The sequence below is a fragment of the Manacus candei genome, unplaced genomic scaffold (assembly GCF_025592945.1).
Source record: "Manacus candei isolate 608988 ecotype Guabito, Panama unplaced genomic scaffold, ASM2559294v1 h1tg000020l, whole genome shotgun sequence".
NCBI lineage: Eukaryota > Metazoa > Chordata > Aves > Passeriformes > Pipridae > Manacus > Manacus candei.
The window spans coordinates 2,281,741-2,348,211 of record NW_026138068.1 but is presented as its reverse complement, the minus strand read 5'-3'; the positions used below and the strand labels follow the sequence as shown (position 1 = coordinate 2,348,211).

Below are 66,471 nucleotides of genomic sequence, written 5' to 3'. Positions count from 1 at the left end.
GGGGCAGAGGGAGAGGGAAACAATTCCCCGGCAGCTCCAGCTCTGCTGAGCTGGACCCTCGGAGACATGGGGAATAATGGACTGTGCTGACTGAGCAGGTGTGTCCTGAGAGAGAAACCTGAGGGGACTTCAGGCCTCTTGAATCATGGAATCACAGAGTGGTTTGGGTTGGAAGAGACCTTACAGCTCATCCAGTCCCACCCCCTGCCATGGGCAGGGACAACTTCCACTAGACCAGGTTGCCCCAAGCCCCATCCAACCTGGCCTTGAACACTTCCAGGATTGGGGAATCTCTTGGCAATTGTGCCAGGGCCTCATCACCCTCACAGGGAAGAATTCCTTCCCAATGTCCCATCTAAACCTTCTCTCTTTATCCTGGTGGTAAATATATTTTACCCCAGTGGTGTGAATTACCCTGGTGGGCACCTTGTGTGACATCCAGGTGTAGTTCACTGGGCTGGATTGCCAAATCCACTCACCCTGTAAGCCCCTTTGCTGGAAAAAGGAGGTAATTTCAGGCTCTGGTGCCACCAGCCCTGGTGATGTCTCAGTGAGAGCCCCAGTTATCCCCCACAGGCTCCAAGGGTGCTGCCAGCAGCATTTCCCAAACCATCCCTGTGCCACCACAGCAACACCAGTATCCCTTTGCCCCACAGCCCTGCTCTTACAGCTCTGCTGTTAGTTATTTGTGCTTTAAACACACAAAAAATCAGAGGGAGTTTGTGCTCTGAGCCTTCGTGCCCCTGTCTGCCTTCCCTGTGGCTGAGGGTTGTGTTCTCCCGGCGATTTCCTGGGGGTTTTGGAGCTCAGCACAGGCACAGAGCCCGTGTTCCGTCAGGCCGGGGCTGAGCCGCGCTGGAGCTGTTTTATCTCTATTAATAGTTATTTCCTCACTGAGGATTTTTCTGCTTCCGTGCACTTAGGGAAGGTTGCTTTCAAATTCTCTCCCTATCGCTCCCGATAAACCGCGTGTCAGCTCCAGGAGGAACAGGCAGGATGGGGAATGTGTTGCCATGGCAACGGAGGGATTTCAGTCATTGGTATCCATGGAGATTGTTGCTAAATTCCGAGAGATTTTAAAAATGCTTTTTTTTTTTTTTTTTTTTAAGACCTAACGAGGGTTCTGCTGCCCGTGGTGGGAGCACACGTGTGAGTGTGTGCACACACGTGCAGGCTCAGGCACAGGAGCTTTCCAGTGGGAGTTAATCATGCATGAGGAAGGAGGGGAAGTTTATTTTAAGGCTGTTTGGATGCTGTGTCATGTGGCATCATGTCCTGTCCCGACCTGCCTGTGCAGGGTCCATGGAGGCTCCTCTGCTGCAGCCAGAGAATGCTGAGGCTCCCTTGGGAGCAGGAGCACCTGGAAGGGGATGCATGCATGTTTATGAGAGTGGGAACAACACCTAGGTCCATCTCTGGGGGGTTGTGATGATTGAAGCACCTCTGGAGGTGTATGGATGGCCAAAAGGTTGGGAATGGTGGTAAAACCTGCTGAGAAACTGGTTTATGCTGTGGGGTGCCTGTCCTGGTGTGGAACAGGGCTCTGTGAGCACAGCACTTGGCCCTGTGCTGTCCATGTCTTTGGCTTCTCCTGGAGGAATGGCCCAGGTGGAATTGGCCCTGTGAGGCAGGAGGGATGCTCCTGGCCCTGTTGGATGGAGCAGAGGTGGGAATGGCAGCTTGTCACCATCTAGGCTCTGCTTCTGCTCCAGCAGCTCTGCCATCCTCCACAGGCTCAGCAAGGGAAGCGCTGCAGTGTTTTGGCACAGGCTGGGAACAAACAGGGTAAAAATCCCTTTGCCATAAGACCTGTGGCTGTGGGGGAGCTGGTGGGTGTCTGAGAGGAGCCTGTGGCTTGGTGCTGCCTCCCACCACCCTGTTGTTATTGGAAGCAGAGCAGGAGCAGCTGCTTCCTGCTCCATTAACCATCCCATCTTGGCAGGGGGCTGGAAAACTACCACAGTGAGTGCCAATGAAACACCTCTCCAAAATGATCCTGGACCAGCCAGGTATTATATTTTATGAGCAGGGATGGAACGAATCAGAAAGCTCTCCCTTGGGGACCCAGCTGATGGTGGCTAGGTTTGTCTTTTGGTTCTCCAGGATGCAAATATTTAAGCTGCTCACTTGGAAAAGGTCCACGTAGTAGGAACAAAGGCCAGGTGAGGGAAGGTCCACGAGGCTCTTTGTATCTCCCAACCAGGCAAAGCCCCAAACCCTTGGAGGGTCACTGGCTCCCTGTCCCAGTGCAGAGCATTGTCCTGAGCACACCTTGGAAAAAATCCCACTGTATTTTGGGAAGAGCAGCTGGTGAGTGTCCAGATCCTGATGATGAGTTTGGCTTAATAAGTGGAAGGGATTTTAAGGCTCATCCAGTCCCACCCATGTCATGGGCAGGGACACCTTCTACTATCCCAGGTTGCTCCAAGCCTCATCCAACCTGGCCTTGGACACTTCCAGGGATGGGGCATCCACAGCTTCTCTGGGCACCCTGTGCCAGGGCCTCACCACCCTCACAGGGAGGAATTTCTTCCCAGTTTCTAATCTAAACCCACTCTCTTTCAGTGTGAACCCATTCCCCTTGCCCTGTCACTCCAGTGCCTGATGAACAGCCTCTTTCTGGCTTCCCTGTATCCCCTTCAGATCCTGGAAGGTGCTGTGAGGTCTCCACACAACCTTCTCTTCTCCAGCAGCTTTTTTACCTCCTGAGCTTTCCCTTTGCTTTTCCGCGTGGTTGTGGCAGGGATTAAAAATACCACTGACGTTGGGCTTTGCTGCCCCGACTCCCCACACGCTCCTTTGCACCGAGAGCTGCATTTTCCCCCTCAGCTCTCTGTGTCTGGGGGTGTTCTGAGGGCGCTGAGCCTGACCCGGAGGCTGTGTGGGCTTCCCGAGCTGCTCTCGGAGCTGTGGCTTCCCATCAAACTGACGGCTGCTGCCACCTCCCTCCGCTCCAGCGGCTGCTGAGGCACCAGGGATAAGTGTTGTGGATAAGCAAAATCCATTGGGCCTTGACAGACTCTGTTAGTGCCGCTCCGGTGCCGCCCGGTGTCACTTGGGGGGCAGCCACCCCCCAGGGCCATATTTCCTACCTGGTGGGGATATTGAGTTACTCTGTGTTTCTGATGGAAACACGACCTTGGCTTTCCGTCTCAGTGCCCAGAGCACGTCAGCTGTTCAAAAGGAAGAGATCCAGAGTGTTTTCAGGCTGGATGGAGCTGTTCAAAGGGAAAAGATCCGCGGTGTTTTCAGGATGGATGGCTGAGCCCTGCTCGTGCTGGTGGGAGAGATCTCAAGCCTGGAGCGTTTCCCTGGCAGAGCTGCTTTTTCTTGGGAATCCATCAGCTCTGGCACACGCCGAGTGTCATCTGGGGCTGGAAGATGGAGTGTGTGCTGGTGATCGTCTCAGAGTCCTCTGGCTTTGGGGAAGGAGCTTTAGATGAGCTGATTTGCACGATTCCCTTCCCGAGCTGCGAGCCATGAGGAAACACCACCGTCCGGCCTGTCACCGGATAATTGGTTGGCAATATGAATCATAAAAGTAGCTTCCCCCCTGGAATTTTATCCTGACACTTGATTTAATTTTTCTTGACATCCCATCCGTTATGTTCCATCGCCTTGCCCTCGATAGCCCACTTTGCATGCCGGGAGTACGGCCCAACAGGTTATCAAGGAGCAAAGTGGCTGTCAGAGGGAGCCTTTGATCTCAGCAAAGGGAGAAATCCCTTTTTAAAGGAGATAAAAGTTGTAAAAGTGCTGGTGAGGAAGCAGGATTCCCCCTCCTGCTCAAACCTGCCAGCACGAGGAGAGGAGGCTTTGCTATCCCATGGGGATGGAAGGGATGGGATGGATGGGGCTGAGCTCACAGGGCATGAAGGAAAAGGTGTTGTGTGGCTGTTTTATCCAGCTGTGCTCGGTGTCTCTGCACTTTTGACATTCCCAAAACAAGGAGATGGTGCAATTTTTCCGCTGGCCACCAGAGACGTGGAGCAGACACAGTGTCCTCTGCACACCTGGGGCCCTCCTGGCACACAGTGACACCCTGGGCATGGTCCCCAAACCAGGGAGGGTGAGGCTGGGGCTGGGATCAGCTTCTCTCCCAGTAAATCCTGTGTGCCCGCTGTGCTGCCAACCAGCACATCCACACGGAATTGGGGACATTCTGCGGTGCCACTGCAGGTTTGTTTTTTTGCTGGAGGTTTAATGAGATTTGTTGAAGGCCCTGAATACCTAGTGGAGCCTGGAAGGCAGGAGACCCCCTTGAGCCCTCCAGTCACCCTGACAATTCCATTTTGGCATGGTGGGATCCCCTGTAACATCCCCAGCTGGAGTCTGGATCTGCTGCTTCGGCAGGTCCACAGGCTCCCACCTCCCTCCTGCACATCCTCCTCCCACAGACTGGTAATTAGTGCAAGTGTAGGATCCTGTTGTCATGTTTAGATTTATGGGTTAACTGGTAATACCTGGTGTAACCATTTCCCCCCTGGCTATTTTTGATACCAGTAATTATCCTCCCCTGTTGGGGGGAGCAGATGCTCGTCCCTGCCCTCTCCAGCAGAGATCCTGGTGGGATCCCTCTCCATGAGTGCCATGGTGGGCTCTGTGCTGCCAGGTGGAGCCTCCCTGCAGTGTGACCCCTCCATACATTCATCTGGCACGTCCTCGGGAAGCTCAGGGAAGCAGAGACTGTCCTGGCAGCAATAAAGCTGCTGCCAGTGATCCGTGTTTTCAGGGAGAGGCCGGATCGTTACGGGCGGCTTCGCTTTCTTATTATTTCTGCCATGACAAAGGGAAGTGGAGATGGGACCGGGAATGCCAAGCGTGGCTGTCTCATCCCAGCTCCATTCCAACTTCCTCTCCTCAGTCCTGGTGGTAAATGATGATGAATGTCCCGCTCCAGCTGCGGCCGGGACTCGAGAGCGGGAGATGGGGGGAAAATCAGGTTTGTAAAGGTCAGCAGCGTGTTCCAGAACAATGTTCCAGCATGTCTCACTGTCTGCCCCGAGATGGGATCTGCAAAGGCAGGTTTGCTCTTCCCACTGTGCTGGCTGAGCCTTCCTGGGTGGGTGATGGATCTCCAGTGATGCTGGTTGGACTCTCGTGGGGCTGGGGATGGGTTTGGGGTTTCTCCCTGTTGGTCGTGGAGCTCTGGAGGAGCGGAGATGTGTTGAGTCACATCTCACCTGGCTGCTCTCCAGCTCACAGTGTGGAGACACTGTTGAGAGCAGCCTTGGGCTGTACCCATCATCCTTGCAGTGAAACACTTGGCTCTTCTGAAATCCATCCCAGGCAGGAGCTCGTGGGCAGGAAGACCCCAGGTCAGAACCAGCTGGGAGCACATCTGAAGGGCTTTCATGGAGAACCATCTCTGGCAGCAAAACATCCAAAGTGTTTGTGTAATGAATCAATAACCCCCCTTCCTGGAAGTGTCCAAGGCCAGGTTGGACAGGGTTTGGAGCAGCCTGGTCTAGTGGAAGGTGTCCCTGCCCGTGGCAGGGGGTGGGACTGGATGAGCTTTAAGGTCCTTCCAACCCAAATCACTCTAGGATTCTGTGATGGTTCTGTGATCAGTGGATGGAGATGTGGATCATCTGGTCTCTGCTTTAGGTCCCACCAAATCCAAATCTAGAGGAATGAGGGCTAATGGAAAGGATGTTTCTACTTTTAGGAATTGAGACCCTCCACTTTGTGGGGTGGCACTGGGTGTGTCATCCATCCATCCCCAGTTCCTGGCCAGTCTCACCTGGCTTTCTGCTCCAGTGCCACATCCTCTGCTGAGACTTGCTGTATTGCAGCTTTCAGGTCACCTTCTCCTGGGGAACATCCCTCTGGGAAAGCAGAGCACGGACACACAGCAGTGCCAGAGCAAATGGCACATCCATGGGTCACTGCAGCCGGAGCGCTCGGATGGACACCCACAGTGTGCATCTCTCAGTGTCCTCCCTGGGCCTGAGTCACCTCCAGAGGCTTCATCCAACCAGGTCCTTCCCACACCCTCACTCTGGAGCCTCCGTGTCTCTGAGCATGACGCAGTGCTTGATGTGATGTGTCCTTCGTGCTCCTCTCTCCTGCTTTTGCCTGGAGGAGGGGGGAGCAGGGGAGGACACCGATGGCCACGGCCTGGAGGTGAACCAGAACATCACGTCTGAGTGTCAGACTCTCCAGGGAGGTGTGATGAGAGCGTTTGAGCTTTGTGAGAGGCTGGTTGTGGTTTGGAGAAGTGCTCCTGAGCTGGAAGTTAACAGCCTCGAGTTGTCACTGACAGGCTTTTTGATGAGCAAAAATCAATCCCAGTTTGGGAGAGGTCTCTGGGACAGGAATCAGCATCTGGGCAGACCTGAGGGAGGATGATAGGATGGGGATGCTGGTGTGTCCCTGCTGCTCCCAGACCTTGCACAGTGTGTGTTTGTGGGGATGCTCCAGGGCCCCAAAATCCAAGGTACAGCTGAGCCTTCAGGATTAATTCTCCTCCTGTCACAGCTCTGTCGAGACTGGAGCCCTGAGGAGCCAACCCTGCCCTCCTCTGCACAGAGGTGACATTGCAGCAGCCGCCTGGCTCGGGGTGTCCTGTGATCCCTCCCAAAGGTACTGGAGCAGGGGCTGGGGGCAGAAGGGCTCGGAGACATTGGGAGGAGGGTTTGGTGCTCGCCTGAGCAGAGACGTGAAGGTTTTGCAGAGGAGGAAGGTGCCTCTGCACGTCCAGAACCACAGACCTGCTTGTTTTTGCTCCCTGTGATGCTGTTTGCAGGGACACCTTCCACTATCCCAGGCTGATCCAAGCCCCGTCCAACCTGTCCTGGAACACTTCCAGGGATGGGGCAGCCACAGCTTCTCTGGACAACCTGTGCCAGGGCCTCCCCAGCCTCACAAGGAAGAATTTCCTCCTAATATCCCATCTAAATCTCCCCTTTTTTAGTTTAAAACCTTTCCCCTTGTCCTATTATTATCTGCTGGTGTAAAAAGTCCCTGTCCTGGGTTTTTATAAGTCCCCTTTAAAAGATCCTGGCTCTGGGATCCTCCTGCATTGCTACCCTTGATCCCTGTTTCCCACATGGGTGGCACCGGCAGCATCTCTGCCCCTGTGTTGGTGCTGCCCTCACTTCCAGCCTGGATACATCCCAGCTCCCAGCTCTTCCCTTTTTGGATTGTCCTAGTAAGTGATATTTTTTTTTCCCATTTCTCTTTTTTGGCTGCCTGTTGCAGAGCTTGCTCCTGATTTCCCAGGAGAGGAATAAAAGCCAGAGCACAGATCCAGCCTGGAAAATCACCGCCAGCAGGCAGATCCATCACACTGGGATGGAGCTCTGACTGAAGCCGCAGTGCTCATGGAATATCCCAAATGGGATGTGTGTGTCCGTCCAGATGGGATGGGAGGAGAGAGAACCTCCAGCTCTGTTCTCCCCAGATGTTTCCCCATTTCCCAGCCCTTCATTTAATGGCTTCTAAGGAATATTTTTGCCTGAGCTTTGCCCTTACTCCGGCTGTAAACCTGCTTTCCCTGTGCCTGTTATCAGGAATAACCCTCAGAATAACCCTCATTATTCCAGGAGCTGTCAGCGGGCAGAGCATTCCCATCAACATCCATCAGAGCATTCCCATCACCATCCATCGCTCCCTTCCCTGACATTCCTGGGTGGAACCAGCTGTTTGGAGCTTTAGCAGGTTCTGCTGTTGATTTTTCTATTGTTCCAGCTCCTTCATCAAAACACCCCCCGCGGTCGAATCCAAGGACCCGGCACGTTGGGAAACTCATTTTGGAATCTCAGGGAAAGCTGGGCTTGGGTTAATGAGATCTGCTTTTCCAAAATATGTGCTGATTGGCACTAATTAAATCTCACTTCTCCATTAAGCGAGTCCTGTTTCAGACTTTCCCTTGTTTTCAATGTCAGCCCAACAATCTGGAAGGTGACGTGGATTGTTTTAATGCACAAGGAAATAAATAACACCACTGGAATTCAAAGTAGCCTTTTCAAAAGGCCTTATAAAGCAAAAAAAAAAAAATTAAAATAATACCTAGAATTAACTCCTTGGCCAGCACATTTAAACCTCTTTGCTTCACTTGCTCCAGATCTTGCTGATTTTTGAAAAGCTTGGTGTTAATAATCTCAATTTATTGGTTTATTTTAGTTTGTTTTGCAACACAAAATATCCCATCGTACCATGGCACAAATGCATCATCTCATTCTTCATCTTCTGTATTAAATAAACCCAATTCCTCTGTGTCATCAGCAGCATTTCCACCCACCTGTTGGTTCCAGGGCTGACCTCCCTGCTCAGGTGGACCTGGACCTGACCTGGTGGGGCTGGACGGGGACCAGGATTTCTTCCAAGCTCCTCTTACTCCCATTCCTTTTGCTCCTTTTATAATTTACCTGGTAGGAACATTCTAGTCCTATATATTGTATTTTTTAGAATAAATCTTGTTAAGCCTGATTACATCTCCCGAGCGAGGCTTTTATGAATCTTTTTCTGCAGCTTTTAAAATAATTAATTGTCCCTAAGCAGCATCCAAATCTCTCTGTTCTTCATTAAATTCTTTCCCCAAGCTGACTGGCCTTACCTGCACCTCCAGTTTTTCTGTTCTCAGCCCTTTTAAAGCAGAGAGAGGATGTGAGTGTCTGAGATTTTGCCAATTCAGCCTCTGTTGTGCCCAAGTACAACTCAAAAAGTAATTCCTGAGGCAGAATCCTTTGGGATCTTTGTGGAGAGGCTTTGAGTAGCTGTTTGCTGCTTTATTTGCCTTGAGAGAGGTAAGAGAGCCAAGTGATCCTGAGCTCACCTTGGTCTTAAAAAATTCTTGGGGCTTGGAACAACCCGGTCCAGTGGAAGGTTCCGTGGCCATGGCAGAGGTGGAACAAGATGGGTTTGAAGGTCCCTTCCAACTCAATCAGTTCTTGAATTCTAATATGTAAACAGTGCCTCTTTGCTGCTCCTTGATTCCCTCTTTGTTTCCTTGGTTTAATTCTGCCTTTTGGACCTGTTTTTATTTCCAGTGGCTGTGTTTGTGGGGAGCAGACCCAGGAGAGGCATGAGGGGATGGACCAAGGGCTGGACCTCATCACCCCTTTGGACTCTCTGGAAAGCTGATGGTTGTGCAGATTTTAGGATGGGGAACAGCACAACAATCTGACTTCGTGTCCAGAGGTTTTGGGGGGCAGCTGCTCTGCCTTGACCCCCCTGTGCTTCCCCATTACAGGGGGATGGGGGCACAGCAGGGGAGCTGCTGACAAACACATCCCACAGAATCTGCCTCTGGCAAGAGTTTTTATGCCTTTAGATTATCCTCCTGCCTTGCATTTGGAAAGCCATTAGTGGATCTTTTTATGGGGGGGGAAAAAAACCCATCTCCTTTGAGAGGACGTGTTATATTCCTTAAACTGCGCCGGGAGAGCTCCGAGTGGGCTCTGAAAAGGGATTTGCTCGGAAATGTGCACTCGGTTTGTTCCCTGCTTATTTTTCTTTCCTTTTGGGGTGGAAGAAGCAAGAAGAGGAGGAAGAAACGCTTCAGCCTCGCGGGGCGGCTTAGGGAAGGAGATGCACAATTCGTGACTGTCCTTGAGGGTTTTAATATCCTTTAAATTTCTCTTTCCATCCTCTCTCCCACCACGTTTAACCCCCCGTTCGTGGCTGTGCGGGGTGAGAGGTGCCCAGGTTGGTTGGGGGTGCAACTTCTGCTCCCCATGCAATGGGAATGGGCTGTGAAGTGCCAGTGCCTGACACTTGTCCCCAAAATAACCCCGGTGACAAAGGAGAAATGTCCCCTGTGACGCCCCATTTGAAGGGACCCGACTCTATCCAGCATTGATAGATGAGGAATATTTTTTCCTTGTCCTCAGGTTGATGAGGCAACAAATAACCATGTGAGCTGTGTTAACCTTCTTTGTGGGAGCTGCTCGTTGCTGGGTGCTGGGAGGCAACTGGAGTAAAGAAAGGGAAAAAGAGAAAGGGAAGGAAAAAGAAGAGGAAAAAAAGAAGAAAGGGAATTTGGACCTTATGATTGTACAGAGGTCTTTTCCAACCCTAATAATTCTATGGAAAAAGAAGAAAGGGAAGAGAAAGGAGGCAGGGGGTGGGGGGAGGAGGAAAAAAGAAGCGAAAATAGAAGAAGAAACAGAAGAAAAAAAGGAAAAAAGAAAGATCAAACAGCTGAAGAACACAGTTTGCTTTCGCCTCTTGCCTCTTGTCTCATCTTTCTTGATTCCAGAGCGTTTCGCAGCTTCTCCTGGAATGTGTTTTTGGACTCAATGGGAATTAGGGAAAAAGTGTGGAAAATCCCCAGGATCTCTCCTTCCCTCACGTGTTTTAACTGGCTGGCTCACAGCTCTGGTGGTGCCCCCTCTCCATTGATCAAGGATGGACTTGATGATCCTTGTGGGTTCCTTCCAACTGTGGGATTCTGTGATTCCAAACTCAGCCCTGCCCGAGGAATGCTCTGACAAGTGGCCACTTGTCCCCTCTGTCTCCCTGCCTTTAACCAGGACAGTGCCCACCCCACCATCCTGGAGCTGCCGCTGCCCCTTTTTCGGGGAAGTGGTGCAGGGAGTGTCTGCCACCTCAAAACTGGGGGATTTTGACTCTTCCAGCACCTGGAGGGGGTTTCTCCATGTGCTTGGCAGGAGAGGAGCACCGGTGGCTGCCCAAGGGATCGCTGTGTCACCCCCTCCTGATTTCCTACAGCCCTGCTCCCGCTGCACTGCAGAGCAGATGGATCTGTTCCCATCCCTCTGCCTCTGGGGCTTTGCAGAATTCCACCAACACCCTTTTTTTTTTTTTTCCCAGGCCTTAAATCCTCTTGAGCGGGGAAGCTTCGGTGAATTTTAAATAAGCTCTCGAAGCTGTGCATTAAAACCTAACGAGCCAGAATATCAATTATGTTGATGTAAATGAGGAGTAGCTCCAGGGAAGTAAATGGTGGCTTTGGGTTGATGTTGGTGGTGAAAGATCAGGACCTGCTGCGTGATGGGGGCAGAATTAAACTCATTTTCCTCTTCTTCCAGCCCTCAGAATCATGGTTGTGCAGAGGGAGCTGGAACAGCTAAACCCTGGAGGGGGAGAGGGAGCTGGAAGCTCAGGGAGGAGTTAAAAACTAGATTAGTTGGAGGTGCAGGAGGTCTCTGGTCCCCTGGGCTGGGGAAGTTGAGGATTGCATCCTGCTTGGACCATCGTGTTCCGGCTGTGCTGGCATCTCGTTGTTCCCTAAATTGTCTCACTGCTTCATCTTGCTGTGCCAGTCCCTCTGGCTCAGAGTGGACCTGGCTGGGTCTGCATCCTGCAGGTTAATGCACCAAAATCCTGATCTTTCCTGCAAAGTCCCCATCAACTGATTAGAAAACAAGAGGTGCCAATTTTCCTTGTGAGAATCCTGCCTCGTGCCAGGTCCATTGGGGTTATTGACAGCACATTTGTCCTGGTTGTTCAGGAGCTGAGGAGCATTTCACCTGCCTAAATTTCAGCTTCACTCTTTGCATTTGAGCTTGATTTTGTCTCTATGAGGTTTAATAGTGCTGCTCTTTTCTCTCGTGCAGCAACTAAACCCCTAAATGTCAACACAGGGGCAGGTTGGACACAAGCTCCACATGGCACTGTTGGCTCTGCCCCGAGCACTGGAGAATCCTCTGGCCTGGCAGTTACCAGTCACTGCTTTAGTGAATTTTTACAGTTCTGGAAAAGAAGCCTCTTTATCAGCCAGCTTTGATAGCACAGGACTAAGTCAGTGGAAGAGGTTGAGTGTGGGTGGTTGAGGAGCTGGTGTTGAACCCCCAGGCTCAGCACAGCTGGTGGCAGGGAGAGCTGTGCTCCAGGATCTGGAGACAGCCCAGATGGTGCCAAGATCACCTCTGGTCCAGCTGTGCTTCTTGGTCCTTCTTTGGTGCTGGATTCCTCTGGGATCTGTTTCCTGGGTGCAGGGCATGGAGCAGGAATCATCACCAGGGCCCAGAGCTCATCCAAACTGGGATGTCTGGGAAGGTGGGATGTCTCCAAAGCCATCCTTGCTTTCTGCTGTTTTGAGGAGCAGAGCAGAGTGTCTCTGTCATGGGAAAAGCCCTTGGGAAGAGCTTTGGCACCTCACAGCAGCACCTGCCTTGGGTGTCATCACACTTTTGCTTTTCCACTTGCTAAGTGGACTGGACGAGCATCCCTCAGTGCTGTCCTCCAGGGACATGGCACAGTGGGGCCTTCCACCCTCTCCAGGGGAATTCCAGGGATGGGGACTGCCAGGAATGGGGACCATGCACGCCAGCACCTTAATGCTTTTCCCAAGAGGGTGTTTAATTCATTTTGGGGGAAACCAAAGCGGATTGATACCGTGAGGAGGAATGAACTGAGGCAGGAGAAGGGGGGGGGGGAGGTGGGAAAAGGCTGGTGGTGCATTTTGGGTGTCAGAAGTTGCCATTTCCAAAACATCCCCAACTTTTGTGTTTGTTAATGTAGCGCCCGACGCTGCAGCGGATAAATCCAGGGCAGGTTTGTAAATGCTGCATTGCTGGCAGCCAAAACACAAATACAACCTGAACGGCTGCCAAATGGTAAAAAGCAGGAAAAAAAAGCTCTGTGTCAGGATTTACAGCCCTGGAAAAGAACAGGCTCAGCTTGGGCAACCGGGAAGGGTCTGGCACAGTCCCCAGCTGCCCTCCTGGGGCAGAGATTTGGGAAAAAGAGAAAGAGAAGCTGTTTTCAGGCTGCCTGCAGCTCCAGGGAGGGTCCTGGAAAGGGATTTCTCTGTCTGCTCCATGAGAAAAGCTCTCCATGCACATTCTACATGGTGTCCAGGAGTCAGAGAAAGCAAAGGAGATGAAGAAATCCAGAAAGGAAAGCACAGAACTGTGCAGGACCAGGGTTGATTTCCAGTTCTTGGTGTGCATTGTCACGGATTCAGCTTGGATTTGAGCCTTGATGTGTTGGGATGGATCAGGAGGTGTTTTGTCCCATAGCTCTGGCTGCTCAGTGTCCTACACATCTAATTTATTTCCCTGCAAAGGCACATAATGATGCAGATAAAAGTTATCGATCCGTCGGTGCCGGCAGCAGCTGCGTGCTCTGTCCCGCTGTCCCCAGTGCCACCCAGGGTGCCAGGACACGGGGACAGGGAGCCACCTGGGGGTGTGGACTGTGAGAGAGGATGAGGAAAAGCAATGCTGCCAAAGAAAGGGTTGAATTCACCAAAAACCTGGATCTGATCCTCTGAACTCCAAACCACAGTCAAGTTTTTGATGGAAATTCAGACTTGGGTTGTGGCGGGAGGTGTCCAGGGGGATAAGCTCATCCTGGGGTTTGGTCTTTTTTTTCCTGCTGTTTTAAGAGGAGGAGCTCTGGGACAGGCTGGTTCTGTTGGTGGATGGTCTCTTCCCAAGGGATGCTGGCTGGACACAGCCTCGTGCTGTGCTGGAGCTGTGATGTGGTTCCTGCTGTTCCCACCTGGTCCAGGGCCACAGACAGGCACAGGTGCAGGAATGGGCACTGGGCTCTGGGGGATGTGGTGTCCCCAACTGGGTCACCTCCCAGCCATGGCCAGGGGTGTGTTGGCACTGGAGGGGGACATGGAGAGAGATTTAGGCCACCCACAGGATGCACCAGCTGTGCCAGAGCTGTGCCTGAGGTATCCCTGGGATGTCACAGGGACACCAGGGCTGCAGCACGGCCATGGATTTGCAGCCACTGCTTTGGGCTGAAGGTAGGTGAGGAGGATGTGGAACTTCCTTTGCTTCCCAAGCAGGGATGAGGCTGCTCAGCTCTTGCTCCAGTGATCACTGGCAAGAGGTGACCACATCCAGCCATAACCAGGAATCCCAGTCTTCCTTTTGTGAGTGCTGTCAGACCATCCATGAGGACAAGCAGAGGAGAGGAGGGGCTGCAGGTCAGTGGGATGTGGGAGCAGTGGCTGTGCAGATCCCAGCGTGGGGACAGGCAGTTTAGGAAATAAGAGTCGAGTCTGCTCAATGGATGCAGGTGCATATGAGCAGTCCTGGAAATCGGGTCACTTCAGTCTGTTCCTGGAAGAAAAAGGAGTTTTAACAGATGTTTCTGAGATCAGCAGCTCGGAGGGCGACTGGAGCAGCCAGAGGCAGCAGGAGCTGTGATGGGGTGTGTTCCGGGTGGGCTGTGCAGGATGGGACAGAGGATGGAGCACCTTGCAATGGGGACATTTGCTCTGCTAATTGAGAGGTCAGTCCTGACTGTCACTTCTCCAGGGGGGGAGGCACCCTAGAAATCCCTCCTGGCCATGGTGATGCTGCTGGGGGTGGTCCAGGCAAAGGGGGCTGCATCCCGCTCCCTGTGCCCGTTCCTGCACTCTCGGCAGTGCCAACATTCCTTACCAGGGGAGATGCCTTCTCCATCCCGCTCCATGCACACCTGGATGGTGTCTTGCTGTGCTGGCTTTCTGTAAGGAGAAAATAATCAGGATGGAGGTAGTTTTCCTTGCAACAAGACCAATCCTTGCTGTTCCTTTATCAGTGCCAACCCCTGGGGCTGTTTGGATCTTGCTGGAAGCACTGCATGTTAAACCCCAGGCTCCTTCCTGCTGTATCTCACTTCCTGAGCAGGAATGCAGGGATGCAGGGATACAGGGATGGGTCAGTTTCTTACCAGGAAGCTCTGGCTCGTGGGTCTCTGCTCGCCTCCGTGGTTGTGCAGAGTCACAGCCACAGAGCTCTGGGCTGTCGCTCCCAATCCATCAGCCGGAGCAGCGCTGGCGCTGACCAGGTGCCTTCTCCTGGCTCTGCCTCCAGCCAAATCTCTGTGGCTGGATGAGGGCTCAGCTCTTGCCAAGTCATTTCCTCTTCCTTAGTTATCTCTAGGTCCAAATAGAACGTGCCCATTATATCCTATAATATCCCAGTGCAGTAGCTGGAGCAGAGCATCCGTCTGTGCAGCGTCTTGGCTGTGCCTGCTGGAGCAAAGACAGAATTCACCAACCCCCCAGATCTGATCCTCTGGGGAAGAACTGCCAATTGTGGTCAGGTTTTGCATGGAAATTCAGGTCAGGGTTTGTAGATGCATTTCTTGGAGTGCAGGGTGGGAAGGTGCTGCCCATGATCCTGCAGCACCAGCCCAGCTCCAATGTCATCACACTGGATCATCCTTTGTGGAGTGGGATCGATTGAGTCTGTCAATCACTGTCTGTCTGTCACTGAACTGTCTCCATCCTGCCATAACCCTCTCCCTACAATCCTCCCTGCTTCCAGGGAGCTGGGAATACCTGCATTTGCAGCAGGAGATTCTGCCCAGAGCCAGGACAAAGCCTGGAAATCCCCCCGCGGGAGATGGTTTCTGGGCAGCCACACAAAAATCAATCACTGGCTGTTGTGTCCAGAAGGGATCTCGGCCCAGTGTGTCCATCTGTCCATCCAGTGAGTGCCCAGCAATACATTTCAGTGTGTGGTTTCCATGCTGTGCCCCTTTCCTGGGTCACAGGTCCAGGAACAGCACTTCATCTTCAGTGGGAGCCCTTGGAGCCATAAATCTGCACTAAGCGGCCGCAGCTGCCCAGTGATGGGTGACCTGTATTTATTGGGCTGATCTGAGTGACTTTCTCTGACCTTCTGCACATTTCTCCTGGAAGAGTGATCTGTACAAACACCCTCCTGGGAGGATGCTCAGGAGGCTGTTCACTAAGACCTTTATCCAGGTTAACAGAATCCAGTGTGAATACACATTAACTACTCCAGAGCACTTCTGTTTTCTACCATTGTTTGTGTATTAAGGAATATTTTCTCCCAGTGTTTGTGTATTCAGGAATATCAAAGCCCTCCGAGGTTGTTTTTCCTTTAAACAGCAGCAAGAAGCCTCCACTGAAGATCAAAGCAACGGTTCTGGCATATCTCAAAACCTCTCCTCTCTCTCCCCTGCGGAGGAGATGCAGGTGTTGGAGAGAATATTCATGCTGTGATACTCCATGTTTAACCCTTCCCAAGGGATTGCAGAGGCTCCAGGGCTGGCTCTGAGGAGCTGCTTGTCCTCCCTGGGCTAGTGGAGTATTGTGCTGCCCAGGATGAGGGATATCTGCTGAGTTTCTTCCCAAAACAAGGCACACTGGCAGCTGGAAATACACTATCCCAGATCCTGGGAGCTCCAACCAGACAGTTTCCAGCTCCCAAATTGTGCCTTATGCTACCAGCCCAGCAACCTTTCCACTCTCATGTGAGAAACTCAGCTGCTGCTGCTTTAATTTCCACAAGAAAATCATTCCTCTCAAGGCAGCAGCCAGGGCAGAGATCAATAGATATCCTGCAGAATTGGCTGGGAAATAAAACCAGGTGGAAAACAGCCCTTTGTATGAGATGGTTGCTGGTGGCTCTGAGGGTGTCCCATGGGTATGAGGAGTGCTGAGCTGGGGACCCAAATCACAGCACCTGGACCCTCTGCCTCCTCCAGGGCTCCCTGTCCAGGCTGGGCTTTGCCCCTGGGATCAACATCCAGCAAATCTCTCCATGCTGGGAAGACTTGGCAGCCAAATCCCTTTGCAGCCAAATCCCTTTGCAGCTCGTGCTGTCACTTGGACAGGACTTGATGACAGTATTGATCCCTGAGCTTGTTAAACAAGCACCGTGGCTGGAAAAGGTGCCTCTGCTCCCTCCCATGTGAGTACAACATGTGCTGCTCGAACATCCTGATCCCAACAGAGATTTTGGGGAGTTCAGACTTGCCAAGGCTTTTGCTGTGGATTCATATGGAAAAGGGAGCACGTACAGCAGGGAGACAGGTCCCCATGAACCTGCACAGTCCTGTCCCTGGTGCCAGCACTGGGAAGGGACCTCAGGCCCTGATCACGGCAGGTCTGGTGGGGCAGAGGATGATCAATATTATTGATTTCCTTTCTTGTGAGAGGAACCTTTGGCCTGGGGTGACATCTGGAAAGAATAACAGACTCCCAGAATGGTTTGGGTTGGAGGGGACCTTAAAGCTCATCCAGTTCCACCTCCTTGGGCAGGGACACCTTCCACTAGCCCAGGTTGCTCCAAGCCCCATCCTACCTGGCCTTGGACACTTGCAGGGATGGGGCAGCCACAGCTTTTCCAGGCAAAGCAGGGGCAGAGCATCGTTCCCAGGGCGTGGGAAAGGAGCACTCTAAAAACCAGAGAGAAGAGAAATTATAACAAATGGACCCCAAAGACCCACCGTGTGCTGCCAGGGAGTCCCTGGGTGGGGTAATGATCTGTGGCTGATCACCACTACTTGGAAAGACCAGGAGGTTATTAATTTTATTAACCCAGCTCCAGGCCAGCCCTGGCATCCCCGGTGAGCAGTGTCACGGTGAGCTGGTGCTCCTGTCCCCACCCAAGCAGCCTTTCTGCCTCCTCCCTGTGGATCCGTGTGCGATGCTCCGGCTGGGGAGGGACGGGGGAGCCGCCAGCTGAAATCTGCCTCCGTGTGTTGGCAGAACAGGGAGATATTCTTGGAGTCAGGCTGGGGAGCCAGCAGACACCTGTCGGGCTGGGCTTTTCTTTCCCAGTGTAAAATTTCCATTTGGAAGCTGCCGGGGAGTGAGATAAGAGCGGGATGATGCTTCCCTGCTTCAGAGTGGAGCCGCCCACCTCTCCACGGGAGAAATGCTTCCAGGGTTCTGTGCCGGCTGGGAATGCGGCCGCCTGCCTGGACATCGCCGTTGGCTGGGAGTTAATTACTGCAGATCGACCAAAAACCGCTGCTGGAGGCGGCACCTCCTGGGCTGAGCTGGGGGCTGGGAGCTGGGATTTCTTTATATAAAGTCTGGCACGGGGTGGTTGTCCCTGGTCACCGGCTGGAGCTCGGAGGTGACACCCAGTGACATGGGGTGCCGAGTTTGGGGTCAGCAGCACCTCCAGGTATCGATATCCTGCAGGACTTGCAGGACAATAAGCTGGAAAACAGCCCTTTGTACGAGACGGTTGCTGGTGGCTTTGAGTGTGTCCCGTGGATGCGAGCGGTGCTGGGCTGGGGACCCAAATCACAGCGCCTGGACCCTCTGCCCCCTCCAGGACTCCTTGTCCGGGCTGGGATTTGCCTGGACAGGGAGCCGGGAGTGGGTTGCCGGATCCATATGTCCCCAGGCGTGGGGTCATTTTGCCGTGCCCACCCCAAATGCCCTCGGAGCTGGTTGTTCTGGGGGCGCAGCGTTGCCCCCCCCGCAGCGTTCCCGTGGAGGAGCAGGGATCGCAGCCGCCCTGTCACACCCCTTCCCCTCCGGCTGGCGGCTGGCACAGCCCGGGCACCGCAGCAGCCTACGGCCGTGGGGATGGGGAGGGGAGAGGCTCTATTTTAATACACCGCTGTGGGTTGGTGACCTAGAAAAGCAGCTCCGAGAGCAAGAGTGTGAAGTCCAACCTCCCCCACTGCGAGCGGGGCTGCCGAGCACAGGGTGACCTAAATAAAGCCATGCAAGAGGTGTCGGGGGGTGCTGCTCCCCCAGTCCTGGGGTGACAGCTCAGGACCCTCCCATGTGCACCCCAGTGCCATCACCCTGGGCTTTAGAGGGATGAGAGATGGATAAATGAATAAATCCCTGTGTCTGTGAGGAGGCAGCGGGTGGGATGAAGGAGGTCCCTCCAACCATCTCTGCGGGTCCCTCGCGGTGCTGGAGGGTGTCACCAGTGAAAACTGGTATTGAATATATATCAGCAATGGTGTAGCACAGATGATTCTCCACATTCACGGGTAGGAGAGAAGATAAAGCTCCTTCCTCTCCTCTTTTTAATGTGCTGTCGGAAATCATTTCAATTATTTAAGGCTCACAGGTACGTGCTCTCTGCAGCCTCCAAAATGAAACGACACCCAGTTCTCCTCAGCTGGAACCAGTAAGTTTGTGAAACGCCGTGTTCAGCTGAGTGGAAGGCATGCCAATTAATTAAATCAGTAAATAAGTTATACTAATCCCATTAACAAAAGAGGAGCTGCAGATTAAATCTTTTATGGCACTTACTGCAAAATTAATGCAGGCAGTCTTTTAGGAAATATATTCTTCCCCTCACCTCACCAAGGATAATAGTGCAGTTATATAGGACAGAACGTTATCAGGAATGAGAAATGAATGTAAAACTAGCACATATCTTATTAAAAGAGTGTAATGAGCTGCTGACATGAGCGAGCTGGGCCTGCTGAGCTCGGGGCTCTGCGGCACTGCTGGGACCCTGCCGGGCCAGATCCTGCCTGTGCCACCACAGGAATGGGACATGGGGGATCTCCCGAGGGATTTGGGATCCCTGTGGAATTTTCTGTCTCTGGGGTGAGGAGGGAAGTGGGCTGAGGAGGGGGGTTTTCACCTGGGATGGGTGAGAGTGGGTTGGGATGCTGAAGCCCCCTTGCTGCGGACGCTTTTTGGTATCTCTGGCAGGGATGGGACCAGAGGGCTGACACACTGTGGGTGGTCAAAAATGTCCTGGCATCCTCACAAGGTGCTGTTCCTCCTCCATCCCTTCACCAGCCCTTGGAGCAGCTGTTTTCCCTGTGACATCCCAGCACCTGAATCAAGTGACAAGGGGGAAAATTTCCTTTCCTTTCCTCTTCCATGTCTTTTTTTAAACCCAGCACTTCAACGGGGGGATTAATCAAGGTTGTCTCCTCTGGTTTGTGCCTTGTTTGTTATTTTCAGAGCTGGCAGGAGGGTGAGCTGGAGGGGCTCAAGGTGTTAATGAAACAATGTGGATCCGGCTGCATCCCGGCAGGTGCTGAGGGAGAGTCTGAGGGATGGTTTTCTGCTGCTCCAGCCAAAATATTGGCTTGGGGTTTTCTCTCCTTGAAAAAGTAGGTCCCCAACCTCCCTGGATTCAGCTGCCAGGCTCTGTCCTGCTGCTCAGAAAGCTCAGGCTGGTGCCCATCATCCCTTCTCCATCCTCCTCTCCTTCTTTTCTCCTCCACCTCTTTTCCAAAGCATAATCCCCAGCGAGGAGCTGCTCCGGGCAGCGGTTTATGGATTTTGGGTGGTGGGTGCTGAGTCATCTCTTTCACATGTTTATGGATTTTGGGTGGTGGGTGCTGAGTCATCTCTTTCACATGTCAAATAACTAAGTCACCCTAAATCCCTTGGGTGGGGTGTGATGGGCCGCACGTGCTGAGTTACGGTGCAGCCACACACGATTCCTGCTGTCTCATCCCAGGATGCTCCTGGGGGCATCCGTTGGGATCTGTGGCCAGGCCAGCTTAGGGTGGAGCAGCTCAGCTTTAAGTGATTTACAGGAGTGGAAAAATGCTCCCCTGGGCGTTCAAGCTGCCATAAATCCTTTTAATTTAACTCCATGCACCCGTACTTGGAGCTGTGTGGGGAGGGCCTGACGTGCTCCTGATTTATTTTCCCCTGTATCAGAGTCAGCTGTTATTCAGAGTTTTTGTGTGCTTGAGCTCTGAGAGTTTATAGATTTCCACTGGACCACTTTTAATCTTAATTAAAAGCGTAGAGGAAGAATTGTTTTATAAAGCTCATATTCCTTTTTCCATTGGACTGCCCGACTCTGCAGGTACCAGAGGGATAATCCGGGCCTGGCGCTGGCTCATTGCTCCTTGTCCCCTGTCCTGTGCTCCAATTAGATGTGACTAATTGTGCTGTAAATGAGGGGAGAGGTTTCCTCCCAGAGCATCTGATCAGAGGTGCAGGGTTGGCAATGCTGAGTTAGCAGGACTTGTGTTTCATTGCTGGTGCTGCCCTGGGGGGATTGCTCCATTCCCAGCCTTGTCCCTGGCTCCATCCTTGGCTCCATCTCAGCTCCATCCCCCGCCTCATCTGTGATGCCATCCCCAGCTCCATCCTTGGCTCACTCCTTGGCTCCATCCCTGAATTCATTCCCAGCCTCATCCACATCTCTGCCCCCAGATCCATCCTTGGCTCCATCCCCAGCCTCATCCATGTCTCCATCCCTGGCTCCATCCTTGGCTCAACCCTTGGCTCCATCCTTGGCTCAACCCTTGGCTCCCTCCCCAGCTCCATCGTCTCCTCCATCCCCAGCACTGGCTGCATCCAAGCACAGGAGTCAGCTGGAGGTGAGGCAGAGCCTCCAGGTCTGCAGTGGGTGCTGATTTGACCCCCAGGGCTGTCTGTAGCCATGAACTTGGTTTTATTCCTCAGCTATTCCCACTGAAATCAGCTGCAAATGGGGATAAACCCAAGATTGTTGGTATCATGGGATGGAGCTGCATCCAGCCTGAGCTCCAACCTGGACAGGGAAATGCTGCACTGCCCAGATAACTTCCAGGATTTTTGCCTCTGCACTTGAACTTGAGCATGCAGGCAGGATCTGCTGGTCCATGTGCTCCATCCAAGTCCAGTCAGGATGGCTCTGGGGTCAAACAGAGAGGGTAACCCCATGCTCAGTCAGATCCCAAGGGAAACACAGCAATTCCTGGAGAACCAGAGGGTTGGTGAGCATAAAAATAAACCAGGGAGGAAATAAATAAATAACCCCTCCTGCTTTGATCTGCTGCAGGATCTGCCAGACTGCCAAAATGGATTTCTAATTCCACAAAAAAATCAAACTGGCTCTTTTATTTTAGAAGATGGGCTAAAAAAAGGAGTGTGGAAGTGCCAGGTATTCAGAACAGAGAACGGCAGGTGTTGCTTTTTTCCTTTCTGGAAAGCCAGTTTTAGATCTGATTTTCAAATTTCTGCTGCTTTTTATGAATCTCTGAGGAAGGTGTCAAGACAGATCAGCTTGAAAGTCCTGTGCTTCTCTCTCCAACTATTTTGCATAAGCGAGGAATTCTTTTGCTAAATAAAAACACAGAGTTGGGCCTGGAAGGGAAGGAGGTGTCCATCAAGCATTTACATGATGCCAATCAACACTCAGCCTTGAGTGGTGGAATACTTTCCTTGCTGAAGGCAAGAACATGCTCCATCCTTCAAGGATTTCTGTCTCTTTAGGGATTTCTTTTTAAATCCCAAAAAAGTAGGGTTTTCATGAGAGGCTTACGTGCAGCTGGGTAAAAATCATTTATATAAAAGTGGGGAAATCCAGCTGGAGGAATGAGGAATTTTCCTTCCTCCGAAGTCTGGACTGGAGATAGTGTGGGCCCCTCTTGTGCCTGCGGCTCAGAGCGATCTTTAGGATGATCTTTAGGGCTGCCAGGATTGTGGGATCCCCAGTAACTGGGAACCGGGAGCAACAGGAAGCTCCCAGAGCTTTTGGGGAATGCTGCAGGTGTGGGATCTTAAAGTTCATCCTGTTCCACCCCCTGCCATACGCAGGGATACCTTCCACTATCCCAGGTTGCTCCAAGCCCCATCCAACCTGGCCTTGGACACTTCCAGGGATAGGACAGCCACAGGTGCTCTGGGCAATCTGTGCCAGGGCCTCACCACCCTCACAGGGGAGAATTTCTTCCCAATATCCCATCTAATCTCGCCCCTGGCAGTGGGAAGCCATTCCCCCTTGTCCTATCACTCCATCCCTTGTCCAAAGTCCCTCTCCAGCTCCCTTGGAGCCTCTTTAAGCACTGGAAGGGGCTCTCAGGTCTCCCTGGAGCCTTCTCTTCTCCAGATGAACATCCCTAGCTCTCCCAGCCTGGCCCCAAAGCAGAGGGGATCCAGCCCTTGGAGCACCCTTGTGTCTCTCTGGACTTACTCCAGGAGCTCCATGTCCTTCTTGTGCTGAGGTTTCCAGAGCTGGATGCAGCACTGCAGGTTGGGATCTCACCAGAGCAGAGAAGAGAGGGAGAATCCCCTCCCTCACCCTGCAGTGGTCAAGGCTGGGGAAGGATGGGATGGGATGGGATTTGAGAGGGTATGGAAGAAAAGGGTGAGAAAGAGTTGAGGAGCAGGAGGAAGAACGAGAGCGGGATGTGGGAGAGGATGAGCAGAGGGGTCCCATTGCCGCCCCCCTCTCCAGCCGGCTGCGGGAGGGGGTACCGGAGGGGGTATCAGAGGGGGCTGGGGGAGGGCGGGGGCGGCTCCCCGGGGCGGGCACGGAGCGGGGCGGCCCCGGCCGTGTCCCCTCCCGTGTCCCCTCCTCGCACCGCCCCGCGCTGCTCCGCAGTGCTGCCGCCGGTGCCGCGCAGCGCCAGCCCGGCCGTGCGCGGGGAGCGGCCCCGGCACCCCGGGACCCTGGCCCAGGTAAGGGGGGCTCGGGGGTCCCCCGCGCTGCAGCCAAGCGTGGGAGCGGGAGAGCGGCAGCGGGGGGGGGGTCTCACCGCATCTCCCCCGGGGCGGACAGGAGGTGCCGGGGGTGCCCCAAGGCTCCGCAGGGACAGGGATCGGGATGCGGATCCAGGGATGCTCGTTCCCCCCAGCCCCGCTCCCGGCCCGGGGAAAGTTGCAGCATCTCGGAGCGGTGCGGGCTGTGGGTGACACCCCCCACCCCGTGGGTGGCCGGTGGCAGAGGCTGGAGCAGGTCCCTGGGTGTGCGTGGGGCTGCATCGCCCGTGAGTGCGGGTGGGGGCTCCCTGGGGGTGTGAGGGGTGGCATTGCCCGTGGGTGCGGGTGCAGGGGGGCTCTGGGTGCTGCTGCTGGTCTTCCCGGTGTGTGGACAACTTTGAAGTGTGTTGAGCATTTGGGGGGGTTCAAGCCCTCAAAATTTGCTCTCGTCTCTGTCCCCGGAGTGTGCCCAGTAGGAGCTGCCGTGGCACCAGGGGCTGAGCCCCTTCCGAGGCACCTGAGAGCTGCGGGATGCAGAGAACGACCTGTCCCTGCTGTGGGGGCACTTGGGGTCCTCTGCTCCCTGCTGAGGCTCTGAAAGAGCATCACTGCCCAGCTCAGGGCTGGTCCAAGGGCTTTGGCAGGTGCCTTCACCGCTCCTTTCCCACGATGGACAAAAGTGGTGCAAAAGGCATTAAAAACCTTTCTGGAGTAGCCTGGAACCTCCGGGAGGCAAAACCAGCCACCTCGGAAATTAGTCTGACGCTGCTGGGTGGTGAAGCTCCCAGGGACAGGCTCCTTCAGGAAAGGGACCTGATTATTTCTCCTGCTGCTGTCCTTCTAATAATTCTGGTTTCAGGTATAAGCTAGAGCAGCAATTTGTCTTTGTGCGATTAACACTCCTTCATTTCACTACTAAAAAAGCTTTGAGCAAGGTGGCTGCCCCGGCCATGGCTCTGCTTTGGGCTCGGGCCATGCCACACTCCTCCCGGGATCCTCGAAGTGTGTGTGGATCAGCCTGATCCCCCCCTTCCCATGAGGCTGCAAGAAAAAAAGATAACACAGGGCTTCAAAACATGGACAGTTGGCTCCAGGGATGCAGAGCTGATAACAGATGAACCATTTGCTTTAATTACTGGTATCAAAAGCCCAGGCTGCAGCTTAGCCTGAAAATAAATATTGTTAATGTTGTGACACTGGGCTTTATTTGATGATGCATCATTCATCCGGCAGGGACTGAACGAGCTGCTCGCTGCTGCTGGAGGGCTGACTCAGGAGATCTGCTTCAGGGGTTCCGTGGGCAGAGGATGTAGAGCCTTGGGGCTGGGAATTGCTGTAGCCTCCCGTGGGCACTTTGCTGGGATCCCCCGGGAGGGCAGCGCTGGGTGGGCGCTGCTCGCCCGCAGCAGCCCCGCAGGCTCCGGCGGCGCTGAGCCATCGCCAGGCGATGCGGTGGGAGCCGTTCGCCACCTGCAGGGTGGGCTTCCCGGGACACCCCACGCCCACCAACCCTGCTCAGAGCACCCCACCTGGGTGCAAAACCCGTGCCCAGCTCGCCGCTGCCTCCAGCCCACCCCTCTGCTTCCTCCTCCTTCGCAGACTTGCCTTGGCGCTGCCCTGGCTCCCCAGGAGAGCCAAAAAACGTGCCGAATGGGGGAAAAGCCCGTTTGTCGTGCGGAGCACCCTTTGCGGCGAGGGTGAAACCCAGGAGCCCATTGCAGGACTCTGCTGCGCCTCCGTGGCCGCGTGGTACGTGTGTGCTGGTGTTAAACATTCCCTGGCTGGGGAAGGGCGAGGGGAGGAAAGCTGCTGAGGGAGGGTGAGGGGGCTCACAGCTTCCGAGCCCCTTTTTGTGCTTAAGTTTTGAGGGGCTTTCTCTGGGAGATGAAAACGAGACGCCCCTCCGTGTGCCGCGCAGGTCCCGGGGGTTGTGCTGGCAGCGGTGACCCTCTGCCAGCTCGCTGGTGGCCCTGGCTCAGTGCCCTCCTCCTGCCCACAGCCCGGTGACGATGTCACTGCAGTCACTGCCAATTAGTGATAACGGTAATGAATCGCTCCAGGTGGTCCCAGCAGAGCACTCGAGGTCTGGGAAGGGGGGAGGGCTCTGTTCCCCAAGGCCGGGCTGATTAATTCCCACGTCCTCGTTAAGCTGGGGAGTGGCCGGGGGTGAGGATGGGATGGTTTATAAGGTTCACGTGTTGGAAGCAGCATTTGCTTCTCCGGCCCCGGGAGGTGAGGACGGACTCTCTGCTTTGGACCTGGTGTGCTGGCGATGGGGAGCGGGTCTGGCTGCATGAAAACAGATATTGAGGGTGTGTAGGGAGGGAGAGGAGCTGTGCTTGGTGACCGGGCAAACTGGGAGCCCAGGGTGGTGCAGATGTTGAGCTGGGTGGCCCCGTGGTCCTCTCTGCTGGTGGCTGGGCTGCCCATGGCCCTTGGGGAGGGGCTGTGGTGCCGGGGGGATCCCCTCCACACCACTGGGACCCCTCTACACAGGTCTGGTGTGGGAGGCCTGGCTCTGGGTGGCTCCTCTGCCCCAACCTGGCATCCCATGAGGAGGGTGGGGCTGCACCCCTGAGCATCCTCCAGCCAGGGTCATGCTCTGGGGGTGCCACCACTACTGCTGTCCTGTGGTGTGACACTGTGGCCCTCACGCACCCCTAGGGCATCTCGTGGGGACTGTCACCACCTTTGGGAAACCTTCCCTGGCAGTGAACAGGACCTGCTATCTCCAAGCACACCTGGTTGGTGCTTCCCAGCCTTCTCCCCATTGTTAAACTTCTTCCAGCTGCTCTCGGTGCATGGGGGGTCCCTGCACCAACATCCCTGGTGAGGCTGGTCCACCCTGGTGGCTCTGGCCATGCTCCCTGTCCCAGGCATCGAGGGTGGGATCCATGTGCTGGAGCCATGCAGGGATTTATCTGTTGCTAAGCAGCTTTGGAGCAGCTCTGTGTGGCACAAGGAGTGATGGCAGCACCAGGTGAGCTCAGGCTGTGCTCAGGCATTGCTGGGACCCCCAGCTCGGACAGCCGCAGGAAAGTCAGATAAACCCAGGAATTATGTATATTTTTTTACTATTGTCTTTCCTATAATTAATCAAGAGGAGTAAATCCCTGTGACAGCATCATAACAGTGTTTGGTTTGTGAAGGAGCTGCTGGAGGAAATGTCAACGTGCTGCTTAAATAAAATTGACTGTGCGATGCTGCTCGGCTGCCTTGGGATGGAGCTTTGTCTGGAGGATGACGAGGAGCTGGGAATTAAGGGGGAGGGGAAAGAAGGCATTTCTCAGCACATTGTGGGAATTTAAAGGCAGCACAGACATCGCCTTAAGGAGGGCTCCCAGGTGTCGTGGTGTGGATTTAGCTGGAGGGCAGGGGAGGCAGGACCAGCCCTGGGGGCTCCTGTGTGTTCCACGGGGCAATGGAGTGTGCCAGGTTGTGGTGGTGCCATCCTGGCGTGCCACAGGGCTGGGTGGGTGCTGCTGGATGGACTTGCAGGAGTGGTTGTGGTATTGGGGCACTGTGGAATGGCCGGGATTTCCATTGCTTGGTGTTTCCTGTCTGTGGGTCACTGTCGCCTGGGAATGTGGCCATCACATTTAGCTTTAATTATTCAGTTAAAGCTGGCTCAGGAATTGCAGGGCTGCTGTTCCCTGCAAGGGTTTGGTGTGATGACCCCAGGTCTACAACCTGCTGGTTCTGGGTCATTCCCAAAGCTGGATTCCCAAGACTCTGCACCCTCACTTTGCCATGGGGTGGTTGAGGGGGTTGAGTGTCCAGGGTCTGATCCCACCTCGTGGCATTACTAGGCTGTTGGAGGATGCAGTGTGTGCTGCCATTCCAGTGTGTCACCTGATGCTTCATCTGGGACTGTCCTGCTGTCCCATGCCCCAATACTGGTCCAGATGTCCAGGGGAGCTCCAGGCCAAGCAGCTTTTGTGCCGCTGAGCTCTGCCTCCCTCCATTCTGTTATGAAAGAAAAGCCTCCAAAGTGGGCTGTTCCATAGTGCAAATGCCCAATTTTGCCTGAACTTCCTAAACCAATTTGCATGTGAGATGAGCCAAATGATGGAATGTCAGGATTTGAGGGAGTTCTGGTGTGTGGAACCCTATGGGGCTGGGCTGCCCTCCTGGCCCCCCATGTGATCTGCTGGTTCTCTTGCAGTGTTACACAGCAGTTCCAGCAGATATTTTGAGGCTATTTCCACCTTTTTTCTTGCCCTTCTGCAGGTAAATCCAGCAGTACCAAATCCCACCTGACACCGGAGGACAGTGAGCACCTGCTGCCTGTTTGGGCAGCTCTGTGGCCCCTATGGCCATGGGAATGCCAAGCCATGGGTCCTCTGTGCTGTAGAGAATGGTGTGGGGTGTGCGTGGCACCTGCACTGGGCAACCCCCTTTTCCTGGGAAAGGAAAAGCCTGGATGTTGAGAGATGCTCAGGGCAGAGCTGGACATGGGGTGCAGCGTCTGTGCCTGGTGTCTGGTGAGGACTTAGGGGTCCCCTGTGGTTTGCAGACCTTCTTGAGTGCCAGGTGTGGGCCCTGGAGCTGGACAAGGCAGGATCTGGCCCTGATGGAGTTGTGAGATGGCAGTGAACGTCCTCGTGAGCTGGGAGAGATTTCCTGCCAAACACGGTGTGTGGGGACACTGAGTGATGAGGAGACAGTTCCATCCTGGTGCCTCCCGGCTCCTGCATTTGCTCCTCTCCCTGCTCGGTTGGGGGGTCCCAGTGGGTGCTTGTCACCCCAAAATAGTTCCTCTTCTCCCTGGGAAAGAGACTGGGGAGCCCCATCAGGCAAACCCATCCTCATATCCTATTTTTCCGTCCCCATCTGCGGAGTGTAAATCCACTCCCATGCCAGTGTGCAAACCCCACCAGCCCGCCAGAGGATCGTGTTGGGATCCATTCAAGTTCAAAGCCTCCTGTTTGGTGATGACACACAGGAATAATCTCCCACTTGGCAGCGGAGCAGCAGTTTGGGTTGGTTGGTTGGTTGGGGTCTGGCTGCTGCCGACGCTCCGTCTGCGAGTGTGTTCCGAGTGAATGGACGAGCCCTAAAACCTGCTCCTTTCAGACCAGATTAATCACATTAGGCTTTGTCAATGCAAAAATTACCTCATCATTGGCACTGGCAGGTGGTGGAGAGCAGCAGACTTATTCAATATTTAAGAAAGCTGCATTGCAGAGCTGAGAAGGCTGGAGAAATAGGTTGCCTGTGTCAGTGTCTTTGCTGGTGGAGACAATCTCTGCAGGCATCGAGTGTGGACTGTTGAGCTCACCGTAAAAACCTGATGGTTGCACTGGGAGCCTGTAAAATACTGAATTGTCTGTTTTCTACCCTGGGCTGTTATTTCCAGGTGGCTGAAGGGGTGAGTTTGGGCAGCTGTGGGAAGGTCTCTCTTTTCAGGTGCCCAGTTTGTGGGTGGCTTTGGGTCCTGCCCAGGGAAGCAGCAGCTCCGTGTCCTTCCTGGTGCCGTGGGGTGGGATGGGCTCATGCCATGGGGCTCCTGCTGCCTTTCCCTGCCTGCCCAGGAATGCTGGTCACTGATGCTGCGTCTGCCAGGTTTTGGGTGCTGGAGAAGCGCCCACGAGTTGGCACCTCCTGGCTCGGAGCGAGCGGCGATGACGGGAGAGGCCGAGGGATCCGCGGAAGGTGTTCAATCCCATTTTATCAGGGCACGATCACATTCATGGGCTCCGTCACACAGAAGTAATGGAGCGGCGTGATTGGAGTCATGTGGCCCTTCCTTAAGGCCAGAAATTAAGACCTCACTGCTATTCCTGGCTCTGCCCTGGACACGTTGGCGCTGGCGGGAGCTGCCGCCTCCTTCCAGCATCCACTGGAGAACCTTGAGCAGCTGGAGACCTGCTCACATCCCTGCTCATCTCAGACCAGGGGGAGCAAACCTGGGACCCTCTGGGGTCAGCCAAACCCTGGAAGGTCTTGGCAACCTCTTAGGTTGGGATGTTTCTATTTCATTAACTAAATGCTGCTGCATCCCATCGATCACCACTTGGATGGGCCACATCCTTTGGCTTGGAAGCAAGGATTTGGTGGGGGGAAAAAGCCACTGTAAGCTGTTATTTTGTTCTCTACTACGTGCTAAAAATGCAGAACCAAGCATTAGGGCAAGTGAGGGTAGTTGCTGGAAGTAATGCAAAGTAGATCTTCCAAATCTATTATTTATAGGCGAAGGAACGGATTGTGAATTCCTTCAGGAACTGTCCCTGGGCTCCACTCCATCCACAACAAAGCGAAACACTCGTGGCCTCTCTATTATTAGCAGAAAGTTCTAGTTGGGGGAAGAAGTTTCCTCTCCAGTGCTGAGTGCTGGTGGTCACTTTTTCCCCTGTTGCAGGGCTGGGCTGGGCACTCCTGCTCCATGTGACCTTAGGCAGGTCCCTTATCCACCCACATCTCCACAAAAATGGATGGTGGCATCACAGTGCTGCCCTTCCTCCCAGAACACCCTATTAAATGTGTGCCCACCCCACAAGACCCCCAGGCTGTGCTGGAACCCTTCGTTCCCAGCGGGAATTTGCTGCTGCACTGCGGATTGTGGAGGTGGCGGTGGGGACTTAAATGAACAATTTGCTTATTTAACTGACCTTGTTAATCAGAGCCTTCTGGTTTGGCACAGGAATAGGCACTGTGTGAAACCAGCAGAGCACTAATTACCCACGTGCTTCACTTCTCCTTTTTTTCCAAAAATATTTTCATGTATATGTAAGTTTTCAGTGAAGCCAAGGTGAGCCTCAAATCTCTGACTCCTCAGAGATAACTGCAGAGCAGGAAGAGGATGATGGGAATTATGTTTTTTCCTCATTTTTGGGAAAGTTTTATGGTTTTCTTGGCTTGGAGTTTGTGATTTCAGTGGGGCAAGTTTACAACCTCCTGTTTTCCCTCTTCTCCTTGGGAAAACCTCCCCAGTGCCTCTGTTGGAGTTTTTCTGGAGTTGCTTCATGCCCTGAAAAGGTGCATTTACCCCTTTGGGCTGAATTCTGGTGCTGCTGGGGTGCACTGGCACCTCTGGGATGCTGGAGTTGGTGCTGGGGGTCCCTCCCAGGCAGGGAGGAATCCACAGCAACATCATCCCAGGGCAGCAGGGTGGGGAGATGAGGTTCTACCAGCCTCTGGGCCGTTCATCATCCACAACCAGGCTCTGCAGAGGGCTTTCGGGGTGTTTTTTTTGTGTATTTTTAGTTCTTCTGCAGGCAGAGGAAGCAATTCAAATGCAGGTGCTGTGAGTGGTGCAGGTGGGAGGCTGTTGCTGGGGTGTCTCTGCAGGTCCCCCATCCATGGAGGAGATGGGTGGGGGGAAACCTGGGGGTGGGAAGCAGCTGAGCTAAAAATATTGCCTCCATCAGCAGGAAGCCCTAAGGAAGGGGGGCTTATATCCAGAGCCTTGTGCTCCGGTCAGTGCTGCAGCAAAGCCCTTCCTGGAGGGATTGTCTTTGCTTTTATTCCCACCTTAAGAGCTGTAAAGGGAGGCTCAGCCTGAGCTTCTCCCTTTGCAAGTGGTGTCTTGTGGGTGATGCCACCCCTGGACACACCAGCTGCCCTTGGGGACCATCCTGGGAGTGGTCCAGGTGGGACAGTGACTGGCAGTGTTATCATCCCTGGCACCGTGCAGGGGTGAGGGGCTGTGCAGGGGGATGGATCCTGCCCTGGGCTGGGTTTGGGGGATGCTGCTCTGCCCAAGGTGATTGCCTTCCATAAAATCACTGGTTTTCACTCAGAAGAGATGATAGGATGGATGGATCCATCCCTGCTCTGTGGGTGATGCTGGTCACTATCAGTTTGGACTTTGTCATCCTCATGCAGGGATTAGGGGGGTGGGTGGAGGGGTAAAACACCTCCAAAATATGGGAATATAAAACAGGCTGTGGATTTGACATCGATTTGTATTTTAATAATAGTATCAGTTTTGCTGAAAGGAGGAGGGTTTGAAGAACCCTTTCTCGATGAACCTCTTGGAGATGAGTGGACAGACCATCGTGTTTGGGTCCTGTTCCCATGTCCTCCCTCAGTGCCTCACATGGATCCATTTAGCAAAACCTTTAGTAAACGAAAATAAAAAAGGAGGAGTTTTGTTCAAGAGGGAAGGTGGTTTGGGGAAGGACAGCAAGACGTGCTGGGTTTTGGGGAGAAAGTTCCGTGGTTTGTAGATGTTTCTCTGAAATGGAATACTCTCTTCCCTCCCAGCTCTGAAGCCTCATAATTAATGTGAGGTTGGGTATCTCATTAATTACAACTGTGCCGAGCGTGGCTGCGCTGCCTCCTGGGAGGGGGGTGGTGGTAGGATCCTGTGTCTCATGCACAGTATCAAGACAGTCGCCAAAGTAACGTTCCTGCTCCAATTCCTCTTAATGCCAAATGTAAAGCCTTTCCAGGTATGATTTTTGGGATTTTTCTTGTTGTTTTTTTTTTTTTCCCTCCAGCCTGGCTGAAAGCTCTGGGTTACCGTCATTGGCATCGCTGCTGTCTGCAAGTGAGGTGATTGACTTGCCCAGTGTGCCACGTTGGTGCTTTTCATCAGGGCACTGGTGTCCCTGAAGTCAGTCCCCGAGTGCCCCGGGAGCGGGCGATGACCGACACCGTGGTGGGCGGCAGCTCCGACCGGTGGATGTGCCCCAGCGACAGGACCATGTCTGTCCGAGCCAGGTGAGAGGAGGGGACTGGGGCTGCGGGAAGGAGGGGAGTCCCCAGGGTGGGAGGTGACACAGGGTCTTCCTCTGGGAACATCAGGAACTGGGTTTGTGCCAGTTGGACGAGGATGTTTTGTGGTGTTACCCCCTAAACCCCCTGAGCGGGTGATGGGGACAGACCCGTGGGTGGGCGTGAACCTGGTGCTGATGAGGAGCCCCATCTGTCTGTCCTGATGTTCTCCAGTGTGGTCACCATGCAGGGAGGTGCTCCATCCATCTCTGTCCTGGCTGGGTGGGTGGTGGCAGCACCCATGGTTGGGTACAGGTTTTGGGAGCCTGGAGGATGCAGGGGCTGGGCAAAGCTCGTGTTTGGGGCTGCTTTGGGGAGAGCACCGGCTGTGCCAGGCTGAGCTGCCCTTGTCCCTGCTCTCACCTAATCCTTATTCCCTCTCTTTCTTGTGCCTCCCAGCAGCGAGAAGGAGCAGTAAGTATCTCCCTTGCTTTTTTTTTGTTTGTTTGTTTTTAACTTATTCCTCTGATGGCTTTGAGAAAATACGAAAAGCCTGGTTTTAGATGCCAAAAAAAAAAAAAAATGAGTTTGGGAAGTGTTGCACGCGGTTCTGATGCATTTAAGGTTCAAGACCATGCAGTTGCATTCAGTCCAGGAAGAAAAATACACAGGAAAGGTCTTTAGATGAGCAGAAAGATGGAAGGTATGAGGGACATTTGCCTTTTGCATCCTTTGTTGTTCCAGTCTGAGTGGCAGACATTACCCTGTCACCAGGTTATCACTGCCTGACACCCAGGCTGGGCAAAAGGATCCTTGGAAATGATGTTAGAGGAGGAAACACTCCCATGTTTGCTGAAATGTTCCCAAAAAAGCCCCACCCACTCCTGCTCCATCACCCCGGTACCGTGGCTCACTGGTAAACCTGGTGTTCCACAGTGGAGAGGAGGCTGCAAAGTGAACTGTGTTGGCTGAAACGTGGAAATAATGAGAATATTTTTATAAAGGAATTTTTTCTCCATATAAAACAAGTGTTTCCATGTGAAACCCTCAAAAAATGGAGATAAGAGCTTCCAGCCGGGGTGGGGGGCCATTTGCAGCTAGAAGGGATTTGAGGGGTAGGGTGATATCATAGCCCTGCTTTTGGGTTTGGGGATTGGTGCCTGGCTGTTCCCGCACGCATCCGTGGTATGAATCACACGTGTGATCCATGGATGAATCCCTGTTCCCACAGGCTCCCCTCCGGCTGGGGCGGCCAAGCCGACCGGCAGCGCAAGGGCGAGGAGCTGACGGATGAGGAGAAGGAGATCATCAACAGGGTCATCGCCCGCGCCGAGAAGATGGAGGAGATGGAGCAGGAGCGCATCGGGTAAGGCAGTGCTGGTGGCACTGGTGGCATTGGAGGTCCAGAGGGACATGGGAGGAAGCTCCTGCTTGGCTGCTTTCCTGGGAAGCAGCTACTGCACTGCAGTGTTTCTCCTGAAAGGAGCCTGCGGGGGATCTTTGGTTCTCAGCCAGGAGGAACCTGCGCGCAGGGGAGGGATCTGCTCTGTGTGCTGCTCCTGCTCTGTGTGCCACGGAGTTTGGGCCAAGGATTTATGGTGTCAGCCGGTTTTTTCAGTCTAAAAGGGGTCATTAATAACATGTCATTTCGTGAAGCTGCTTGTCCAGGAGCCTGAGCCCCCGTGAGTGTGGGCAAAGTCATGGCTCACTGAGAGGGGCTTTGTCTTGTTTTGGGAAAACAGACATGGGGCTGGAGTGGTGATGGATCCATCCCGGTGGTTAATCTCTCCTGCCACCCTGAAATGAGCTGTCTCTGAGGCTCAGTAGGTCTGAGTGATGCTCAGGGCTGGTACGTGCTGGGACCAGCTCCTGGGGATTCTAGGGTACCCATGACCACTGAAGGGTACTGGGGGCATCCCTGGCACCCATTCAGAGGGTGAGAAGAGCCTGTGTTTCCTTTCCTGCCCCTCTGCTCTTCCTGGGCAAAGGTATCAGGTGAAATAATGGTAATGAGGTATCAACTTGCTCTGCTGGGGCTGGTTTTCCAGTGGGATCTCCATAATCCCATTTGTCAGGCATCACACCTGTTTTCCTTACAGAGGAACAGTTTCTTCTTGCTGAGCTTAAGCATCTGGCTTTTTTTTTTCCCTTGGAGGGAACATACTCAGGCCCAGGCAGGAATTGTGCTCTCCACTGCTCTAGGAATGCCAAAGCCCATCTTGTAGCTTGTGGAAGCTTTGCTGTCCCTTAATAACACTTAAATTGAGTGTTTGTGGTACAACCGTGGTGAGCTCTGGCTGCACCCTGTGGCCTCCGAACTGGTGGATTTATTTACTCACTTGCAGAAATCCTTTGTTAGGAGTGGTCTGTGAACAGCCTGGACAGGTTTTGCCTTGACAGAGGTTGTTCTCACTGCCAGGGCTTGGCATATGCCCCTTGGATGTGCTGCTCCCCCAGGCTCAAGATGCCTCCCCAGCTTGGCATCACCTCACTTTACAACAGGTAGCGCTTTCCTCTCCCGGCTTTTTGGCAGAAACCAGGTGAAAGTAGCTGTGAATGGTGGTGATTCATTCCCAAAAAGTGCTTACAAGCAGCGTTTCCCTGGCTTTGCCCATTTGCAGCCCTGTAAGAACTACTCTCAAACGTGATGCTCTTTGGATCAGGCATAAATCATCTTCAGCAGAGAGGGGGGAGAGATTTATTTTGCATCGTGCAGCTGTTTGCCAGCCTGCAGAAAGCCTCCCTTTCGCCTTCGTGAGCCGAGGAGGAGGAGGAGGAGGTTTGCTCATTCTCATTCATGAAAAGCCGGGCGGAGGACTGGGAGCCGGGAATGCTGGCGGATGTGCTGCCGCAGCTGATTCCCCCCCTGCGTGGAGGCGCAGCGGGAGCCGTGCCAGCCCCTTTGTGTTTGTTGGCTTGCACAACAAGAGCTGTGGGATGTTCAGCTCCAGAAATATGGGACAGCGCCTGGATCAGTCTCGTACGGAATCATCCGTTCAGGAGCTGCTCGGACCTTATCCAGGAGAGCTCCTTATATTACAAAATAATCCGGGTTTGCCAGGCTGGCCTCTGGCAGGGAGGCAGGGGATATGGATGTACCTTGGCCCGACAGGCTGCTCTGGGATGCTGCTCCTGGAAAGCCTGAGTTTCTGGGATTTGCTGGGATTTTCTCTCTCTGTAAGGGAGAAGGAAAAAAAAAGATCCATTAAAACTTGTCCGGAGAAGCTGTGGCTGCTCCATCCCTGGAAGTGTTCAAGGCCAGGTTGGAGCAACCTGGTCTAGTGGAAGGTGTCCCTGCCCATGGCAGGGGGTGGAACTGGATGGGCTTTAAGGTCCCTTCCAACCCAACCATTCTGTCATTCCATGAAAATTTTGTTTTTGGTTAATATAAGGAAGAGCTCATGTGGAGTGAGCGTGCCTTCCAAAGAGGGAATATGTGGTAAATATTTGGAGTTAAGTGGATGTTTTTGAGGGGTTCATTTGAGCTTTACATCTGATACTTGAGCAATCATGAATCCCACAGCTGGTGCTGGCTGCAGATGAACCTCCTTGTGCCTGATGTCTCTCCCAGTTTAGTTCCCTCCCTCTCCTTTATCCTCTGTCCCACCAGCCCCTTACCTCGGCTGGGTTGGGAACAAATCGATGCTGCTTGTTGAGATCTTGTTTGTGGAATTGGACTTTGTGTCAAACCCAGCTCAAATTAATCCAGTGAAGGAGTATTTTTAGCCGCAAGGGTGGATGGAGCCCGTGGGATGCATGAGCTGGATGCTGATGAGGATTGTAGGACAGGGACACTTTGTGTGGGGCTTTTTTTGGCTGGATCCTTGTCTCATGGCATAGAGAAGGATAAATAGGAGCTGAAATCATCTTAAACATGACACAGCAAGAGCATGTCCGGCTGGAGTTGATGAAGGACTTGACAACTGCTGGGTGAGGAGGATAATCCCTTGGGCTGGTTGAGGGACACAGGGGCTGAAAGCTGTTGGGCAGAGGGATCAGAGGTCCACGTTGGCAGGGATGAATCTGCTGCTGTCCCGTCTCACTCCCTGCTTGGCCTGGCTCATGCTCAGGGGGTCCCTGTGCCGGCTCTGGTGATACTCCAGTGATGGTGATGCTCCAGCTGCACTCCAGGAGGAGCCTGTTCTTCCCAGCTGGCACAGGAGCACCTGCAGGCACTAATTGACTCCATTATGCATCTATAATTGGGTGCCATCAATAACACACCGAGTCTGCTCTGCTGCCTAATGAGTTCCAGCCTGTTCTTAGCATTGAAGGAAAGATCTCAAACCACCCAAAGTCAGAAATTGATATTTCTGGAGGGTGCCTTGCATGGAGCTGGTTCTCCCAGGGGTGACGTGACATATGGCTCCTGGATCCCCTCCAAAAGTGCTGTGGCTTAACTGTCTCCCCATGGGTCACAGCCTCTCACCTTTCCTCTGAGAGGACCAGCTCTAGAGCAGGATTGCATTTTAATTTGGCTGCTTATTGCTGGGATGACACATAGATAATGCTGGAGCAGATGGCTGAAATCACAGGGGATTAAGTCATTAACCTTGGTGACCAGTAGCAGGGAGGCTCACTGGGGACCACAGCCTCAGCTCTTCTTCCTTGTGTGCAGACAACATAAAAATAAAATTAGGGGTCAAGGAAGGGCAGGGAGGTTGCTGGAGATAGGCAGGAATGTCTCCCGAGATGCCAGCTTCTAAAGGAGATGAGGTTGATTCATGGCTGGGAGACAACTCATGCTGCTTGAGTTTTTGTGGGATTTTGGTTGGGTTTTTTCCCTAAAAAAAATCCTCCTCTCTTATTTCCAAGGCTGGGATGACCCTGTAAAGTAACAACCCTCCTGTAACACATCCTGGGAGGCAGCAAGCACATGAGCATGGAATGGGATATCTGGAAAAACACAGGTCCCTGTGGCCTCTGTGGGTATCTCCTCTCCATGGTGAGGGCTCAGCCTGGAAAAGCCCAAATGGTGCTTTACCTTTAGTCACCTGAAAACTTGTAGGGGAGGAAAATTGCTTCTCATTTCCCATCCCAATTTTAATTATGTTTTCTTTAATCTGTAGCTTGGCTGCTTTTCTTGTCTCTTTTATGCCATTAAAATTAGCCTTAATTTAATATTCAGCCCTTTAAGGCACATGATTTCCCCATGGAGGCAAAGCAGTGCTTAATTCTGGAGGCACTTTGTGACCTCCTTTGTGTTCTACTGGAGTTTCTTTTGGCCATGGTTGTGGTTTTTTGGTGGCTGAGTCTGTCCCTGCTGGTTCCCACGTGGTGCTGGGGAGCACCTGGCTCATCATGCCCTGGATCAGGTCGTTCCACATGGATCAGGTCCTTCTTCTACCCCCTTTACAGCATTAAATGTCCTCCCTGGCACAAAACCCATTAAGCACATCTTTACCATTAACTTCTGAGTGGCAATGAATATTTAAACACAACAAACTCTTGTGTGCCTGCCCTGCTGTTAAGTCTTGTTTTCCAGGATCATCAGCACTTAATTCCAGTGTCTCTCTGTCCTTCTCTGCATCCCTCTGGTCCTGGTGCAAGAGAAAACGCTGATGCTGCAGCACTGAGAGTTCCATCAGATCATTTAGGTTGGATGTGATGATCTTGGAGGTCTTTTCCAAGCATTAACCCAGCACTGCCAAACCCATCACCAGTTCCATCCTGTCTAGGATTGAGCCCAGCCTAAGGTGGTCCCTCATCCCTGTGGGGATGCCACAGACCATGGGAGATGTTTGCAGGTCTCCTGTGACCGTGAGCCCTTCCCTGCCCACTCCAGGGCTCTGGAGTGTGGGCAGGAATGCCTGGGGAGGGCTAGCTCACTGCCTTGGGGCTGCTCACCTTCCTCTTCCAAACCATATTTATGGGGCTGGGTCGTTAATATGTTATCATTAATATGTTTTATTGCTGTTATCTCAGGTGCACGTGGAGCATTTCAGATGCAGCTGCTCCTATCTCCCTCCCATCAGTGACTAATCCGTATTTCTTTGGCAGGTGACGGATGTTCTCCCGCTCCACAGGGCTGGCTCCGGGTGCTGGGCTGAGCCAGCTCCCTGCTACCAGCTTCAATTACTCCTCTCTTGGCTTTTTTCCCCCCTGTTTTAACAATTTGAAGGATATTTCCTGCTCTTTAAGGGCAGTCCTACAGAGGCCAGAGGGATGGGCACTTGGAAGGGCAGACAATGGCAAGGAAGGTGTGTAGCCCTGGAGATGTGTGAGGGAGAGGGATGAACTGGAGGGCAATAAAAATGATAAAGAAATCATATCTAGGGGAGAGAAAAGCTTTGGGAAAGGCAAAAAGCTTGGCAAGAGCAGGGCTTCCCTTGGTTTTTGGTGGGAGACTGTGTGGAAATGGGGCTCTGGAGGTGCTGGATGGAGCTGGAAAGAAACCTGGGCTATTTGCTCCCAGTTATTACTTAATCAGGAGCTTCCCAGCCCAGGGGTCCCAACACAACACCCCCTTTCCCAGGGCTCTTTCTGCCAAGCTCACCCCAGGACTTTAACTTTTTATCCACTTCTCTCCCAGCAGCGTTTGAATCATGGAAAAAAAAAAAAAAGCCCAATTTTTCCTTCTTGAAGGGATGTTTTAATTAAGGAAATGTGCTTGGCTTGCAACGGGTGCCACAGGTGTGTGTTCTGGCTGCTGAGCTCTTCCACTGGTTAAAAAACCACTTAAGGAGCCGCTTGTGCTAAATGAGAGACTGGGAGAGATTTTGCAGCTAAATAATGAATCTCTTGAAATGCAAAGGCTTTTTCCTTTTTTTTTTTTTTTTTTTTTATCCCTTTGATTGTGCCATTTGTTCTAGTTTCTATAATAAGTTTGTTTGGGCTTGCAGATTTCCAACGGGAAGCTGCTTTACTTGGAGCTCTTGCAGCACAGCCTGGGGGGGGGATTGCAGGAGGTGCTTGTGCTTTGCTGCTTGGATAAGAAAGGGTTTTCTCCTCCAGAATATTCCCCCTGGTGAGGTGGGAATGATGTGCTGCCACAAAAGCTGGAGGTTGTTGGTTGGTTGCTGTTGGGGGCTCTTGGTGGGGACCCTGCACTGCATGGGCAGGGATTCATTTCATTTAAATAAGAAACGTTTGGGGAACAGCCAGTTTCCAGGGTTTTGTTGGAATACTGCTGGCTGGGGGTTATGGGATGAGGCAGCTCTGCTGAAGTCGCTGGGAGCTCTGTGTTTGCAGCAAAATATGCTGGCCATGGAGCTTGGGAAAGGCACCAAGGGTGGGTGCTGATGGGTAGGGATGGACAGTCACATCTCTTGAGTAAGTCCCAGAATGGTTTGGGCTAGAAGGGACCTTAAAACTCATCTCATTCCACCCCCTGCCAAGGGCAGGGGCACCTTCTGCTAGACCAGGTTGCTGCAAGCTCCATCCAGCACTGGAGCACCTTCTCCATGAAGTGGAAAAGCACAAAATCCCCTCACCATGGTCCAAGGATGTTATTTTTTAACGAAAGGCTGCAAACCAGAATTGCTGTTTTTAGAGCCCCCGTGGTCCTGTCGCTGCCAGAGCTGCGGGGCGATGGAGACTGAAGGAACTTGTGAACTCCTCCATCTGCTGTCTGGTGACACTGCAACTGTGAAAACAGTGATTTCTCCCCACTGCTGGCTCCGTCTGGCTCTGCTGCTGCCCACCCAGCCCAGCAATCCCATCTCCCTGCTGGGAACGGGCTGTGCAGGTTCATTAAGAACTGTCAGGAGGCACCTCCACACTGGCAGCCTGGAGCCCATGGGGAGGAGTGGGAGATTCCCTGGTGGGTTTTAGCAGAGCTGTTGTCTCCCACCTAACTAAGATGATGTGATAACGTGGCTTTGGTTGGATAATGTCTGCGGAGTCACGGAGCTGCATCCCCACATTGGACTTGATGTGGTGGCTGGTGAAGTGCTTTGAGATGCTCCTGTTGACTGCAGTGAGGAATTTCTGAGCTGTGCTAGGCTGCACGTCCCACAGTGCTTTATTTTAGGAAGAAATCCTCCCCTGTGAGGGTGGTGAGGCCCTGGCACAGGTTGCCCAGAGAAGCTGTGGCTGCCTCATCCCTGCAAGTGTCCAAGGCCGGGTTGGACAGGGCTTGGAGCAACCTGGGCTAGTGGAAGGTGTCCCTGCCCATGGCAGGGGGTGGACTAAATAATCTTTAAGGTCCCTTCCAACCCAACCCATTCTATGATTGCATGATTTTCCCCCTCTTGCTGCTGTTCCTTCATTAGGCTTTTCCCCATGGAGCCCATGGAATACCAGCAAGTGGCTGGACACCAAACCAGAGGCACCCTGTGTGGACAGAAGCTTTATGAGCCTTTCAAAGGTGTTGGCAGCCAAGTCACCATAAATCCAAAGGTGTCATCAGACATGTGGGAAAATGTCTTTCCAGCGCCGGGTGTTTTTCGCGCCGTGTTCACGGCTCTGTCGGATTTGGGTCAGGCTGCCGAGGGGGATGGTGGCCTCGGGGGCTGCTCCCTCTGGTGGGCTTGGATCTCTTCCTCCCTTCCTTCATTCCTGCTCCTTCCTCACTGAATGGCATAAATAATGCATCCTTTTTCCCTTCTCGTGCTATTTTTAGGGCCAGGATTCTGGGTTAACTGAGCGTACGAAGCTGGCAGCTCCCTCCTGCTTCCCAAACTCCTTTTGCCAATGCTGGTTTTCCAGAACTTCCCTAACTGTTCATTTTTTTTTTTCTACCTTTGCAGGAACCAAAGGTCTGTTTTTATAACCTGTTCTCCAGTGGGCTTTTAGCATTTCATTTAAAGAATTTCCATAATTTCCACTGTAGGCAATATTTTTCCTTAATTAATAAGAAAGCTAATTAATTCATTCAGTCCTTACTAGAGCCCTTCCAGGATTTCTTGCAGCTCTTCGTGAGCAGTCACTGGGTGGAAAAGTTTTCCATTTGGGGACAAAGCTACTTCACTGATGCCAAAGTGCTCTCTGTAGAGATGCTGCCTTGGATGGATTTCCACATGCGTGTACGTGGAGCTGGGGCTGGTGTCAGCTCTCTGGCTGCATCAGTGGAAGTTAATATTGTGCAATATGAAGTATAAAGGACATGCTGGAGTATTATATCCCACTGGGACATCTTTTCCCCTGGTTGCATTCCCACAGTTGGAAGGGGAGATTCTCTACCAGGAGCTGCCCAAGGAAAAGGAGCGGCCGGACCAAAGGCAGTGGCTGCCCCTCAGGAGCAGGACCCTGACCCCAATATCCTGAGCCTTTCCTGACATTCCCTGTCCCCTCTTTGCCAGGAGGCTGATGACCAGGCTGGAGGACATGCGCCGCAGCGTGCTGGGGGACGGGGTGAACCGCTGCATCCTGTGTGGGGAGCAGCTGGGGCCGCGTGGGTCTGCCTGTGTCGTGTGTGAGGACTGCAAGAAGGTGAGGCCCCTCCCTGTGCCCTGCACCTCCCCGGACCCCCACAGCACCCCCCAGACCCTCAGAGCTCATCCCTGATCCCCACAGCCTGTGGCCCCCAAGGAATCCCCCAGCAATCGTTCCTGACTTCAGGAACCTGTTGCAGGGATGCCGTGTGGACTGGCTGGCTCAGGGATTGTTAATTCAATTTATTTTGTAATTTCGGGCTTTTAGCAGTTGGAAATTATAATTTCGAATGAGGTTGGTGCTTGTGAGCGAGGGGGTCCAGCAGAGTGGAGCTCCTGTAGCTCTGAGCACGGAGAAAGGAGGAGTTTGCTTTGCCATACATGGCTCACACAGAGCATCAGGACAATCCTTGGGGAGGGTTTTATTGACAAATCTGGGAGAGCATCTCAGCTCTGGGGGAACCTCAGTCTTTGGGGGCATGTTTCTTTAGCCCCACATCCCTCCACACGTGGCATGAGAGGACATCTCCGAGGGTTTCTGTGCTCACTGGTGCTTGTGCTGGGAGAGCTCTCGTTAACCAGCCCTCATTAACATCCCACTGTGGTGGTGCTGGTGTGGTGGGACCTTGCAGTGGCCAGAACTTTTGTTTTCCTTGTAGAATGTCTGCACCAAGTGCGGGGTGCAGACCACCAACAACCGGCCCCACGCCATCTGGCTCTGCAAGATCTGCAGTGAGCAGCGGGAGGTGAGTGTGGCCCCCCGGGCTCCCCCTGCCCCAGGGATATGGTCCCTGCCCTTGGTGTCACCCTGTGCACTGTCCCCACCCCAGACCTCCCAGATGGGACCAACTGAAGCTCCCAGGGATTTTCAGCACCACTAAGCCTTGTCCAGCTGCTCGAGTCTGGTTCTTACAGCATGGTCTTGTTTTCTACATAAAATGACATTTATTAGTCCAAAACGAAGTCTTGGTGTCGCAGAGGCTGTTGTGGGCAGATTGATTGACTGCTGCCTGCAGCATGAGCCAAAGAGTTAATTAATTAACAGCATGGGCTGCAGGGTGGGGATGTGGAGTTGTGTGTCCTCCACCTGCTGGTGCAGGGGGATGAAGTCCCCAGGACCCCTCCCAAGACATGGATGCCAGCCTTCTCCCTGCTCCCCCAGGTGTGGAAGCGCTCTGGTGCCTGGTTCTTCAAGGGTTTGCCCAAGCAGATGTTGCCCCAGCCGATGCCCGTCAGCAAGAACAAGGGACCCCAAGCCCCCAGCGAGCCCAGCCTGGCAGAACCGCCCACCCCAGACCCCAAAGTGTCCTCCCGGGCACCCACCCGAGGTAGGTGACAGCGGGTGCTGACCCCCCCAGCATTGGCAGGGGTGCTCCCAGTGTGGTATTGGGTCTCTCCACATTGTTGGCATGGGAAAACTCTGGGAAAAAGCACCAGAGCAGTCCTGTGGCTGCTGCCTGTGTCCTAAAGAGCGTAGAAATGGTCCTGCTGCCCTCCCTGCCTGCGGAGGCTTTATCCAGGCTGTCCAAGTCGGGGGTGGATGGGATTGCAGGAACATCCTTCAGCAAAGCAGCCCCGGGTGGGGATCAGGAGTTTGGGCAGTGCCTGGGTATGAACACGGTGATGGAGAAACCTGGGAAAAATAAGAATAAAAAGGGAAATAAGGGTTGGTGTTGGGGGGAGTGTGGGCTGCAGCTTCACCCCTTCTCACTCTGTTTGTGCCCCCAAGGCCAGGCGGAGGCCGGGCCCCCCCCAGCCGAGCCGGACGCCGAGGGTAAGCACCGGCCTTCACCCTCTCCCCGTGCCACTGCCCTGGTGCCGCCTGTGCTGAGTCCCCTCTTTCCTTCCTTCCATTCCCATGACGTTTTCCCGCAGAGTTTCCCATGGGAGGCTGCAGTAGGACCTCTCCTTGCTGCTGCCGCCCACCACGCGGGGACTGAGTTATTCCTGGGCTTCCCCACCCCCTGCACACGCCGGGGCTGAGCGGCTGCGATTCCAGCGCTGAGCTGTGGGTGGTGGGTCCTGCTGTGAGGGGCAGGAGATTTTCTGCTTATTTAATGGCAGTCCTTGGAAAACCTCCCGGAGAAACTCCTGGAGGTTTGTGGGGGCTTGTGCATGTCTGCAAGGGATGGAGCAGCTGAGCTGCTCTGCTCTGGTTTCCCCCACCGAAGGGCACCAGCACAGAGCTGTGCCCAGGCTTGTGCCGTGCACGGGAGGCAGAGCAGGGGGAGGATGCACTGGGGGTTTTTTTGTGGTAATACCTTGCCCCTCCACCACTTAGAATCATGGAATAATTTAGTTTGGAAAAGCCCTCTAACACCATTGAGTCCAGACCACCATTAACCCATGTCCCCAGGTGTCACATTTACATGGCTTTTAAATCCCTTCAGGGATTGTGGCTCCACCCCTGCCCCGGGCACCTGTGCCAGGGCTAGACAACCCTTTCAGTGAAGTAATGTTCCCTAATATCCGACCTAAACCTCCCCTGGCACAACCTGAGGCTGTTTCCTCTTGTCCTGTCCCTTGTTCCCCAGGAGCAGAGTCTGACCCCCACCTGGCTCCACCCTCCTGTAAGGGAGTTGGAGAGACTGAGAAGGTCTCACTGAGAGTTAATTTTGAGTAATATCCCCCCTTTTCACAGTTCCACATCAGAGTGCTGAGGTGCTGAGGATTCCAGACCCTTCCCAACAGCACCTGCCCCTGGCTGGACAATCATTAAGATGAGAGCAGCACAGTGGCTGCAAACCCTCCTCTTCCTCTCCTTCCTTACAAAGAAGGCAGTAGGAGTTTGAGAGGACATTTCCCCTGGTGTGGTCCCCTCCATCCCAGCCATCCTTTAGCTCAGGGTCTGTTGTGACAGTGGCCATGCTTGAGTTCCCAATTGTGGCTCCGTGTTGGTGGCACAGCCTTTTTCTGAGCTGTGCTCCCTCCAGCCCACACGATGGAGACACATCCTATGTGTCTGGGTGGTGTTTTGGGGTGAGCCCCATGGGGCGGCACCCACTGTGGGTACCTGGGATTAGTCACAGCCCTGTGGGGAGCTCCAGATGAGCCTGTGCCCAGCCTGGTGCTCCCAGCTGATGATCTTCCCCTTCCCATGCAGCAGCACTTGGGGAAACCACTTAATTAAGGTGATTTAATCGCAACAGTAGCTGGTGCTGTTGAGCTTCCCAGCCCCACAACAGGCAGCTTTTATTGAGCTCTGGCTCCTGCAAGTCCGGGAGGCTTTGCCAGCTCTGCAGGTCCCTCCCGGCGCTCAGCATGCTCACGTTGTGCCCGTGATTTTCCTAAAGCTCCCTTGGAAAATTATTTATTGCACTGCTGTTTCTGCACCACGGGGCTCCTGGGCCTGGATGCTCGTTTCCACTCCTCTCTGCTCTTCAGCATTCCGGTGTTTTTCCCTCCCTCCTCCCCCCCACCTACAATCTGTTGCGTTTCGCTTTCTCCGGTGACCCTGAGAGCCCAGCCAAGGAGAAACATCCCATTTATGTCACAGCCAAGATTTATACCTGGCATCTCCAGTGCCAGCCAGGTGAGCGCCGGGACCTTTTCCATCGCATCTGTGGGTTGCAATTTGTCACCATGGAGAGCTCTGGGCCCCCTGGAGCGTGTGGCTGGGATTTATCTGCTGAGTGATGGAAGTGAGAGGCAGAGGCAGCTGCCACCCTTGTCTTGTTAATAAACGGAAGATGATCAACAAAAGGAAAATATGATCCCCCTGTCCTGGGGACTGTGGAGCTGTGATGCCTTAGGGGTTTGATGGGTGCTGAGGACTGGGTGATGGATGCCTCTGACCTTGTTTTCCCATGGGATTCCTGCATCTTTTGGTGTTCCCATGGTTTGGTGTGTCCTTTGGGCTTTCCTGACTGCTGTGTGAAGGTTTGGTGGTGCAGAGCCCTCCTGTTGCAGTCGCCAAAACTCTGGGGGTGATGCTGTAGTGGCTGTGCCCATCCTCTTTCTCCTCCTCTTGCTGACACCCAGACTGAGCTTCACCCAGGGGTGGGAGGTTGGTTTTCCAACCTCACAGCTGCCTTTATCCCTCTCCCGCAGGCAGCGACACGACGGCATCCCCCAGGGGGAGCCGCAGGCCGGCCGAGGGCCGGGCGGGTCCGTGTGGCAGCGAGGACACCGGTGGGGACACCGAGAGCCGGGACTACGGTGCCGAGAGCGGGGTCAGCAGGAGCCCTGGTGAGAACTGTGCTCCTGCATCCCTGTGCCTGCTTCTGCACCCTTGGGAGGAGAGGGCTGGGGGGCACAAGGCTGACAGCTGTCTAAGGGTTGTCTGTGCTGATTCTGCCCCCTCCTTGCAGGTGTGAAGAGAACCAACTCCGTTCAAGCCTCACGACCGCCCCCGCCAGCCACTGCCGGACCCGCTGCGGGTCCCGCTCCGGCGGCAGCACCCGCAGGTAGGATGTGATGGGGATGCAACCAGGAACAGTCCCTGGGGACACCTCAATGCCTTGTTTGTGGAATTGCGGTGCCGGGGTTGGGGAGAGGGCTGGAAGCACCTCTCAGTGAACTCCCTGGTGATGCTGCGTTTGTCCCCAGCGCCGCCGGCAGCAGCGAGGCCGGGCCCCGGGGCGGGCGGGCGGTTCCCGGAGAGACAAGGTAAGACCGGGCTGTCTGTGAGGGGCTGGGGGGCAGAGCCCATGGGGTGCTAACGGGGTCCCTCCCGCAGCGAGCCCACCGCTGGGACCCTCAGAACCGGCCCGCGCTGCCTCCAGGGAGGAGCGAGGAGGGGGCTACGCTGCACCCCCCGCCAGGGAGGAGAGGCCGGCCTGGCAGCCCCCCGCCTTCCAGCAGCCCCCCGCCGCCACACCCGCATCCGCAGCCCCGCAGCGGCAGCAGCAGCAGCAGCAGCCCCAGGAGGAGGAGGAGGATGCCAACAGCTATGACTCTGATGAAGGCAGTACGTACGCAGGGTGCATGGAAGGGAGGGAGCTGTTCTTTGGGAAGCGTGGGAGTTTGAGGAGATGATCGCTGGGGGAGCCTGACTCGTATGGTAAGGTGGTGGGTCTCCGACTGGGAGAATCCTTGGGGAACTCTGCTTCCCTGTGATCGGGGCAGGGTCTTGCAGACTGTCCCTGCTCAGTGCAGTTCGTGCAGCCCACGGGATCTTCAGTTGGTTTTGCACCAAACACTGAGCTCTGATGTGATGATTCAGGCTCTGAGCCTACGTCACCTTCCTGTTTCCATACTGGAGTCCCTAAGGCATCTGCCTCTTTCCATCTGAGCATCCTTTGCTCTAAGAAAAACCACTGACCTGTCTAGGAAGGGCTTGGTGGCTGCAATCCCTTTGCACCCTGAGATCTTGGTGTTCAGCCATTTGCTCCCCTAAAAGAAAGGGAATTTGCTGCGGGAGGGTGAGCATCTGTGGGAGAACCTCCTGGGTGGGAAGAGCTGCTCGGGGCCAGGAGCAGGTGCTTGGGTAGGAGCAGCTGGACCCAGCTGAGGTTCTGTGCCTTCTCTTCATCCCTGTCTTATTTTCCTGGTGATCACATGAAGACAAGCCTGAGTTGGTTGCTCCCATTTTGGGGGCCAAGCACTGACTCTCAACCTTGGGAGAAGACGCTGTCCCTGAGCTGGTTTGTAGGGTTACTCCTGCTCTGCCTGGTGAATATTGAATCCAGCTCCAAAGTCCCAGGCTGCCCTCCCTGGGCAGTCCCTCCTCTGTAAGGCTTTGACCAGAGCTCCTGAGTCCAGCTGGATCTGTGGCAGTTTGGCCAGTGCCAGCACAGTCTCATGTGCATTAAACAGCTTCTACATTTGACCCACAAATCTTTCTAATTATTACTAATCAGGGCTGACTAAATGCAGTTATTGGCTGGGGTTTTAACAAGATGCTATTTCCAACTCCTCCTCCCTCTCTGTCAGCCACGCTGGGAGCTCTGGAGTTCAGCCTGCTCTACGACCAGGAGAACAGCTCCCTGCACTGCACCCTCATCAAGGCCAAGGTAAGTGCTCCTCTTTTTTCCCATTTTGTCCCCAATTTAAGTCCATTTGGCTTCCAGTTTCTTTGGTGTGATGAGATGGAAGCCATGTGGCTGCTGACAGAGGCTGCTCCCTTGGGAGACTCAGCCTGACCCTGTTGGCACAACTGCTTCTGGCTGGGGAAAGTTGGGGGGCTTTTCCTTGAGTGGATCCAAGAAATCTGTGAGGATGGTGAGGTACTGGGATGGCTTCCCAGAGAAACTGTGGCTGCTGCATGCCCACAACTGTTCAAGGCCAGGTCGGACAAGTCTAGTGAAACGTGTCCCTGCCCATGGCAGGGAGTTGGAACTTGGTAATATTTGGGGTGTCTTCACCTCAAACCATCCTGTGGTTCTATAATTATGATTTTTCCTTGAGTGAGTCTGATGTTTCAGCACATCGTGTCACTCACGACTGCTCGGGGCAGAGAACAAGGCTCTTGGTTCACTGAACACGTTTTCTCTTTGCTGAGTTGCTTCATGGACAGCTTCTCCTCTTCCCTGGCTCAGCTGAAGGAGGATTCATGTGCCATGTTCTCTTAATCATCTTTTAGGGCTTAAAACCGATGGACTCCAATGGCCTGGCTGATCCCTACGTGAAGCTGCACCTCCTGCCTGGAGCCAGCAAGGTGAGGCTTTGCCTGGTTTGGTGCATTTTGGGCTGGGATGGAGCAGAGGTTTCTCAGAGCCCCTTCAGGCCCCTTCCTTGTATCAGACTTCCCCCCTTGATTTCTCGCTCACTGCTGCTGTTTTACCCTGGGGGTGTCTCTGAACAGTGATGATGTTCACAGATGCTCTCCCAGGCCCAAGGAACAGCTCATCCTGCAGGCAGGAATCTGCTCAGAGATGAAGGGACGCTCCAGAGGAGGCAACACTCTTAATGCATCACAAAACATCTGTCCAAGAATCTATTTATTGCCAAAATTTGAACTACCCATTTGCTTTGAAGCTGAAACATGTTCTTGTTAGAGCTGGGAGGAGAGAACTGTTGAGGAAACTCTGACTCTGTCATGAAAATCCCTGGAAATCTCCCTCCCCAGCCCAGCTAAGCTGATCCTAGTGGGGCAACCTTGGAGGAAGGGATGACCAGAACTGGCCCAGCAGTGCTGGCTCTTTGCTCAGGGAGTGCAGAGTTTTTTCCCTGCAGCAGATTTTTACTCAGAGTAACTAAGTGTAAAACAAAGGGAAAACAGAAAATAAAGCCATTGGATTGATATTTACAGGTTTGCTTTCATGCATCTGGGATTTCTGATCTTGTGCAGAGTAAATCAAGGTGTTGTGATCTTGGGAATTGTTGCTCTCATTGGCTGATTTTTTTTTAAATTTTTTTGATGTTTAACATGTGTTTGTGAAAGACACATGATCAAGTGGCAGAGCTCCTTGATTCCCCAGGTGCCACCTCCTTTAGACCATGAGGGCCATGACCTGAGCCCCTACAGCCTGCCCTGTGCACCTTCTTCCTTCTACAAGTGTCCTTGAGGGAATAGATCCCAGGGAGTGACAAAAGCCAGGCAGTGAAGGCTGCTCTGGCCACCACGTGTCACCGAGTCCCCGGTGCTCCTGTAAAGGTCCACCTTGTTGGGTTGGTGATGCTCACCTGGAGTTGATGCCTCACCAGCACAACCCAGTCAAACTACCTCTCGTGAGCCAGACGGGATGGAGCATCTCTGCCAGGAGCTGGGATTTCGGTGGGGGGAGGTCAGGGCTGTGGTTATGCCGTGGTTTGTTTGTTTGTTTGCCATTGCAGTCAAACAAGCTGAGGACGAAGACGCTGCGCAACACCCGCAACCCCGTGTGGAACGAGACCCTGGTGTACCACGGCATCACGGATGAGGACATGCAGAGGAAAACCCTCAGGCAAGCAGAGGAGCCTGGGATCCCATGGAGGGGTGGGATGGGGACTGTGGGGCTCCTCACATGGAGGAGAGCACTGGCAGCAAAGTACAGGGGGTGACGGGGCACCTGGAAACACAGAGGTTTTGGTTAAAAATCACCATGAAGTTTCTGATTTGGATGGTCCTTTTAAGTGGAGAAAAAGCATTTTGGCCCTGTAATTTAATATTAAATTATTGGCATCACTATAATTCTTATCGGTGTGGAGATGTGCATATTGTGTATCTCTGCTGATCAAACAATATCCCAGCAAAATATTAAGATGTCTATTTAAATAATCTCTAAAAATTTTTGATGTTTTCCTTCCTGCAGAAAATTTCCACCTTTCCACTGTTGATCTCTTCCCCTATCACAGAGCAGATATTAAAATTTTGATTTTTTTTTTTTTTTGGCCAACCAGAAGATTGATTTTATTCCTCCTCTTATCAGAGGAGAGATAGATGGAGGGTGATTTTAGGGGGGCTTTGCTCAGTCCACCCCTCCAGCAGTTCCCCTGCAGAGGTGGCTTTAGCTCTAGAGTGAGGTGCTGCTCCAGCCTGGCTGATGTTCCATCTTTTCCTCTTCCCTTCAGGATCTCAGTGTGTGATGAAGACAAATTTGGCCACAACGAGTTTATTGGAGAAACTCGAGTTTCCTTGAAAAAACTCAAAGCGAATCAGAAAAAGAACTTCAACATCTGCCTGGAGAGAGTAATACCAGTGAGTGTCTGAGAGATTTCCTTCTGCTGCTCTTTGTGTTGGGGCTGCAAACAAGTGGCATGTGAGGGAGGTTGGGGTGGGTTTGGGGTTGGAGCTGGAGGTGCCTGACTTCACTGACACCTTCAGGAGCTGGATTCCCACCTGTGTCTGGTCTGATACGACACATCCAGGACAGGAGATAAGAGTGTGGTGGGAATCCAGGGGAAGTGACTCTGGAGACCTCTCCTGTTGGCGCTGTCACTGCGGAGGAGAGGGCAGATTACTCCGTCCCTGAGCTCTGCTCCTCAGTGTAGGATCTGCTGAGGTGAAGGTTGATGGAGCAGATGGACATTCCTCAGCCCAGCAAAGGAGCTGGGCTGAGCCCCCAGAGCTCTATCCCAGCTGTGGTCACTCATGGCAGTCTCTTTTTCCCTTTCTCATCCAAGACAAAACGTGCTGGAACAACCGGTGCATCCCGTGGGATGGCTCTGTATGAAGAGGAGGTAAGCCCTTGGAGGACAACACGCTCCCTGCATGTTTCACCCACCATCTCCTGTGTGTGAGCCTGTTTTCCCAGCCCTCATGGAGAATGAGGTTCCCTTCTGTCCACCCTGTCTCATCTGCTCTGCCGCTGACATTTTCCTGGCTCAGCCCCCCTGTCCCCATCTCTGGTGTGTTCCTCCCGCAGGTAGATCGTGGTGGGGACGTGGAGGAGCGTGGGAAGATCCTGGTGTCCCTCATGTACAGCACCCAGCAGGGCGGGCTCATCGTGGGCATCGTGCGCTGCGTGCACTTGGCGGCCATGGACGCCAACGGGTACTCGGACCCCTTCGTGAAGCTGTGAGTGAGCCCTGGGGATGGCTCGGGGTTGTAACCCACGGGCATGGAGCCACCTGCTGTCCTCAGGCAGCAGCTGGTGGGCTGGGAGTTCCTTCCAAAGCCACTGCAGACCTCGTGCAGGAGGAGCTGTCCGCCAGCAGTAACTGTTCATGGTGGAAGTGCCCCCGCTGTGACTGAGACTGACCCAGTCCTTGGCTCCATCGCTCCCTGTAGGTCCCCAAATGCCCAGATCCAATGGTCACCTCATGTAGAATCAGTGAATCATTGGAAAAGACCTCCAAGGCCATTGAGTCCAACCTTTGACCTCATGTCAAGGAGAACAGGGGGTCCTTCTCTCCATCTCTCACCCAGTGTGGCTGCAGGGCAGGGGTGGCTTGATGCCCCTCCATGCCCCACTTCCTGCCTCATAATCCCACGTGCTGGGTGAAGCTGGGAGCCCAGGGATCACCTTGTCTGTCTCTGTCTCCAATGGTTGGGTGGCTCCTGGGAATGTGGGAGAATGAAGTTGTTTTTACTCCAACCTCATAAACTGTGACACAGTGAGGACCCTGCAGTCATTGCTGGTGAGGTTATCATTGCTGTTTTCTCTTTGCCTTCAGAAAAAACCTCTGTTCTCCCTAAAACTCCTTCAATAACTCTCATGTTGAACACTTTGCACATCTCTTTATAGCTGAGGTGGAACTGAGCAGTTTATCTTCTCAGTCTCTCTTTATTTTTTTATTATATTTTCAATTTCCACGAACATAAGATGGTGAACTTGCATTTTAAAATCAACTTTGAACATAGATTTAAATTATTTCAACTCAGAACAACTGAGTCCTGGATCTCCATCCAGGCTGCACAGCCCCAGCCCCACATTTTTCCCACATCCTCTAGAAGATGGGGAGACTGGCCTTAAATAAATATAGTCAGTGCCCTTTTTTCTAGCACAGAAACTCACTTTTTAAGCTTATAAGCTCCCACTGTTCTTGCACTTGAGTTTTGAACTGTTTTCTGTTACCCCCAGTTGGCTGAAACCTGATATGGGAAAAAAGGCCAAGCACAAGACACAGATTAAGAAGAAAACGTTGAATCCTGAGTTTAACGAGGTAGGGATGGATCTATTTTTTTATATTAATAAATCAATTTAGCTAATTACTGTGTTGTGTGGAGGAGGTGGAAGACAAATTCTCTGAGGTTTGATTCCTTGCTCAGGTTCCTTTCCCACTTCTGCTTCCAGCAGTATTTTGGGAATGACTTTGCCATGGGGCCAGGCAGCACATGCACCCTGAAGCCTCCCTGCTGCTGGTGCTGCTGACTCTGTGTCTCCCTGGCTGGGGGGTGTGGGTGGGATGGGTGCCCCTGGGGTCCCACCACTGGTTCTGCTTTGATGGGACACCTGGAAAGGGCTCACATAGGTACAGGGAGTGAGCTCAGCTCCTGTCATCCTGAGAGAAGAGGCACTACAGGGAAGGAATGTTTTCCCTTCATTAATTTTAACTCTTCTCTCACTGGATTTTGAATCCAGGCTGTACAGAGAACATGTGCAATCCCTTAGCTGCAGGTTTCGGGGAGTGTTTTCCTGGAATGCTTTACGTGATGTGTTTTTCTCCTTCTGCAGGAGTTCTTCTATGACATAAAACACAGTGATCTGGCCAAGAAGTCACTGGACATTTCAGTCTGGGATTACGACATTGGAAAATCCAATGACTACATTGGTGAGCTGAAAGTCTCTGCACTCTGGGGTGTGTTTTTTGGTGCCCAAGACAGTGTTTGCTGTATGGGAGGGGTGTGTAGGTCACCTGCCCTGTGAGGAACCCCAGGTGGGACCATGGAAGCTGGTGGGATGCTTGTATCAGACCACCACATACACTACACCCACTGTGCTGCCCATCTCCTGCATCCCAGGGGGCCCTTCTGGGCAAGCAAAGCATGTCAGGGTGTTTCCATGAGATTTTTGATCCAGGAGGTGGAAAAAGTGTTGCAAATGTGAGTTCTGTCCCTATGGAGGGATTTACTGTAACATCAGCATCCCCTCTGAATGCCATGTCTCCTCTCTCCCTGTCTCCCAGGCGGTTGCCAGCTCGGCATTACGGCCAAGGGCGAGCGCTTGAAACACTGGTATGAATGCTTGAAGAACAAGGACAAGAAGATTGAGCGCTGGCACACCCTCCAAAACGAGAACCACGTTGCCAGTGATTAAAGGGAGCTGCTGCCCCACGCTCCCCAACAGCCCATCCTCTGCCAAGCCCTTGTAGATCTCTGATGTCCGTCTTCCAGCGCAGTCATGCCTTGCTACAGCCTCCAGTCCCAGGGCAGCGATGCTCTTCTGCCTCCTCTGAGCATCCTCCGTCCTCACCTCCACCTGAAAACCAACCCAGATCTTTCATATTTTCTTCCTGTGTTTATTTTTTGTTTTGGGAGGGAGGTCATTGAGTTCCCCTGCTGTGTAATTTTGTCAAGCAATAGTTCCCTCCTGACTGTTCCTCTCTCTCACTGGTCTCACATGCCCTGTGGTAGCGTTCCCGTTGTGTGTCCGATGCTCTGTGTTCCTCCAGCCTCTGCTCCTCTGGCTCATCCCATTGCCACTGGCTTGTGGCTCTGGCATCTCCCAGTGGGATGTGCAGCCACCAGTCTGGCTGTGCTCCTGTCAGGCACTGGGGTGTGGAGTGCTGGTGTTGGAGCATCGGCCTGTTCTGCTTGTGTGATATCGATACCTCAGTTGCAATAATGAAAAAGCTCTTTGGCTTTGGTGTGGGTCGTCACCGTCTCCTGGTGTCTGTGTTGTCATGATTAGGCCAAAGCCTGTGTCACTGATGTAATCCTGCGAGTCCTGCTTGAGCTTTACTTCTGGTTTGGTCCACTTGAGCAATATTGTGGCACATCCTTTGCTGAGAAGATCCACCAATAACACAATAACAGTTATGAGGAATAGGGAGCTCTGTGCTCGCAGGGAAGCAGGTTTGGGTTGGTTCATGTGGTTCCTTTTGCCTGAGGAACTCACACACTGTTGCTGTAGGAGCCCACCTGTGTTTCAAGGTTGTGACTACCTCCTCTTCACCTCTGAGCTGTGTAGTAGTGACTGAGCCCTGAGGGCAGTCCCTGGGCCCCCTCAGACCACCCCTCCTGCTGCCGAGCGTTTGCCATGCTCAAGAGGGAAGCCAAGGGAGATGGCACTTCCCACCAAGTAGCTGTGTGCAAGGATTATTGCTTTGAATTGCTTCAAAACACCACAACTACTGAAATTAGCTGGGATGTTTAGAGGTCTTCCAAACTTTGGTTGTTTTGGTTTTGTTTTGTTTCGTTTCCAATTCTGCACAAGAACCATTGTCTTCAACCTGCGCTTTAGTTATCTCCTGGAGCTGTTTAATCTGTCCTCGATAGCAGGAGAGCAAAGACATTCTCAGACTGATGCTGGTCAGGTTTGGTACCATTTGCTGGCTCTGGATAACCTCAAGCATAGTTGATATAGTAGCACAATAAGCACTATGGAATATATTGTCAGTGGGCTACACACTGAGCATGTTGTATGAAACCTCAGCCCTTTCAGTCCATGACTCCCCGTGTACCTGCTGCTGCAGTCGGCTGGGGAGCTGTCCTGTGGCCTGGGCAGCTCTTTCCTTTGAGTTGGATGAGTTGTTTTCTTGATATTTTCTTTAAATAGTCTTTTTCCCCCAGCAGAACTTCCTCTGAATGCTGACACTCTGTGACCGTCCCCGTAGCTCTGTGCCAAGTAATGTCACCAGCTCTGGGTGACACGAACCCCCGTGTGTGGAGTGATGCTGCTGCTGCAGAGCAGCCCTGCCCCAGCCCAGCCCAGGGTCTACACATCCAAGGAGGTCTGTGTTGCCTCCCACAGCCCCCATGCTCCCCATCCTTGGACCACCAGGTGGGGAAAAAACCAACCTAAACCACCCTGTGCATCCTCTGCTTTGTCTGGCCTGAGCTGGGAGACCTCTTCCATCACCCCAGACTCATCCTGTGGCACAAAGAGTGTAATGGAAGAGGATACTTGAAAATTTTGCCCTTCTTTCATGGAGTTCTTGACTCTGTGCCAGTAAGAATGAGATCTCTGAACCAGACTGTCCACAACCTAGACTGAAACGACCCTATTCTTTGGGATGGTTTCCCTCTCTGTCCTGTGCTAAAATCTCACTGGTTCAGCTGTGGTATGGTTGGACTTGATCTTAGAGGTCTTTTCCAACCTTAATTATTCTGTGCTGCCCTATCCCTCCCTGCTCATCTCAGAGCAGCAGTTGGGCCCAGAGCTATGCTGGGGAAATGGGTAACTGGGGTAAAATTACCTTTAAAAAACATTTTTTAAGGAATTCCTCAATGTCCCCCAGCCCTGCAGCAGCCCAGCCTCCTTTGTATGTGCAGAACAACTCAATTAAGGTTGCCATTACCCCATCCTGTATTGCCATTCTCTGTCCAGCCTGCTTTCCCTCTGAACAAAGGATACTCAAATCATCTTTTTACACTCACAAAAATCAAGTGCAACTTGCCAATCTCCTCAGTATTGTGCAAACCACGGTCCTGGTCTCTGCCACCTTCTTCTCAGTTTTTCTGATGGTAATTTCTGCCCTGAATGACTTCTTTTCGTTGTAAATAAAGCATGCACATCTGGATTGGGAATGGTGAAAAACAACAACAAAAAAAAATAAAAATAAAAGCCTCTTCTACTGCTGTTTGCATTCAAAGTCGCATGCAGTGATTTTACAGCAAAATATCAGTTTACAACTATTAAGAGAAAAAGAAAATGTTACACAGGAACTAGAAATACTCCAGTCTTCCGCTGCATGCAGCACAACATTCTCTCTTGATGTGGTATCTAATAAAGTGAGACTATTGGAAAAGAAAAAAATAAATGTGGTTTTTGGCTTCTTTCATTCCCTGTGGGAATATGAATCCCGTGGTTCATATGTGGGAATTTGTGGTGGGACATCAGATTGGGTTTAGGATATTGAGTTTGGGATGGTGGGTGCAGGTTCCTCTACGAGGGAAGAGGTCACAATTCTGCAGAGCTTGGTTTGGCTCCTCTGCTCCTGAGGGGTAGCAGGAATGGTGTTGGGAATATCTGGGTTAAATCTTGGGGATATTGTGGGGGTCGATCCTTTGTGCACATCCACTTCGTTCCTGGGGGTGAATGCCATGGGGAAAACCATGAAGTTTGTGGTGGTGGTGGCTTCCTTCTGATGCTCCCTCTGAGAGCAAACCCATCCCATGAGAAACCAACCTCCCCAGTTTGGAGAGCATGAGCCTTTCCCTCCTCTGGCTGCAGCTCCTGTTGCTCCACTGCAGGAGAACATCCCACCAGGACCTGCACAACCTAAACAATGATTTCCTCCATTTTCAGTTTTTATGTGAGCGTTTTTAAGCTCAGTTTCCAGGAATGGGCACGCTGGGCCGGGGGAAGCCCCTTGGGACGCAGCTCCACAGAGTGATGCCCCAGCCCTGGGTTGGTGACATCGCACCCTCCGTGTGGCCCAGAAGGAGAGTGTGAGGCCGAGCCGGGGGGGTGGCGGGTGGCCGGGCTGGTGGCGATGCCCAGAGACAGCAGCAGATGTCACTGGAGCTCCAAAGATGGAGTGGGAAGGAGGTGCCAGAAGAATATCCCGCTATTTCCAGGCGTGTTGAGAACTTCGGGGCCAACCTCACCCCTCCCTTGCACCGCTGCTAAAGCTTGTTCTCTTCCAGAGCTCTGGTGGCAGGGAAGACTTGGGCCTTTGTCCTCTTGAAGGGGTATTCCCAGGGAAGTCTATCAGCCTTAAAGTTGAGCTTTAAATTCCTTTCATTAGCTTTTTTTCAGCCTTCTTCCCACTGATTTTTCCTCTCTGCTGCTGCCCAGAACGTAGCCAGAGAAGAGATCCCAGTGGAGAGGTCCCAGTGGTGAAGTCCCAGCCAAGAGGTTCAAGTTGAGAGGTTCCATTCAAGAACTCCCAGCAAGGAGGTCCCATCCAAGAGGTCTCAGGTGAGAGGTCCTATCCAAAAACTCCCAGCAGACAGGTCTCATCCAAGAACTCTCAGCTGAGAAATCCCACCCAAGAGGTCCCACTAGGGAGGCCACCCAACTCCAGCTGAAGACTGGGATGATCATCCCCCATACTCCCTGTGCTGTGTTCTACTGCAGGTGACAGAGCACCAACTGTGGTTGGCTGTGAAGTCCTGAATGGAAAAGGCTTCCAAATAGAGAAATAGGGATTTTATGGGAATAAGAGAGGCTCCTCTCTTACTGTCCCCCCGATTGTTATTTGTCCTTCCCCATTTTCCTGTCAGCTGCTCTGAAAAGGAAACCCTTGGATTGCAATTCGCACTTGAACAGGACCATTCTTTGCCTCTCCTGCTTTTGCAGGTGGGTTTCCAGTTTTAATTACACCTGAGAACATGTGAATTGTTCTGCTGTTCCCACCAGTTTCCTTGTGTGCTAATTAGATTTAGACCTTTGGTGCAATCAATAGATTCTCATCTTGGTCCGGGCCAGGCCAGTCCTGGCCAGTAATTTACAGCTCCGGTAGTTCTGAAATCAATATAGATTTGCTCTTCATTGAGAGGGCTGTAAAATATGGGTGACAGCAGCACTAAGCAGCTGACTTGGAAGCAGGTCCCTTGCTGATCTTGGAGAGGGGCCAGGAAAATCAGAGAGGAAAAGCTACAGGAATGTTGAGCGAGCAGTGGGATGAAGACACTGACAAAGTGTTGCTTTGCCCCTGGAGCAGGAGATGCACAACACAACATGGCCAAATGGCTCCTCTCCAAGGTGCACGTTGCTGCATGAGGTCATGGCAGCACCCACTGACCCAGCCCATGCCAGAATCCTCTAGTGCTGTTTTTTGTCTACCTCCTTGGGGTATCCTTCATTAAAAGAACCTGTTAGGAAGCTCTCACAGCGTCTTGCATGATCCTGGGGCATCACTGAGGTTCTCCTGCTTCGCTGAGCAGGACAGAAACCTTCCATGGCTTTTCATCTTCTGGGGGAAAAAATAAAATAAAAAAACCCAAGCTTTTACTATTTAAATTTCACTTAAAAAATAGAGGAGCTCAACTAAATAAATCCCTTTTCTATCCGCTTTCAAGCCTGGCTTTTCAAAAAGCCAGCAGCTCAAAATCTCTTTATCTCACAGGGCACAGATAACAATGTAATTACTAGCTCGGATCAATGGCTTTCATCTCCTCGGTCCTCAGCCTAAAATAAACTGTTGTTCTTTCACTCAGATGCAGAGCTGGGGCTACAAACTCCTCTGGGCTCCTGCAGAACCAGTTAGGAGAGGGGAAGGTCTGTGGTGGGGTCTGAAGAGGCCACAAAGACCTGCCTGGGGGAAGCTGAGGTTTGGGTTGTCTCGTTTCTGCACGGGGAGGCACCTTTTGGGGACATTTTGGGGGTGCTGGGCGATGAATCAGTGACCCTCAATGAGGGTCATGGGCAGGGAGCAGGTGAACTGGGAAGATCAGGCAGCGGGAGGTCGACTCCTGCCTCCAAACCTGAATTAAGCAGCTGGAGTCGAGATGGAAACTGCAGTTTTCTGCTTTTAGAGATCTGAGAGCTCTCTGAATCCATTAGAGATAACTGATTTCTCAGGTTTTCTGGCAGCACTATAAAAAAAAATCCCACAAACTGTCTCCTTTCAAAAACTGTCCAAGCAAAAAGACTCGCCTTGATCTGGTCAAACTGGAAAATAAAAGCAGTGGCAGATAAAAAGGAACAAAAAAAATAAATTTACAGTTGTGTGAAAGGGAATTGCTATTGAGAAGCCTTCAGGTTGTTTGTAGCCAGGATGGGCTGAATTTGAGAGGGAAGGAGCCTGAGAAATTTGTAGGTGTCTCTGTCACTCCTCTTTGTTGCCTGATGAGGGTCAGCATTATTAATTAAGGGCCAGCCAGGCAGAGCTGCAGAGCTGATGGGTATCTACCTGATAAGAGCCTTGTCATGGAAACCCTGAGTGTCACAGCCAAGATCTCAAGAGTCTCAGCAAATCAGGGCTTTATTCAGCCCGAAGACAAAGAGCATTTTCCTTTTAAAATCTAAATTATTCAGCTCCCTGTGACTCCTACTCCTACTCCGTTGTGGGAGGCAGGTGGGATCTCCAGGGGCTGAATTCAGTCTGTGCCTTATCTCCAAAGCTCTCCCCGAGGATGAGTGTTCTTGAGCTCTCACCTTGCTGGAGCTCACACAGCTTTCAACCCCAGCCACTGCTCTCAGGGTGTATTTAATAGCCCAGACTTGCAAACTGGCTGTGATCAAGTGGCTGGAAAGTTTTCAGAGAATAAAAGCCTTTGGAGACAGCCAGGCAGGAAAACTGGGCATGAAAACCTGCATAAGGGAAAAAGTATCCTGCCAGGCCAGAGGATGATAGGTCAAGGTGGGTTATATCCCTGGAGAATAGACTCCTTCCAGCCCTGGAAGTGTCCAAGGCCAGGTTGGGACAGGGCTTGGAGCAATCTGGTCTAGTGGAATATGTTCCTGCCCATGGCAGGGAATGGAATGGGATGAGTTTTAAGATCCCTTCCAACTAAATTGTCCTGGGATTCCATGAGGAAACAGAAGCACGAAGCAAAGCATTGTTGAACTAAAAACCCAGTAAAAGGGAAAATAAACCCTAGAAGTTCCCTGGGATGTTCTGGTGCACGGGGAGCGTGTCTGGTGCACGGGGATCACGCTGAGCTGGAGTTGCTCTCCTGGAGATGGAACCTCATCGATCGCTTTTGTTTTACAAGCGGCGCTGCCGTGATAATATTTGGCAGCAACATTAACCCTGAAATATGAGCTGCACTTGGGCCGCTTCATATTTAATTGTGTGAAAAATGACATGGCCACGGCGTTTGTGCCCTGGAAATCTCCATCCCTCTCCGACAGTGCTGTGGGGGAGGTGCTGATCCACAGGCTGGGGACCAGCAGGGTGCCAGCACCGCAGAGGGGACAGTGTTGGTCACCCCGTGCCTTCCCAGTTCCTACCATCTCCCTGTCCTGCAGCAGTGACCAAAGGTGCTGCAAAGTCTCCTGTGCTCATGCAAGTGGCCACTGGCAGATGGAGCTTTGGCTGCTGCCCCTGGGGCAGAGTGTGATGGGATCAGCGTGGGGAGGTGGGGGCAGCAGGGCCACCCCTCCACAGGAACAGCTGCTGGTGGTGACAGCACAGCATTTATTCATCCCAGTTTAGTTTCCATGTCTTCTTCTCCTAATCAACTTGAAACACTTGACAGCATCCTACACAGGAGCTGGGGAGAAAGGCAGCATGAAGAGGGAGGTGGAGCTGGGTGGTGCTGACATTTAATTCAGACAAGGATTTATGCTAAAATAGAGTTAAAAATTACTGTCCTGGTGCAAACCAGCTGCAGCCAAGAGCATGGGAGAGCTGTGGGCACAGAGGGAGAAAAGGTGACATAGGTGTCAGTGGCCAAGCCTAAAGCTTGATAAAAAGCCTCGTGAGTGTTTCCAGCCCTGGGTTGCACTGTGCCAAGTGTGGGACTGGCCCCTGGCACCCAGCAGGATGAGGCTTTGAAGCCTGTTGGCAGCAGGTTGGTTTAATCATCAAATTGCAGGGCAAGGAGACGTGACAGGTCACCTTGGTCACTCAGCCGTCTGTTACATGTCCTTCCCCGACCCAACCAGCAAATTTCATCCTGCACCATCCCTGCTTCCCCCCATCATTAAGGATCCCACATCACCCCATAGACACCTCCTGAACTGACACCTCCCTTTATCCTCAGCTGCCACCAGTGCTTAACAAGCAGCTCCCTCTGGTTCATCTTATTTTTTGCCCTGGCAGGGGGACGATGGGGTGGAAACTCATCACTCTCTTCAGCTCATGGAAAGGTCTGTCCCTGCCTGATCAGAATTGTGATGACCCAAAACTGCACCTCCTGAAATCCTTAAATACCAATGAATTTGTGCAAGGGACACATCTGCACTGGGGGGAATTCTTAACCATTAGTGTGGAAAGGAGCATTTTAAACATATCAAGAGCTGACTTTTTGCCTCAGCGAGGAAAGGGACATTTTGAAACACGGCGATTAATTGATGTGAGGTTTTTTTCCCCCCAGCTTTTTATTATAGTTTTTAGACAGATGCTCCTCAGGGCAGGTCTGACCAGTGCCGTGGATCTATTGCTGCTGAGCACATGACAACAGCATCCAGGCAGCAGGTCTGTGGGAGAAATCCCACGGTTTAGAGCAGCCCGGGATGTGTTCCAGCCCTGAGGCAGGGCAGTGCCGCAGGAGCTGCTTTGAGGAGCAGCCTCCCGAGTCCTGCTCACGAGTCGTCCCTTTCTCCATCAGAAAATGGTCCTTCCTTGAGCTGAATAATTCAGGCTCTGCAGCGCTGCCGGTCCCGCCGGGTGAGCGGGGAATGCCAATGAGGCGGGCGCTGCGGAGCCGCACGGCAGCTGCCGTCTGGGCTCAGAAAGCTGGAAATGAATCCTTTGCCCCCCTCTAAGAGGTGCCACCCCGGCCCCCAGGGCAAGCCCTCTTCCAAGGAGGACCCAGCTGCACTTTGAAGCCCTGGAGCCGAGTTGGATGGTTCAGGATGCGGCGCTGGTGCAGCAAATCTACTTCTGGCTCCACTTTGAGATGCAGGTGATGTCGTGGCTTCGGGGACACAAGTGAGGACACGAGGTGGCTTCAGGACAAGGAGAACCCGGGGGCTGGTGGGAAAACAAACCTTGTTCCCAGGTCCTGGTCACTGCACTCCAGGAGGTGGTCCTGAGGCTGGAGCGGAGCTGAGACACCCTGGGCTGTCCTTGCAGCATCCCTGTCCTTCATCCCTCCTGTCCCTGCCCTTTGCCTCCTCCTGCTCTCCAGAGGTTGCTCCTGGGCTGGGGCTTTGCTGGGGGGATGTTCCTGGCATCACATGGTGCATAAATAAGTGGAGAGCAGGTGAGTTGATCCCCAAACTGGGAAGCAGGAGCACGGAGGCCGCAGCTTCGTGCCCTCCATTTCATGGTGTCCCACTGATGGGATGGATGGATGAATGGATGGATGGATGAATGGATGCCAGCTGGGATGGAGGGAGATAGAAACCACCCCTACGCCTCTCTGGGTCTGTTTTTGTGCTGATGGAGCTGGGACTGGGGTCCTGAGCAGCACCTGGCATGTTGCACATTGTGGGGTATCCAAGGGGGGATAACAGTGCTGAGCACCCCATGGTTCTGGTGTCCATCCCTCCCACAGCTGGTGGAGCTGTCAACATTCCTGCTCCATTTTCTGGATGAACCAGACTGGGGGTGAAATAATTTGCTGAGAATTGTTAACCTAATATGGAGGTTTTTGATAAATAGCTTAGCCTGGCTGTGGGAAAATGGGACTTAGTGATGGATCTGGAGAGAAAGAGGGAAAAAGGAATTGGAATGAGTGGTGGGAGGCTCGGAGAGCACCAAGGCTGGGGTCCCCTCCCAGCCCCCTGAGCTCAGTGATTCTCAGTCCCATCTCTCTCCATCCTGGAGACGGAAAGGAGCAGAAATAGAGTGTGAGCACCAGAATCCTGCCAAGCCACGGGATTTATGGATAAAGCCTCAGGACCACATCCCAGTGCTGCTCTGGAGTAAAAAAGAAAACAAAAAAGTAGCTTTGTGGCCACAAATATTGGAGACAGTGGGAAGTGGCACCAGTCAGAAGGGAGTTGGGAGTGAATATTCCCATTTATGTACAGAATTGTGCCAGACAAGCAGGTTTTGCCAAGAAGCTCTGAACAGGCAGAGGGAAAGGAAAGGCCACCAGTTTCATCTTTAAGTCTCTGTGCAATTTTTCTGCCTGAATCAGAATTAACTTTGGAGCTGGGCAAGCTCTAACCGCCGCTAATTAAGCCCAAAACACATCAACCTCAACATCAGGTGCCCCCCCTCCCTCCCCATTCGGTCCCTGGCCCTATTATTTTAAATTGATGCAATTATTCATCTTGCAGAGTAATATATTTTAGTTCTCTGGTGCCCAGCAGACCTTAAAGCAGAAAAATGCTTTAATAAACCCAAGACGGGGCTTCCTGGAAGCCAGAGCAGCGGATTATTAAGAAGAGGAGCAGGTTTGGGAATCTTTAATAAATTTTTGCCTAATATTTCTTTCTGGCAATGAATTTCTATGATTAGTAAGTGTTTTCTGTTCGCTGATTAACTTTGTTTATTCCTTAATTAGATTTAGCTCCGTCTGTCTCGTGGTTCCGAAATAATTGTTTGATTAATGGGCCTGAATTTACATTTTCATTAAGCCCCCAAAATCAGCTCTGCACCAATTAACCACCCAGAACATGCAGATCTGGGACATTAGAATGACAATTTTAGCCCATTAAGTAATAACTGGTTGATTGGTGGTATTGATTGGTGATAATGGAGCTGAGGCAGTAAATCCAGAGGCAGGCATTCCAGGGGGAATGTTGGGAATGCACCCCAGCAGCACCATTCCTTATCCCATCAAATCCCATCCCCATTCCTCATCCCATCTCATTCCTCTTTCACTGTTCCCCATGCCCATCCCATTCCAACCCATCCCATCCCCATCCTCATCCCCATTCCATTAAGTCAGTGATTAAGTGGCTTTAATTGGTTCTTTCAATTTGGGCATCCACTGGAAAGGGAGGGCTCCCAGTTAGGGATCAGTGATGAAGGTGGAATCATCATTTCCCTGGATGGGATGGGATGGAAATGGGATGGAGATGGGAGAGTATGGGGATGAAATGGAGATGGGATGGAAATGGGAACTGGAATGGGGATAAGAATGGAAATGGAGTGGGTTGGGATGGGCATGGGGAATGGTGAAAAGAGAATGAGATGGGATGGGATAGGATGGGATAGGGATAAGGAATGAGGATGGGATTTGATGGGATGGGATGGAAGAGGGATATGGAATGGTGAAAGGAAAATTGGATGTGATGGGAATGAGAATGGGGATGGGATTGAATGGGAAATGGGGAATGAGGGATGGGAACAGGGTGGGGATAAGGATGGGGACAAGGACAGGAGAACAAATGGGGATGGAGATGGGGACGAGAACAGAAATAGGAATAGGAATAGGAATAGGAATAGGAATAGGAATAGGAATAGGAATAGGAATAGGAATAGGAATAGGAATAGGAACAGGAACAGGAACAGGAACAGAGATGGGGACAGGAAGGGCACAGGGACAGAGACAGGGCCACTGCCAAGAAGCCACTTGGCTGCTGACCCCGAGGGAAGGGAGATGAGTATCTGGTTGTGTCAGACACAGCCCGAAGCGTGTCTGGAGGTGCTTTTCCTATGGGGAGGAGGAGAAAGTGGGGGACAAACAAGCACTTTTCCCCATTCCTAGGGGACACTCCAGGCTGTGGGATGTCACCCTGGCCTGGCTCTGCAGCTTGTAACACTCCAGCAGAGCCGGGGTGGGAGCCAGTTACTATATTTGCTCTCACCACAACTGTGGCTTTTCTTTTTTTTTCTGCTGGATTCTGCTCTCAAAAAGTAGGACACAGCCATTCCACGTGTCTGCTCCAAAGCTACATAATCTCCTGCCATGGGCTGGGCTGGGGCTGGCAGCACTCTGGCCAGGAGCAGGGTTTGCTGGATGCCTGAGGGATCCACGGGCACTGGATCTGGCACTGCCACAGCTCAGCTGCAGCAAGGGGGGGCTGGAGGGGAGGGACACCCCTGGGGAGCCCCTTGGATCTCATCCTGTTTGTGGAGCGGGGGTTTTGTGGGACCTTGGAGCCATGTCACCTGTGCCTGGGGACCACCAGGCAGTGATGGCCATGTGGCCCTTCCTCTCTCCCACCGTGATGCCCTGGCCAGCCATCCCACTGCCCTCATCCCAGCCCTTGGATGCTCCTCATCCTCAGAGAAGCTCAGAGCAAATCCCTCTGCCAGCAGCACTGACCAGGCAGGAGGATGAGAAAACAGGGGGAAAATGGGCATTTTTGAAGGTTTTCGTGAGTTTCCCCTTTCCAAGCAGGAATAAGGCTGGACCTGCCTCACTGTGCCCCATCTTTTCCCCACCCTGAGCACAAACCAGACCCCGGGAGGGTGAGGAGCATCTCCAGCTGCAGCAGCAGCGCTCGGCAGTGCCCGGCACAGCAGGGGGAGCAGCTCATTTATCAGCCAGCACTAAGGGATGATGCCAAAATCCCACAGCAAAGCCACGGGAAGCAGTTTTGCCTCTGGATTTGCTCCTCCACTGAAGCATCGGGACGAACCCGTGCACACAGATGGTTTGTCTGTTCCTCCCCCAGCCAAACACCTGCGCTGCCTCCCAGAGCAGCTGCTGCTGGGAGGATTTGGGGACCTGCTCTACTTGGGGATGTCCTGGCCCACCTGGACCAAAATCACTCCCAGGGCCATGGCCAGGAGCAGCCACAGCCTCAGGCTGAGCTCCAGAAGCGCTGGAGGGAGGACAAATGGTCACAAGGACATGTACAACCTTTCTATGTTCTCCATCCCTGGCTGAAGATCTGTGGAGCTGCCTCTGCCTGGGTCGGAGGGCAGAGCATCACCCCTGCTCCAGCCACAGCATTTCCCTACATCCATCACCATTATCCCTGGCATTTAATCATGCATGACCCATGGATTTGCTGCAGGCATCAAGGATTTATTTCCCTGAATCCCAGATGCTCCAGTCCTGGGCGTGCTGCCCTCCCAGAGTGGGTCCTTGTGGATCCCAGCTAGGTCTGGGCAAACCCTCCATCAGGCATGAAAATTCCCTCCTTCAGACACTTTTGCTCCAAAAGCCTGGGGGCTGTGAGGAAGGGTTTGGTGATGGTTTGGTGATGCCATTCATGGCAACAGGGCACAGTCACATGCTGGTGCCCGCTGTGCTCCAACAGGCAGCTTGCAAACTACAAAAACACATGAAAGACAAACCCAGATCCATCAATTAGTGGAAATAAATGGAAATTAAATCTCTTTTTGAAGTTTAAGGGAAGGTGCTGAGCTGGCTGTGTGTGACAGAGGCTGTGGGAGTGGAGGCTGCAGCTCAGGACGTGCCTCTGATACTCATAGAGCACCAGGAGATACTCAGGACACCCCTGGGAGGAATCTTCATCACATTTTAGACCTCAGCAGCCCTGAAAAGTTAAGCATTGAGCCCAAGGTCACCCTGTAGCAGCCCCATGGATTGCAAAATGCCCATTCCTGGTGAATTCCTGCATGGCTCGATGCTTTGTATTCAAGGGGCAAATGGCTCTCACGAAGGACAAGGAGCTTTAAACTAAAAGAGAGGAGATTTAAATTGGTTTTTAGGAAGCAATTCTTCCCTGTAAGAATGGTGAAGCCCTGGCACAGATTGCTCAGAGAAGCTGTGGCTGGGAGTGTTCCAGGCCAGGTTGGATGCACCATTCCCTCCTTCCCTGAGCCATCTCCTCCTGCCCCAAACCATCCCCTCCTGCCCCAAAATGCCCCCCCACCCCATTCCAGCCCAACAACACAGGCCCAGAGTGTTGGGGTTTAGAATTTATTAGTAGGACAATCTGATTTATGCCCTGCTGACAAATGGGATGTTGTATTTCAGGAGTTTATCCCAGGAGAACAAATAAATAAACAGAACGATGGAAACCTCATGAATTTTTTAAAGAGCTTATCAAAATCTGTTTTTTTCCCCCTTGTTCCACTGGCAGAGTGGCTGAAAGGGGAAAGATCCCCTCCATCTACATTCTCTGCACTTCTTTTCCCTTCAATCTCTTAATCCTCTTCTTTCCAGCTTTAATCCACACAGTTGCCTCTTTCTTGTTTGGGTGGGTTTTTTATCAATTCCCCCAACTCCAAATAATCACAAAACCAACACCAAGGCACCGCGTCCATCCTCTCAGCCCTGCTGCTCCAGGGAGCATCCACAGAAGCCTGGCTCAGTGTTACATCATCCCAGTTCCTATTTTTTTCCCTTTTCTCACCCTAAAATGACCCTTGATTTGCAGCTGTGGGGCGTTTCTTGAGCTTGGCCATCCATCACCGCCAGGTCCCTCCCCAGGGACTCACGCCCCTGTCCTGACATCCTAATGAGTTAATTAAGGAAAACCAGGGCAGGAGGGGTGTGAGCCCTCTGGGGGATGCTTTCTGGGAGATGAATCTCCAGGAGAGGCTCCTGTTATTCCCAGAGGACCATGGCCACCACCTGCTTCCCAGGGAAATACCAGAACTGAGGAGAATTGTTGAGCACCT

General features: G+C 52.7%; 1 protein-coding gene across 1 annotated transcript; it reads left to right on the top strand.

The window, feature by feature from the left end:
* The first annotated feature begins 22,926 nt into the window (after positions 1–22,926).
* Positions 22,927–54,520, top strand: RPH3A (rabphilin 3A). Its single transcript, XM_051785529.1, has 20 exons — positions 22,927–23,014; positions 31,480–31,702; positions 32,156–32,170; positions 32,928–33,062; positions 40,939–41,068; positions 41,670–41,756; positions 42,173–42,342; positions 45,038–45,198; positions 45,321–45,416; positions 45,571–45,618; positions 45,689–45,919; positions 46,885–46,964; positions 47,534–47,608; positions 48,727–48,836; positions 49,444–49,570; positions 49,996–50,052; positions 50,238–50,389; positions 51,396–51,477; positions 51,990–52,086; positions 52,441–54,520. Exons 2-20 carry the CDS (start codon positions 31,626–31,628, stop codon positions 52,569–52,571), a joined length of 2,061 nt encoding a protein of 686 aa, XP_051641489.1. The 5' UTR covers positions 22,927–23,014; positions 31,480–31,625; the 3' UTR covers positions 52,572–54,520.
* Positions 54,521–66,471: the final 11,951 nt, after the last annotated feature.

Coding starts and splice junctions, on each gene's coding strand:
- RPH3A (XM_051785529.1), top strand. CDS start 31,626: ATGACCGACACCGTGGTGGGCGGCAGCTCCGACCGGTGGATGTGCCCC. Junction 42,343..45,037: donor CGGGCACCCACCCGAGGTAG/GTGACAGCGGGT, acceptor CCAACCTCACAG/CTGCCTTTATCCCTCTCCCG. Junction 45,920..46,884: donor CTATGACTCTGATGAAGGCA/GTACGTACGCAG, acceptor CCTCTCTGTCAG/CCACGCTGGGAGCTCTGGAG.